General features: G+C 45.1%; 1 protein-coding gene across 2 annotated transcripts; it reads right to left on the reverse strand.

The window, feature by feature from the left end:
* Positions 1 to 14,753: 14,753 nt before the first annotated feature.
* Positions 14,754 to 48,444, reverse strand: LOC100382556 (uncharacterized). 2 transcript variants are annotated; one of them, XR_552450.4, is made up of 27 exons: positions 47,892 to 48,444; positions 46,911 to 46,988; positions 46,736 to 46,798; positions 43,570 to 43,617; positions 43,347 to 43,493; positions 41,816 to 41,947; positions 40,852 to 40,892; positions 40,617 to 40,708; positions 34,937 to 35,064; positions 33,619 to 33,694; positions 33,409 to 33,529; positions 33,236 to 33,335; positions 33,022 to 33,103; positions 32,844 to 32,926; positions 26,357 to 26,476; positions 26,130 to 26,181; positions 25,692 to 25,847; positions 24,591 to 24,714; positions 24,401 to 24,482; positions 24,238 to 24,326; positions 24,087 to 24,161; positions 23,938 to 23,992; positions 18,137 to 18,256; positions 17,960 to 18,052; positions 17,732 to 17,786; positions 17,270 to 17,447; positions 14,754 to 15,467 (listed from the first exon to the last, which is right to left on the reverse strand). XR_552450.4 is itself a non-coding variant. In NM_001361666.1 (27 exons), exons 1-27 carry the CDS (start codon positions 48,024 to 48,026, stop codon positions 15,180 to 15,182), a joined length of 2,904 nt encoding a protein of 967 aa, NP_001348595.1. In that variant the 5' UTR covers positions 48,027 to 48,146; the 3' UTR covers positions 14,754 to 15,179. The 2 variants fall into 2 exon arrangements, 1 of the variants encoding a protein (NP_001348595.1); NM_001361666.1 differs by having other exon boundaries at positions 17,732 to 17,877; positions 47,892 to 48,146.
* Positions 48,445 to 72,089: the final 23,645 nt, after the last annotated feature.

The following is a 72,089-nucleotide window of genomic DNA, read 5'->3' on the forward strand; positions in this document are numbered from 1 at the left end:
AGTAGAGATTGCAAACTAGTTACAGTTTTACACTTTATATTTGCTTTGGTTTGTGTTGGCATCAATCACCAAAAAGGGGGAGATTAAAAGGGAAATGGGCTTAATCATTTCCTTTAATCGATTTTGGTGGTTGACGTCCATCACAAACCATATGGACTAACTAGTTTGCCTACATGTCATTTATCTCAGGTGCATAAGGTTCAACACAAACCAAGAAAGAATTTTAGTTGGGGACTCAACTAAATTTGGAGCAAAGTACTTGAGATTGTGCTGCCAGTGGCACACCGGACAGTGTCCAGTGCACCAGGCCAAGCTCCACTCGAACAGCTCACTCTCGGGAATTTCTCAGGAGTGCTCCGCTATAATTCACCGGACTGCCCGGTGTGCACCGGACATGTCCAGTGAGCCAACGGAGCAACAGTAACCTGGCGCCAACCGTCGACTGCAAAAGGGAAAAGTGCACGGCAGAAGTCAGAGCAGAGAAGTCAGAGCACACCGGACATGTCCGGTGTAGCACCAGACTGTCCGGTGCAGCTATAAGACAAAGGTTCCAATGGTCAAGTCGCTCCAAACCCCAATGGGTGGACTGAACAGTGAACAGTGAACAGTACCTGTCCGGTGCACCGTCGCCACTGTCCGGTGTGCCCATCGACTGCAAATTCAGCCAACGACTATGAAGTGGTTGGAGGCTATAAATACCACCCAACCACCTCCTTCAATGGCATCCAAGTATTCTGAACATCACATTCATTGCAAGAGCAAAGCTAAACACTCCAAGACACATTCAAAGCATTCAATCCACTCCAAGCTCCCAAAATCAACTCTAGTGCTTAGAGACTTGTGAGAGGATTATTTGTGTTCTTTTGTTGCTCTTGTTGCTTGGATTTCTTTCTTCTTCCTATTCTTATTCTCATAAGTGCTTTGTAAAGCTAGCAAGAGACACCTAAGTGTGTGGTGGTCCTTGCGGGGTCTTAGTGACCCAATTGATTAAGGAGAAGGCTCATTCGGTCTACGTGACCGTTTGAGAGAGGGAAAGGGTTGAAATAGACCCGACCTTTGTGGCCTCCTCAACGGGGACTAGGTTCTTTGGAATCGAACCTCGGTAAAACAAATCACCATGTTCACTTGCATTGATCTTCGCTTGCTTTGTTTGCCCTATTTCCTCTCTCTAAAGTTTCCTTGCTAATATTGATTTGAGTTTGCTCCCAAACGTCATCCGCATCAATTGAGCAACTCTTAGCAAGAGAAACAATCTTCCACACTCAAATTTAATTCTAACGCTAACCCCGGCCTTAGTGCGAGTTTAAGTTTATAAATTTCAGGTTTCACCTATTCACCCCCCTCTAGGCGACTTTCAAGAAGTCATTTATATTTTTATTTTATTAATCACAACGACCAAAGGACTGCGGCTTCTATATTCATAAAAACCAAGGTTCAATCTAACAGAATTCGGATTGAATTGTAATTTCTTGTGAACTATGTGTGTATGGCAGGTTGAATGTTGAATTTGTGAGGGGCTCTTAAGGAAAAAGACATGTTGTAGAAGTATGGACGCGCATGAGCTATCCGATGGATCAGATATAACGACAAAGGGGTATGCAACAATAACCCTTGGCATGGATTTAATTACCCAAAGGGGTATGCTCCTTATAATCCTGACCACCCACGAGTAGATCAACAAATCAGATCAACTCCCCCCGAGCGGCACTCTTCATTGAATCTGAGCCGCGCATTCTAGAACCAATAGCCAGTGTGTATCTCCTCCTCCATGGACCCAAGCATGGTGGCGCTGGTTCCCCTCTCATCGACGAGTACGCCTTAGACGATGGTCCTGGTACCCTGTCCCCAATCCTTCAATCCAAGCGGTTCTACACATAGATGCGTGAAAAGCGAATGTGATAGGGAGTATACCTACCAGATGTGGTGGCGATGGAGGGGTCATCCATGGGATTAGGCGGCCAGCGACGGCTCCTCAGACCGGTGAGCAATTGTGTCACCTCCCTTGCTTGGATACATGCCTCAAATATCCCGCCCGCTCCAGCGATGATCTAGGGCTCTCTCCTGAGGGCTGAGGCACAGCCTGACTCACATGGCGACGACCATATCTCCTCTCTCTTCTTTCTCTGTAGCTCAGGTTAGATGGATAAAGGGGGCATGGCCCTGGCTTTATATTCTAAGAAGCGCGAGGATCTTGGAATGAGGGAGCACGGTCATAAAGCACACGATGGCATCAACCAATTGTTGAGGTTTCGCGCGGACACGGACATGAGACACGGTTGAGGATTGTTGCACGTCCTGCGTGGGGAGGAGATGACCCCGACGTCATGGTCCCACATGACAGCGAGACCGGCGCATGAATCTGGCTTCGCCCGAGGGATGGAGAGTGAGACCCGGCGGGTAGAGCGTGGAGTCACGGTACGGGCACCGGTTTGCGTTGGCTGACCAATAAGACGAGATGCTATATCCGAGAAGAATTGTATTAGGGAGAGGTGTTTTCTATTTAGCTTATAGTGTAGGAGAAATTTCTATAGATGGTCAAGTTAAGAAGTGGTATTGAACGAATTTTTCCTCTCTTTATACCTAGCTCTCAAACTTAATCAATCAGCTAGGCTCGTAAACAAGCTAGCTTTCTGACTCGTCAAGATAACAAGTTAAATTAAGCTAGCTCATTATGTTAACTATTGAGAACTACGTTACCACGGATCACCAGATCCGCTCCCTTCCCTCCCGTCAGCAGTAGAGACGCAAGAAGCTGTAGAGGACTCGTCTCCCTTCCCATAAGCACGATAGAGGAAACACATGATATAGGGTTGGGCATCTGGCCTCTTTCTCTTCTCTATATTATGAGGGGTGTACAAGTTCCTTATATAGAGATATGAGACCCCTCAGGGGCAAAGCAGATATTTGCCCACATAACCCTAACTAGGGTTACTTAACACTCCCCCTTGGGTGAATACCGCGACCAACACATGCCTCGTTAAAACTCCGAAAAACCCAGTGGGAAAATGTGGAGAAAGAGTGCATGGTGATACAAATTGCATTTGCACTTTCTTGCCTCGTTAAAAACCTCATGTGAGAAACTTCAAGAAAACTCACCAAGGGAAAAAAGAGTACAACAACTGTCATCGGGACAGATTTCGATCCTTTGGGATCTAGATTCTATCGAATCTTCTACAAGGGCTAACTTTAGAAATGTGCTCCCACTAATCCTTGTAAAACCATATCAATAAGGCAAAACATCTTCTTCTAGAAGTATATGCACATAAAGATTTAGCAAACGGATTGCATATCCTTGCAAGGACTATTTCAGGAACTTTACCTCTACTCAACTTCTAGGATATACGAGGTAAGTGCACGTATCAATATAAATAAGCCACTTTGACTGATGGTGTTCGATCGACTAGATCTATATATTTGATAGAAAGTTCCATAAAGGTTCACATATTGATCATCAAGCTCAGGCCTTCAGGGCATAGAATATGACATTTATTGTCTCACGGTTGTGATCAATATAAGCATTCGCTTCCCCTGACGATGACATCTGTCAAAGTCGTTATCCCTCATAACTCAAGCATATTCTTCAAGATATATGTCTCATTGTTCATCTGGAATAACGAGAATGGATGAGGTTGGGGTGCTATCATTTTTTATCTTACACCACAATTTATACATCGTTGTGCAAAGCAAATAACATGTCCTTCAATAGGACTTAGGGGATAATATAGTTGCAATAGTACATATTCTAAATATGACACATCGCTTGAGGCATTCATCCATTGCAACATCTATGATGGTGTAACAAAAGTCCATCTAAGATTGTAATCCATCAGGGATTTTTCATCGATCAGATACATTGTTATAGTCTGTCATTCTGGCACAATGGGGATATTTTGCCAGTAACACCTAAACCTTATAGGTTTCTGCCATCATGGCTTTAGAGGATATTGTAATTCCACATCTAGTGGAAATTACCATGAGTAAAACTCATGGAATGCACATGTGCTTATTCGGTGAACTTCAAGTCCTTTGGTACCTCATCTTATTCCTTTTCGGGTTTGTATGGGTCTTTATCCTATTATAGAGATTATCAAACTTTGGTGTTTAACACAGACTTTATTTCTTCTGGAAAGGTTCCATTAAGGAACTATAATCTCATCTAGGAGATATTCTCTCTACATAGGAGAGTGTTCATTCGTCAGGAATGTATTATTCGGTACGAGATTTATATGTTGCATATTTATAATTCAAAGATATGGGTCCTCCTAGGATCTCATGATGGATCTTCAGAATCCTATTAACTGCATATTTTAATTCATGCCATTTGCCAGATATATTACATAGCGGAATAGTGTTTATTCAACACATACGTGGGATGGGTCTCTCACAAGACCACTTGAACCATCGCATTCACCACACATTATTTCAATAGTGCCCATAAATGTCCGAACTTCAAGCTCGTGACTTTCATTTTGTGATTATTGGTTCAGCCTCGATTGCATTTATCAATGACCCGATAAGAGAGCTTAAAGCACTCATGCCTAGGACTTTGTTTTGGATCCATTTGCAATCTAGAGCGGCAATATAGGTGTCGACATATTTGTCTCCCACATTTAATAATCTCCGTCATTTCCCAAAACGAAAGATTCATTGTTCCGTATTCCTAGCACAATGATATTGCGCGCATTGCTAGGAATTTCATCATCAAGATGAACCTCTTTGTGAGGCAAATCACCATCAGGGTGAATTAATCGGAGGAGAGTTATCACAGACCATGTGAATCTGCAATCAGAACATATGCTTTGACTAAGGCCAATGGATCATATTCGCAGGCGTCCCCGAGAATAGATCAAATGCCAATAAGTCAAATGTGGATATGATATTAATCTCGGGTATATCCACATCTACATTAGGTAGAAGCATTCAGACCAATATGGTTACTCCTCAACGATTTCTGGCAAACTCCATATACATAGGAGTACACACCGAACGACATATTCAGTTTGGCTTTTATGCGTTTAATAGAATATTGAGGCATTACACTATATGAGCATTCCTCCCCCTAATGTCGAGATGTTCTAAAAGCATACATATAAAATCCCCAACCACAATCATCCAGTTGTGGCCAATGTATGCTATTGTGGTCATTTATTTGGAAATCTTACGCACATTACAGATAGGAGTTTTATGCAGTGAGCTTTGGACTTTGATTAATGTAGTGGCATGAATACTACATATTTATCCTTCAACATGAAGGATTAGTCTCAACATCCAGCGAGACACGCAACAAGTTGCTTCGTGGTTACAATTCTACCAACTTATTGTATTACTAGGTCAGTACTCGTGCGTTGCAACGGGAACATATAATACCATGATAACTTATATACAAAATGTGTCTTATATTGTTATAAGAAAATATTTCATAATCCATTTGTGATCCTAGCCATACATAAATTTTGTTATTTTAATTTAGTTGTTTCACTACTACATTGCAACCATCAGTATCATGCAGACTTCGATATATGTCATGATTTGCATGGTCTCATTATTGGAGAGCACGTGCCACACCTGCCGGTAGAAGTTCCGTCGTACATCGTTAGTCATCAGGCACGCAGCACCATACACGCTTGCTTAAACAAAAAATGCAAGTGTGTGTTTGTGAAGAGAATTAAAGGCAGGCCGGCACAAAAGGTACCCCGACGATGGCGAGTGGTCATTGTTGTCGGTCCACCTCTGCTCACCTCCGGTGTCGAGACGACGCCACAATCCTTGATATAATAGTCGTCGAACGCGCGCGATATGGTGAGTACCGATCACTCTTGGCTGGGCTGCCAAATGAAGTGCACCCCGGGCTCATCAGCGAGGTAGCACACCTGGTTGTTGCACCACCGGATGTGCTACTCCTCTACATACATCTTGTTCGAGGACACTCACACAACAACAACAATGGTCATCATTCCAGCGCACAAGAATTCATGGTCGGTCAGTAGCGACTTACGTGGCAGGTTAGGCTTCAGGTGGATGATGAGCTAGACGGCGTGATGGCGTCGTCGTAAGTTGCGATGCCCAGAACAACCCGAGAGTCGTCGACATTGGCGACGACCATGAGGTCCCCATGTTTGACGATGGACAGCGCGGTGCAGCCGCTCTGGACCACGTCCAAGCGACGGTTGCGCCGGAGCTTGCCGTACACAGCGGCGCATGGGCCATGTAGGACTGCTTCCAGAGTTCGAACTGGCAGTCGCCAAGTTTCTTCTCGTCGTCGGTGAGCGACGCCAACGCGAGCGCCTCGTGCTAGTGGTGTTTGTTCGGGGTTTCCAAGTAAGAAACATGGATTCATCTTTGGCATTGGTTTATGAAAATGATTTATAAGTTAGATCCATGGAAAAATATTATGGAGAATAAATGTTACACATGCAAAAAAAGTATTTAAGTTGAAAACATTATTCAAACAAAAGAAATTGCATTGCAAGGCTCTTCTTTAAATACTACTCCCTCAATCCAAAAATATAATTTAATAATCTCAGTGATACTTATCTACTACTACACATTGTGCAAGGGTAGCAGGTGGGCTTCGGGAGAGATGTATTATATGTTTTTACTATAATAGATGTAGACATAAACACACATGTGGTGTAGTGGTAGCTACAAACACATTTATTTGAGAGGTCGTGGGTTCGAATCTCCTTGGAGCCTGTTTTTTTAATTTAATTTTAGCTAGGCGTGGGATGCACGTGGGAATGTGAATAGGCTTTGTGGGAGGGGGAATGAGAAAGACACGTGATAGCCGGGAATGGAAATGTGAATGGGCTTTGCAGGGAGGGGGAATGAGAAAGACAGGCAGCTGGGAATGAGAATGGGCTTTGTAGTGAGGACGGAATGGGAATGGCAGAACACGGAATGGGGCAGCCTACCCCTTACCGTCTTAATAGGTAGTAGAGATATTACCAAATGCACAGTCAATGATTAAGATTTAGACTAATATGCACAACACTATTTTATTCATAAGGATCCTTCAGGGGCTCATGCATATCATTCGTCGTTTGGAGCCATTAGTTGACTTCATATCAACAAGTAAAATGACCATCAGGGTTTAGCGCTCACAAGGACATTCACTGGTTGTATTGTGCTTTGAGGCACATAGGAAAAATGTGTGTGCTTATATTGGTAGTAAAGTGCACGGCATGAGGCCAATGCTGCCAAGCAAAGATTTTTATATGCAGAGATGTATAGTCCAGCTCGTTTTTATCACTGCCTATGGTTTACCCAATTACTCATACCGCTCTGAAATTGGGTATCTATTTATGCAACATTTTTAGGTATTATACTTTTGAGACAGAACTAATAACAATAGTCAATTATTTGTGATGCTGCCAGCAGGGCAAACATTTCTCCTCATATTATATACCAATTTGTTCTATAAAGCATTATTTCGATCTCTTCATTGTTCGACAAAAAGAGAAGCTTTGGAATAGAACAGACAAGGCCAAGAATTCATTTTATCTGGGAAAATCACCATATAACTAGCTTTTGATGAAGCAAATGATGATAACTGCTTGGCAAGAATGAAATAGGACTGGTGTCTGCCTAGGATCCGTCTTCAACAACAGATAATACTGCTCTCATACGAAGGAGTCATCTTGACTAGAGACAATGCAATAGGTCTCCATAATATCTTTATATTTTTATCACAAATTATCACCACTTACAATCTCGTGGTCAAGACTTATGGCTCTTCTGGTGCCAAGGACCAAGGACATATTGATGCCTAATTTAGCTTCAAGCTTTGTGTTGATGTGGGATTTCATGGCTATTTTTCTACTTTTCTTACTTCTGGTAGATCATATATAGATTATGGTAAGCATGTCAAGGGGTGAAATCAAATGTAGTTCTGCTACATAAACCCCAATTTTATTTCCATTCAGTATTGACCTTTACCATTTGGCTTACTGTATACCATACCAGTCAAAGGACTATCCCAAGTCAATTCAACGACTATAAGTATTTACAATACTGAGAGATGTATGCAACACAAGCATAGAGGTCCTAGATAGGACGAGTAAAGTGGTTCGACAGAAACACACAATGGTTTTTCACACAAACATTGTGAAAAAAAATTCTCAGAATTACCTTTCGATGTACTCGCAACTTCGTGTTGCTAAGGTACTAGTCATTTATCTCAAAGTTCGCTTCATGCCGTTCAGCGACAAATAGCAATGTGTCAATATCTGGTTGAGCAATGTATGACTGAGATTCTAGCATTTATTCATCTGATAAGGTCTTATTGCTTACTAATAAAATCCCAATTTGTGATGTTTTCTGTGCCAAAAAGGCTTTGATGCATTAATATTGAATTTCTTAAGGTTACTTCGGGTAAAACTTTATGCACGAGGAGAGAGCAGAGATTTAAGTTATTTGTGTTTCATTGTATTTCAATTTAATTTCCCAGATTTAATATAGTTGTTATGGCCACTTGGCGATATATATAAATATATGATGCCACACAACACAATCAAACAAAATATAGAGCGAAAACAAAATTGTTTACGAAGGTTGCACATAATGTGACTTCAGGACCTTGAACAACCCACCACAATCCATGTGAGTACAAGCTCTACTGTATCTGGCGTCAACGCATGTACGGCCATCAGGGCTACGACAGTATAGCAAGCTTTCGTAATAAGCGTAACAGGCATAATTATGGCTCGGTAATTGGGGTACACGATAAATCCATGCAACGTGCGCAACAGGCGCAATTGTGGCTCGCGACAGACAGACAGACAGTGCCTACAGGGCATGCAAAAAATACGCGACTCAGCGATGGCGGTCTGACTCAACGGGAGCGATCCGATTAATGGAGAGCACGACATAGCAATCACATGACGCAGCCAAGTTCGAACGACACAAATATTACGTTGTGTTGCCACGGCGCAGTCAATATTCAGCTAATGCCATACCTCAGCCGATTACCAACACAGCCTGATCGGCGTGTTGAGTACCCACTATACAATTTAATCGCTCGACGTGAGTTCAAAAGCTCAACGCAACACAAATATTTTGAGCGATTTGAGTATGCACAATATAGGCTTCACACATTTTAATAATTTCTGCCAATTATCTACTACGAGAAATAAAGCAGAAAAATAATATAGAATTGATGCATGGACATAAGCAGATCAGGTGCATATTAAGCATGTATTTTTATACTAATTATTATGACAATAAATCATTAACTAAAGTAGAATTTATGAGATAATAACATGCTTAATTATAATTATTTGAGTAAAAACCTTATCTACACCTCATGTGCACGGTTATCTCAACCACACAGTTATCCTTTTATCCATGCAACACGTGCTTCCCTCAGACACACACATGCAAGAATTTTCTCCGTAATAACGTGCTTCCCTCGGGCACAAACATGCAAGAATTTTTCCGTGATAACACTATAGTCGCGCGATGCGCTCGTCACGCAGCCGGCTTTCACGGGCAGCCACTGCTTCCACGCTCGTCTGCGGATTTCAGATCCACTTGCCTGTTTCCTCTCTCCCACCAGGCCGCCACAAACGGACATGCAAGCAGCACCTGTACAACGCGGCAGTCAATCCACTTGCTGCCTCACGCGCGATTTGACCGGGTTAAGTGCATGGGAGTGCGATGATCCTTTTTTCGGCTGTGGCACAGGCTGGTCAACAGGACGCAGCAGGACAAGAGAGAGGGGCTCGCCGCCCAGGTTCATGTGCAACAGGCAAGTGCCTCTGTGCAGACGCGGCTGCTGACGGGCGGTGAGGTCCCGGCGTGGTGCGCCTCTAGCGCGGGTGCACGAGCGTGGCCCCAGCGCGACGCGCATATTTCTGTATGTGAGATCCATTCAGTAGCGAGCGGTGCATCCGTTCGGTGGAGTGGAGGGGCAAAATCGACACGATCGCGTGTAGAGGAAGCGTCGTGCCCCTGCGCTCACGCTGAAGACCTAGAGCGGGCGAGCCGAATCTGCACGGCTGCGGGCAGAGGTGCACCAGTGGAGGAGAGAGAGGCGTGCAACGTACGACCAGGAAGCCGTCGACGATTTACTTTCTAGGTAATTTATCGACGAAAAATTATACCGTTTGATTGCGAGTAATCGAAGACTGTCGCGTAGGACAGTTCGGCTAGGCGAGGACCTGCCGGCTTGACGGAGAGTTGATGCAGATCTGATCCACAGCAACGTCGAGGTAGAGCGTGCTGATAACGTGTTGAGAACTACGTTACTACGGATCACCAAATCTACTCTTTTCCCTTCTGTCAGTAGTAGAGACGCAAGAAGCTGTAGAGGACTCGTCTCCCTTCTCATAAGTACGACAGAGAAAACACATGAAACACGGGATATATGGTTGGGCCTCTGACCTCTTTCTTAGAGGGTGTACAAGTTTCTTATATAAAGATGTGAAACCTTTTAAAGACAAAGCAAATATTTATCCACGTAACCCTATTATATCCGAACTGGCTACCCGCGAAGAAAAAGAAAAGCCCGGTCGCCACGCTCGCCGCAACCAGCCAGCGGTAGCCCCGCTCCTTTCTGGATTCGTGTCGTGTTGCCCGGCGGGCCAGGCCGGCTGGCCGATGGCCGTGCGAAGGGCCGCCACGCCCATGACGACGCGGAGATGCCAGCCTCGACGCCGTACGGCTTGCCACAGAAACAAGGGGCTTGCCATTGCCAGTTGCCATATGAAGGACTGTAGGAGTATGTACTGGCTCCGTGCAGGTGACTTGACGTGATAGGCGGCTATATCTGTGTGTCACTGTCGGTACTAGTCGGTACGCTCTGCTCCCGCTCCACTGTACCGTATTGAACTGCCACAGCCAGTCTATGACACTTTGCACTAGCACTGTACCTGCACGACAAGTCTACAAATGCCTGTTCCTACGGCAGTTGGCCTGAGGTACTCCGTTCAAAAAGGGAACTTCTAGGTTTTGTCAATCTCTACTGCTACAATAATAGTCTGTCATTTCGTGTTCTGTCACCATTCCCTGTTCTGCCTATTTTGTGTTCTACCACCATTCCCTGTTCTGTAATTCTCATTCCTTGTTCTGCCTTTGCGATTCCCTCCTCCCCGCGCACAGTCTATTCTTATGTTAGTCCATTCACATGTTCTGTCACCATTCTATTATCTATCATTCTCATTCTCCCTTCCCGTAAAGTCCATTCCTATTACCTCTCAAGCAAATGCTAGCAGTAGCTACCGCTACACTACATGTGTGTTTATGTCTACATGTATAACAGAAAACACATCTACTACATAGCCCACCTGCTACCCTTGCACAATGCGTAGTAGTAGATAAGTATCACCGGGATTCTTGAATTATATTTTTGGATGGAGGGAGTAGTATTTAAAGAAGAGCCTTGCATGCAATTTCTTTTGTTTGAATAATATTTTCAACTTAAATTCCTTTTTTTTGCATGCATGACATTTATTCTTCGTAATATTTTTTCCATGGATCTGACCACACTTGCCTTTTTGTTTAAGCAAAAGTGTATAGTGGTACATGTCTGATGACTAACGATGTACGAGAGAATTTCTTCCGGCATGTGTGGAACATGCTCTCCAATGATGAGACCATGCAAATCGTGACATATATCGAAGTCTGCATTATACTGATGGTTGCAATGTAGTGGTGAAACAGATAGATTAAAATAACAAAATTTATGTATGGCAATAATTACAAATTTATTATGAAACATTTTCTCGTAACGGTATAACACACATTTTGTATATAAGTTATCGTAGTATCTAGTATTGTATATTCCCGTTGCAACGCACGGGCACTCAGCTAGTTATATGTTAAGGCTCAATCCGATACATAGGTTTCTATCTCCAGGGTTTGTATCTACCAACGTCATCCTTCATTAACCATTACTTTCTAGTGTACGGCCTTTACCGCCACGTTAGCACCGAGTCCCCTTTTTTAAACATATTGTTGGGGGGCCTGGAATAAACAAAAGTGTTTTCAGGTATACAAAGGACGGACGAAGCTGGTCCTCGAATATAAAGGCTTCGTCTGCAGAAGTACACAGAAAATGTGCAAGTCGAGGGTCACTGATCTTCGGCATAAGGCAAGCTTCGAACACGAAGACAAAGAATAAGAAGATGAAGTCTTGAGCAGCAAAAAAAGAAAAAGACAGGACAATGCTGCCCTGATGTCATTTGTAAATTATGTATGTAAGACCCTGAGAGCATGAATGTAATTTTGTACGATGTTGTTTGTCTTCTCTATAAATAGATGAACAATGTCGCGTATAAAGACACCTTTCAAGGGTCGTAGCTTTGTTTCGCTTAGTCTTTGAAGAACCTTCAACCTTCCTTGCATAGAACAGTTGAAGGTATGTTTGTAATCTTGTTTAGCACAAGGGAGAATGGAATAAAAATACAAAGGCATAAGAGATGAGTATTGTGCTATGTTGCCTATTCTCATGTCATTCAATATTCCTTTATTTTCATTTCCTCTCAAGAACCTTTGTCTTCAAATTATTACTTCGATTAAGTATTAATATGAGGACAAAGGTTCATATTATTAACTTATGTTGCCTTGTTTTTATGTCATGTAGCAATCGAAAACGAATGACCAACACATATGCACAACGAAACACGTTTTTTATTCAAACTATCATATAACCCATACTAATGCTACGATCACGGAGACGAGAAGAGTCGACAACGGCTGGCGACACGAAGGGAGGGGTTGACGGTGGCGGCGACAACAAGAGTGGAGTGGAGGAGCAACGGGGGAGTGGGAGAGAGAGGGATGATGGATGATTTAAATAATATTGTCCATTAGATTTGAGTAAGGGAGAGGAAGTTATCCAACGATCCAAACCGTTGGTTTTGATGGTGAGTAAGTCTAGGTGCAATTTGTTTGGTGGATTTAGTGGAGGTTATGGGTGTGGGGGTGATTTGGTTGGGTGGGTTTTGTATAGATAAAGCATGTAAAACATTAAAACCATAGTATGCTAAAAAAATAAAACTACATAAATTAAACAAAATTCACAAAATCTGACAAATTTAAAAACAAATGAAAGTACAAAGTTCATACAAAAACTACTCATCATGATCATCATCCCCGTCCACCTCGCCTTCTTTCTCGTTTCCTTGGTCATCTAGTTTTAATTGTTTGGCCAACCGTTTAACAACGACCAACATGTGGATCCTTCTCATGTCTTCATTCATGTTATCGATGTTCTGATCATTAATTTGGTGAAGGAATCATTCAAATTTGTATAATTTAACTTCTTGTTGGCCTAGTAGAGCCTCTTCACTATGACATTCTTCTGTTCAAGGCCCTCACTACTGCTCGTTGTTGGCCCTTTGCCCTTACGTTGTGCTCTCGCTCTATTGCGACCAATACATCGTTGTGCATCGACACTATAAGGTGATTCAGAGCTGTAGTCCACCTCCAGGTTGAGGAATGATCATTTGCTCGCATCGGCCAAGTTGGAGACACCGTGCCACGTGATTTTTTTCAACAAGCCTGTCGTGGAAGGTATCCTTTGCCGCTTGGAGCAGTTAAGCATCATATGCTCTGGAAGGTCGGGTTGTGGCCAAGCGGATGTTTATGTCGTTGAAGAGGGTGACATTTTGATTGCTCGTGAACCACTGATCCTTGAGCTGCTTGGCGATACGCTAGCGAGAGTATGTGGCTACTATTTGGGCCCAAAAGGCCAACGACCAACCCCTTTTTACTATTGGTCTCAACAGGGTCAACGGAGTGTGTTAACTATGTGTGTACCTACAAATGTAGAAAGTCACAAAATGTTTGCCACGTACAAAAATAATAGAATTTATAAAGATATTTATGTACTTACAAGTCTTTCATCCTCTACTTTAGTCCAATCACATCGACGTTGGCACTGCGACGCAACAGAGTATGCGTACAGATTTGAGACTGCATCTCAATGGCTGATTGGTGGCACTATAGTGCCTAAGCTAGCACGAGAACGGACAAAGGCTCCATAGGTGGGAGGGAATGTAGGGGGAGCATCATAAGGGGAAGCATACAGAGGAGGAACACCGTACGAGCCACAGAGGATGAGCGGAAACTAGTACAGATACGAAGGAGGATATGGACAAGTGAAAGGGTGTGGAAGACGAGCTTTGGTGGATGGGGCTTCATCGTTGCTACGAGGAGCTAAAACAAGAATATAGATTTGCATAGCAGTTTTACATTCTATTAATTCGTAATCTAAAAAAGACAAGCAATTTAACATCTGAATAAGTATCTTTATCCATGCAGTAACGCAGAACAGGCTAGTAGAGGGGGGACGTGTGGCGGATTTGGGATTCTCCCTCTTTTTGTTGGCGGATTTGGGACATCCTAAGCAATGCGTTGAACGCGAACAGCCAACACACGATGCCTGATGCCTCCACCTGATTGACCGGTCCGTGTCATTGTTCGTCCGCCTTCTGCTCTCCCCTTCGTCCAACTCCAACCGGCGATCTGGCACGCACGATGCTTGCTTTGAGTCACATCGAGTGGTTGTCGTATGGGTCGCCATGCTCATTGTTATTTCAACGATGGTGATAGCGATGCTACCTGTTGCTGTCATCCTGCAAGCACGGGACGAAACCTTGTCGAGGACACACTAGTTAACGAATAGATGCAACTAGCCAAATTAGCTCAAACGTCTGCCCTGATTCAAGGTGAGCTTAACACTGCAGCCGTTCTGATCATCAAACCAGAAGGCCATCACATTTGGGGATCATAAAGGGTACACAAACTTGATCTTCCTTCAACAGCCGGTATAAGCTTATATGATAAAATCGATGGCCACCTCACTTTACAAAAACAAGCTGACCGGCCAACGCAAAATCAGGCCCATGGTAGATCACCATTCCGCGTGATCTGCCAGCGTATCACACTTTGTTGTTGAGATAATACAACACAACTTATCTCCCTCCCCAAATACACAATTTACGGCACATGTACAAAGGAGAAACACGAAAGAATTACGATGCTTACTGACCTATCTATGCTCTGAACAAATCTGAACTGTATGCCGCCGCAACTCAAACCTGTATGAACTGAGAGAGAAAAAATTCCGAAGATGACAGTGAGCTAGCCTTGCATCAACACCGACTCGGTGGCTTTTCTCAACTTGAAACTATGCATGAACTGGCTCTCTAAACTTGCCTTGCAGAGACATCCAGTTGTCACATCTGTTGTGGAACCACTGTGAAGGTCAAATCGTGAGGCCGCAAGGCACTCTGAACTAGGTCCTGCACTGTTTTGTTTCGTCTACAGACATCTGAGATTTCACCAAATCTATCTGTTATGGTATGGAGACTGGACCCAGAAGCAGCATCAGATATGGTGTTGAAGAAGCGCAAACGTTCTGCATCTGTTAGGGCTTGTGGCGGTATAAGATTAATGCTTTCCCTTGCCCAGTTCAGCATGTTCTCACCAAAGACTCTGCTAAGTGACAGCAGAACATAAGAAACCTGCGAAAAGGTACAGATCCACCCGTCAATTTTCATCTTACCGTCTCATGCTTTGCTCTAATTTTTTCCAGTAATACAATAAACTATCAAAAAAGTGATATAAGGGAAACTAAAAGTAATGCAGCCTATTTACACCTGAGACAGCACAAATGCAATAATCACCATAATTAATAGGGGGAAGACATTCAGGTCCACCTTTACAGTCATTTTTTTTCTATATTCTACACACTTAAAATTATGGACAGATAGTAACCAGATACTCCTAATGAGAGACTTCATTCCAAAATTTAGTCCGTTTTAGTGCCTATGTCAAACTTCTTTTTACTTTGACCAAGTTTATGGGAAATACACTAACATCATGTTACCAAATAAATACACTGTCAATACATATTTTATCATGGTTTTAGTGATATTAATTTTTTATTTTCTAGATGTTGCTGCATTTTCCTATAAACTTTGTCAAAGATAAGTTTGACTTGGGGCAGAACTAAAACGGCCTTTCAAAGAAACATGGATGATTTTCAGTTGAGTGAATGGCATCAACTATTAGAATCGTTACATGAAGTTGAGTTGGAGACAAAGAGATGTGATATATTGTGGTTTTGAGGCAAGTGGCAGATATTCTACGAAATCACTATATAGGGGGATAACATTCAGAGGCATTAGGGAGCAGCAAGTAGAGGAGATCTGGAAAATGAGGATACCACTTGAAGTTCAAATTTTTATCTGGATGGCTGTTCATGATCGGATAGGAACCGAAAATGGTCTGGGCCAGCTAACTGTAGGCTCTAGGCTGTGTGATCTTTTGAAAACAACTGATCACATACTGTTTCATTGCTCTTTGGCTTCTTTTCTTTGATCTTTTTTTCGTGATACCTTTGGCTGGGGCAATTCCCCACCAAGTTGAGTCCCTTTTGTAGAGGTGACAGGTAAATACAGAGGTATGTTGAGAGATTTTTTTTTCATTTGTGCAGGTTCTCTATGGTCGTTATGGAAGACTAGGAATGATATGGTGTTCAACAACAAGATCCTTGCATCGCCGGTGGTGGTGGTCCACAAGACGTTGATGATGCTATGCAACTGGAAGCCGCTGCTGAAGAACACAGCAGTGGAGAAAGCTGGTGAACTGATCAATCAATTGAAGCACAAGATTATGCATATGTAATTCTGTTTTGAATGTGTCTTTTGCATCTTTCTGAACTTAAGTTCTTATGCTTGTTACCCCTTAGTCAGGTAGTAGTTGTTTGGTTGAGTGAGAACTGTTTTTCTTTGGTGGAGAATTGAGCCATGTTTGGTGACACCTGGGTGCATTTAGAAGTTGTAAGCTCCTTTGTAAAACTGGTCTCCCCAGTGTCGGGTCAGGGTTTCAGCATTACGCCTTCTAATAAAGCTAGGCTAAAGCGTTCGATCCAAAGAATTAAGGAGCTAACGTTCCAGTCCAATATGTTGTTATGTAGTTAGTATTCCAGTAATTTTGTGACCAAATAAGAAACATATATGACAAACAATAAATAAAAAATGAACTATTTTTATTTGCCTCTTTGCATCAGTTTTTAGTGAAATATCTTATAACAACAGGAGAATGTTGATTCATGTCTTTCCAGCTGCTGGTAGAGAAAAAGAAAACATCATGTAATTGAGCATAGACTCGCTAAATAGGGTATTTCAACAAATGATCAATGGACACAAATGTAACAAACAATAATAAAAATGCCACTGTAATTTCTTTTTAATGCAATGACACAATTCTCATGCACATTTCAGATATTTTTGCTTAAAAAATATAAGATTTTACAACCCACCTCCTCCAGACGACCAGATGGTAGCGCCCCTGTTAAGGCAGCAATCATTATTCTAGTAAGGGTTGCGCCACGGTGAAGTATGATTGTGTTAATAACTTTACGGTACTGTCCCCCGTCAGATGAGTTTGGAAGGTCAATGACATCAGATAGAAAAGACAATATCGATTTACAGGCTTCCCTGTTACACAAAAGTTAGGTAACAACATTATACTTCAATACTGTAAAAACAAAACACAGGGAATAGGAATATCGTTTTCATAGATATAAGTGTTTGAACAAGATTGCTAGATGGTCAGATTCACTGATTCAGATCAACTCTGAAATGATTTTAATATATATCAATAAGGGCCTTGTATGTATAGAAATTTTTTCGAATTTGAACCAACTCAAGCATCTGTCTTGTATATGTGTATATATATATATATCAGCCATTGCACAGTAAGCCAATCTTCAGGCCATTACCTGTGTTGTATAGTTATACCAGCCATTGCACAGTCAACCAATCTTTGAAACATTTCTGTAGGTATAAATAGATCAGGACAGTAACGGATACATCTTGATGCTAACAAATAGCAATCATCAGCTATATCTGGTCTGGCAGTAAAATCCTAAAAATATAGTGCAATTTGGTCACTATTTGTGCTGCCAATGTGCAATTGTCACCTAGGAATGAAAAGAACAAATAATTACTTGAATCGTTCTGAGAAGTTGCACTGTATGGCTGAAAAGTATTTGTATCAAGTTAGTAAGATAGCCCGCACAAGATGGATCAGATCCAAAAATCTACAAAGAAAACAAAAAAATTGTCAGACAGGGAAAAAATACAGTTCAAGTTTATTACTCGACTTTTTGAAAATATAAATCAACCTTGATAACTTCACTGGACAAGTAAAGAAAACAAGACTGTTTGTGTTGTTGGTAGAGAGTTTGGATTTCTTCAAGCATTGCACCAATCGTCATTCCCATGACCCTTCCACATGTCCTTACCTTCACACAGAAAAGGCACGTTAGCATTAGTCTGCGGACAATGAATATCCAGATTATTGTAATCTGCTTCAATCCCCTTACTAGAAGCTAAAAGAACAAATCTAGAGCAAAATAAGGGCTTATTAGCAATCTCTAACTCCAGCTTTATTACTGGATGATAATTTGTACATTTTGGCAAGTACTGAAACAACAGTCTACAATGCCCTGAATTAGGCATGATAAGCTGAAACTTGCAAACTACCGGCACACTTTTCTGCCAAGCACCCTAGTGCATCAAGCATGATAAACTGAAACTTAGAAGGCTATGGTGTAGCCCTAGCCCATGCTCCACACTACTCAGAAAACATCAGGTAGACTTTCAATGCAACTTTTAATTAAACCGCGCTGACGTTGTCGCAGTAGACGAGGGTGGCGCGCTAAAGGTGGTTGTGGAGCTCGTGGAGGAGCTGGCGCATCCAGGAGGCCTCTGGCACGCCGTTGGCCACGGCGCGATACTCGGTCTCTACGTTGGAAGGGGAGATGACGGGATGCCACTTGACAGCCCAGCAGACACGGTTGGCGCCCAAGAACACGACATAACCGAAAGTGGACCGACGCGTGTCGGGGCAGGCAGCCCGGTCAACGTCGTTATAGACCACGAGGTCTGGCGTCGAGGATGATCGGAGTAGGAGCATGTAGTAGGAGCCGCGAAGGTAGCGCTGGATCCGCTTGAGAGTGGTGAGAAGGGGCGAAGCGACTGTACCATGCTCGTGGCGCCTGCTTGAGGCTATATAGGTAGCGGTTGAATCGGTACACCAGATCTAGGCAAGTAGCGTCAACGAAGCCGGTGGGCTGGCTGCACTAGACAGTCTCTGCCAAAGTGCCGTGGAGGAAGGCATTCTTGACGTCGAGCTGATGGATCGCCCAGTCCTAGGAGAGGGCGAGGGAGAGGACGGCACGAACCGTGGCGAACTTGACAACAAGGCTGAAGGTCTCGTCGTAGTCCACTCCAGGGCGCTGGGTGAAGCCCCGAAGGACCCAATGGGCCTTGTAGCGGTCGAGGGAGCCGTCTGAGGTTAGCTTGTGGCGAAAGAGCCAATTGTCGGTGACCACGTTGGTGCCTGGTGGACACAGCACTAGGTCCTAGGTGTGGTTGGTCGGTAGGGCCGTGTACTCCTCCATAGCGCGACGAAAGTGGGGGTCGGCGAGGGCGGTGCGAACGGAGGAGTGGACCGGGGAGGTGTCTGGAGGAATGACAGTCGTATCCACTACCAGGATCAGTCGGTCTACGGGGCAGAGAACGCCGACGGCACACCGAGTCACCATCGGGTGGACGTGCTCGGGGTCGCTGTGGATGGCGACCGGGTGGTACATAGGAGGCTCGGTGCGGGCCAGCGGGGCGTCGAGAGCCGCGGGCATGGCCTGCTCGCGGTGGTGATAGACAACGGCGAGGTCGGCGAAGCGAGCTGCACCCGGGTCTGTGGGCGCCGAGGTCACGTATGGTGCAGGCGTGGTCGTCGAGTCCGCGCGTGGCACAGGCGGGGTCGACAGGGCCACGTGTGGCACAGACGAGGTTGACGGGGCCACACGAGGTGCGGAAAGAGGCGCGAACGGAGGCGTCGTGACCACGCATGGCCCGGGTAGATGCGCGAGCAGAGGCGGCAGAGTCGCGCATGGCGTGGGCTACGGCGCAAGGCGTGGCGCCTAGAGTGGAGGGGGAACCGGATCGGACTCAAGGAGGGAGTCAAGATCAATAGGTGGGGAGGAGCCAGCAAGGGGAAACACGTCTTCGTCGAAAACAACATGATGAGAGATGAGGATGTGGTGTGAAACCAGGTCAAGACAGCGATACCCCTTGTGGTCAGGGGAGTAGCCAAGGAAGAGGCAGCGAGTGGAGCGAGGAGATAGCTTATGGGGAGCGGTGGAGGAAGTGTTGGGATAGCAGGCAAAGCCGAACACACGAAGGTGGTCGTAAGAGGGGGTTGTGTCGTACAGGACGAAGTTGGGAGTAGGGTGGCTCACCACCTTCGAGGGAAGGCGGTTGAGGAGGTGTGTGGTGGTGTGCAGGTCCTCTGCCCAATAGCTGGCAAGGAGAGACGCCTGAAAGAGAAGGCAGCGAATCATATTAGTGGTGCTGCGAAACTGCGATCATGCGTTCGGTCCGCCGTTTTGGGGAGAGGAGTAGGGGCACGAGAGACGCAACTGGATGCGATGAGTGAGAAAGAAAGAGTGGGAGGCATCGTTGTCGAACTCACGGACATTATCACACTGCAGGGCACGGACCGGGCGACGAAACTGGGTGGATACCTAGGCGAAGAAGTGTGTGAGGATGGTGAACGTGTCGGACTTCAATCGAAGAGGAAAATTACAAAGAAAATGGGAAAATCATCCAAAATCACCGGATAGTATTTATAACCAGACAAACTGAGTACAGGGGAGGTCCAGAGATCACAATGAACCAGATCAAAAGCCTGCTCGGCACTAGATATAGTGAATGGGAGACGAGTATGTCGGCCTAGCTGACAAGCATGACAGAGGCCCTCAAAATGTCTCCTACTACATGAAAGATCTAAACTACTGGTGAACTTAGTCATGACGTCGGGTCCTGGATGGCCGAGACGACGATGTCAAGTGGTGGAGGTGGAGACCAGGACAGAAGGTGGAGACGTGCCGATGGAGGAAGGTCGTTGCATGTAGAGGGGCCCCGAGCTATCACAGCAGGCGAAGGGGGTCCTGGTGGCCAGATCCTTCATAGAAAAAACAGAGGGGTCAAACTCAATGGAACAAGAGTTGTCGATGGTGAACCGACGAACATAACGAAGATTGTGGGTGATGTGAGGGGCTACGAGAACTTCGTTGAGATGAAACGGCCCAAGGAGAACCAAGGCACCTACGGAGGTGATTGGAAGAGCGGTGTTGTTTCCAACGACGATTGATGAGGGGTGGGAGGAGTGGGTGAGATAGGACCGAGAGAGCATGCCTGTTGTGGGAGTGGTGTGGTAGGAAGCACCTTAGTCGACCACCCAGTCGGAGGGGGATGGGGTCATCGCCATGGTACTGAAGGTGACGGCGAGGGAGGCAGGGTCCCATCCTCCATTCAGCAGGGGACCAAGGCGTGGTGGTCCCCGAGGGCGGGAGCTGGGGCGGTGCCGGAGTCGTCGGTGCCCTGCAGGGCAACAGCGGTGGCCGACGTCGGGTCCATGGGAGGAGAGGAGGCGGACTGCAGGAAGCCGACTGGCCAAGGGGAGGGGAGGAGTAGGGGTGAAAACAGGGGAATACAGACGGATAGAAGCTCATCATGTATCCTACCCTAATGTATTTAAAACAGATTCGAGATCGGATACGGGTAGTTAGAAACGGGACGGGTACAGATATAGGGACCAGATATTTATTCGGGCGAATATGTGACGGATACATATATTATTTGGCTGGATATCGGATACTTATCGGATAATGCATTAATTGCTTATCATAAAATATTTTTGTTTGACTACGAAATTGCAAATAAATTATCAAAACTAATAAACATTTTATAAGAAGATAACCTCAAGTTCCAACATAAAAATGGTAAAGTGAAGTATTGATTATGTTGAAACTTGGATACTTAGAGTGATTTCACATGTAACTCACGCAATAAGTGGAAATGAAATATAAGAAACGTTGACATCTTGTGAATTTTATGGTCCTATTATTTTTTATGACTATATGTGGCCATATGTTGTACCTCTGTATAATTTTATGAATTTCTGAGGCTATTTGTGCATTATTAATTTCCTTCTACATAAAATCATCAAAATATAATTAAATTCATAAAATACACTAGTTTTAACCCAAAATTGTAAAAAAGTTACCAACACTAATAAACATTCTATTCGAAGATAACCTCAAGTCCCCACATGAAAATGATAAGTGAAGTATTGATTATGTTAAAACTTCGATACATAGAGTGATTTCTAACGTAACTCACGCAATAAGTGGAAGTGGAACGGAAGAAACACAAGCATCTTGTGAATTTTATAGTCAAAATTTTGTTGAGTCTTCACTATATGTGGATATGTGTTGTGTCTTCATAAAAATTCATGAATTTCTGAGGCTATTTGTGTATTATTATTAATTTTTCTATAGAAAATCATCAAAATGCAATTAAATTCATAAAATATCCTAGTTTCACTCAAAAAGTGTCAATAAGTTACAAAACTAATAAACATTCTATACGAATATAACTCAAGTCCTCACATGAAAATGATAAAGTAAAGTATTGATTATGTTGAAACTTAGATACTTAGAGTGATTTCACATGTAGCTCATACAAATAAGTGAAAGTGGAATGGAATAAACGCGGGCATCTTATAGATCTTATGATCCAAACATTTTTTATGGTTATATATGGACATATGTTGTGCCTCCGTAAAATTTCATGAATTTTTTAGGCTATTTGTGTATTATTAAATTCTTATAGAAAATCATCAAAATACAATTAAATTCATAAAATATTGTAGCATCGACCAAAAACTCATGACTCAAGTTGGCTAATTTTTATTGACAAACTTCAAAAGAAAAAACCTTCGAAATTTTTTAGTCCTAAACTCTTTTCTTTATCTCATCTCGAATAAATTGACTTTTATTCCTTATTCAGATCTAATTCTATTGTTGAGACGGTTGAAAATCGTGTTTACTTGTTCCAGAATCCTTTATCTTTGAAAATTGAAAATAAGTTTCCAATACTAATAAATAGTCTATAAAAAGATAAACTTAAGTTCCCACATAGAGGTAACCTTAAGTCCCCATATGAAAATGATAAAGTCTATTAATTTGATATAAATTTGGACATTATTTCAATGAGTTTGGCCTAAAGATGTGTTTAAACAAAAATGTGATGCACTACAAAGTTATAGATCTCTTCGAGCTCTACAATTTTCATATAAACTTTATCTTCATCTGATTTCATATGTATAAGTTATGATTTTATAACTATATTATGCAAAAAAAACGAGTACCGAATTCCGGCTACCCGTATCCGACCCGAATATCCAGGTATTTACCGAGTAGTCCTCACTCCTTATCCGACCCGAATCTGAAGCTGCACTATCCGGGCATTACTCGTATATGTCCCGAATATAAAAATACTTGAATCTGTATCCGGAAAAACGGGTATTTGCACTATCTGTATCCGGTACCCGGCCGGTATACCCGGCCCGTTTTCAGCCCTAGGGAGGAGGCGGCGACCGACTGGGAGGTGCCGGCGGCGGTGAACAGGGGAGGAGAGGATGGCAGCAGCCGGCGGGGCCTAACAGCGGCTGCGCGGATCTGAGGGGGGAGCCTGAGCAGGGAAGCCGGGGTCTGGAGAGCCAGCGACGGGAGGGGCGCCGGCGGTTGGGGCTGACGGCCGGGGGGAAACGGCGGCGGTAGATGGGAGCCTAGAAGCCGGCGGCTGGGTGTGGCGAGGGAGGGAGGGAAGAGAAAATTGTAACCTACCTCTATACCATGTGGGAAACCCTAACCCTAACACAGAGTTAGGGGTTGTATTAATAGACTGAGTTAGCTGGGTATGGCCCATTACACAGGGTAAACCCCAAACCCTAAATGGGTATTCTAACAATAATAGTTCCATAATGCATTCTCAATGGCATTTCCGCACTTGCATAAGATTTGAGCAGAAATTATATCAAACAATTTATATGCTAAACAAGTCACAAACTTACAGCAAATTTGCAAGATCGGCATATTGACTCCATGGTACGGGTATCCCATGCTCGTCTGTGCACAAGAGTATAAGTAGGATGGAGGAGAACATTCATGTATATAACAGTAATAGGAACTTCTATCAATAACTCCATGGTATCATACTTACTGATCAAAGATACTCTTGAGTGTCGGCCAATATCTATATACAGCTTCAGCAACTACTTCTGGTTGTTTCACATTGCTGGAACAATTTGGAGGATTCAGTAAACAAACACATTTTTCAATGGAAAAAAAAAATAGAAATAGAAGGCCGCCACCTGAAAATGCTTGATAGTCGGTCTATATGTACAGTTAAATGCCGAGCAGGGACTTGTTGAAGAACTTGATCACCTTGCTGGATTAATTCCTTTTATTGAAGAAAACAAATTATAGAACGGATTCATTAGGCAGGTCCAATTGACTACAACAATTGCTACCTACTTGCAAGGGATTGATTACTGGCTGGCAGATTAGCTCCAGGGCTCTACTAGCAGATTCTGGTGGAAGCGTTGTAATAACCGCACTGAAAGAAGTGTATCAGAATACAACAGCATGAAAGGTGAGTACTTGAGACAACCAAAAAAGTTTTACTAACAAAAATAGCCAAGTTGGATGGGAGGAATCATAGAACCTTAGGGCTTCAACCAAATGCAACGAGTCCTCTGAAGAAACTTTATAACCACCAACTCCACTGATTGCAATATGGTATATCTGGAAGAGGCCATCCAGGGACCCTGAGAACTTTCTCCTACAGTCTTATCACCAAAAAAAAAGGATAAATTAAACAAATTGTAACAAAGCCAGAGGTCTAGTTGGTACATGAAACCTAATATGCTGAAACCTACCATGATATCAAAGTTAGAGGTCTCGAGTTCGAGTCCTCTGGCCTAACTTGTCATACTTTGCCTAACTTTTTCTGTCTAAGGTTACAATTCGGGCGACTAACCTTAGACACAGTTAGCAGCAAAACAAACAGGCCCTAAGTCCTCTGCCCCTTTATTTCCACGTTTGTGCCTTCTCTTTGACAGTTTGACTGCATGTGAGTGGGAGTTTTTTTGACCGGGTGTGAGTGGGAGTGTTGAAATATAAAGTGGATTGTCCACCTTTTCCCAGCAGCTTAACTTTTGGATTCATCAGGTTGGTACATAAAACCTAATACCCCACACTATTCAACAGCACTAGCACTTCAGGATTTGCCACCAGACACTATCACACACCACTGAGGAAATGGGGTGCCACACATCATGAATGGAATTTAATAGAATAGAACAGCCTTACTAGTCACAGGCAAAGACCAGAAAAAAGGGGCTTAACTCTCTGATCATCCTGGGGGCTTGGTGTCTATGGCTTCAGAGAAACAGAGCAGTGTTCCATGGGGAGTCTCCATCATTACCCAGGATTTTTAGGTGTTTCTCGGATGAGTACGCTTGCTGGGTAATAGCAGGAGCTAAGGAGTTTGGGAGCTTGGGCTTAGTTGCTGCCCTGGGCGAGGTCGGTTCAGGTTTCAGCATCAATCTGTAATTACCTTCGGGTTTATGTGGGTTTTTGGGAGATTTGCTCAGCAACATCTCCTCTCTAATATATAAGATGCGCAGTTCTCCTGCGCGTTCTATAAAAAAAAAGTCACAGGCAATAGCCAAACAGTACCAAGCTAGACTTATTAAAACAAATAAGACAATTCCCCAAAAGAAGCACAAAGATAATGCACTGCTAAGTAGAAGCAGATGCATACCTTCACATATGTACTTAAAGGCCATAGAAGCAGCCGCAGCTGTATCCTCCGATGTACTCATACCCTTATTGAGAATATCAACTAAAGGTGGTAGAATAGATAATTCAGCTGGTGCAGCATCAATCCATTTTGAAAATGCTCCAATGGTTGAACAAACTGTAAGTATATTTCAGAACATTGTGATAAACAGGACAGGTAAACCATTTATTGCATGGTCGTTATTCAAAAGCACGCAGCTAGTAGGATCACAGTGAATATAACCAAGTAACTCAGTAGAATAAAAACCTGTCAATGGGAATAAGCAGCTCTAACTGTCACAAAAAATAACATCTTGATAGAGCTAACCAGCTACTGCCTACTGAGCAGGTACAGCAAAGAATTAAATAAACACAGTGCAAAGATCAAGGACTTCTAAACTATCTGCACGGTGAAACATACCTGTTTGTAGCAACTGCTCATGGTGAGGAAGGCAGGGAAGCAGTGACATAACCTTTAGAAAACAATAACAGCGCATGATCAACATCAAATAAGAATTCAGTGCAAACAACGCAGGAAGTACATGTTCCAAACACAGAAGGTAGCTTATCAGAGGAAGATCTTGTAGATAATCGAATTAATGAAGAACAGCCAATAGCATTGTGGGACAATCAATATGCTATCAATACCTGTGGTAAAATTTCCCTCTCCTCAATTGAGACTGATCTCGCAATTGCTTGTATACAGAACAGAGCAGCCTCTACAGGTTGCCACTTGGGGTTCTGCTCATTGTTGCAGCTCCCATATGCCTAAAATAAAAAAGTGAAAAACTGTTACTATTGAGAACTAAAGAAACTTTTATAGTGCAACTCTGGGCAGGCAATATTCAGTAGGTTTGAAAGAAAACTGAAGCCTGAGGTTAAGCAATCATCGTTATGTTGTTAATATCTAGTCCCTACGTCCCAAAAAGAATGCACACATTTTGAGATCTAACACTATGATTTACAAATATGTGCATAAATTTGAGAATAAAATTTGATCAAATTTGCACATATTTCACAGCAAACTTTGGAAAATTTTGGAAGCATCTTACACATCTTGTTTATCCCTTCACTAGACTCACTCAGGGTGTTTGGTTGTGTCTGGATCGAAGGGCATTGGAGGGAATTAAATCCCTCCCTACTCAAAATTGAATAGAAGGGGATTTAATCCCCCTCAATCCCCTTTGATCCAGACGCAACCGAACAAGGCTCATGTGAGAGCCTCCAGCACTAGGTCTGCCCTTGACACATCTTGCCCATTTATTCAAGCATAACAACCATAAGTTTAACAGGATGGAGACCATGAGGCGCTCATAGTTCTCCACAACGCCCATCAACTGCACCACCATAAGTCTGCAGCAGGGGTTGCTATGCACTACTTTCACACTCATGTCTTGCATCCCCTATTCCTCGCAAGCAGAGTAAAATTCAAAAGTTATCCAAGACTATCACAACCAATTTACCAGATCAATGGAGGCTGGGTGATCAGGACACTTCTTGAGCGCGTCAAGGTCACAGGAGCAGTGTGCAAAGGTCCTCCATGGCCTCTTCACCTCTTGTTGCTTGCTGCCTTTATATGTGGCCACTTCACTGCTTCTTGCTTGCTGATTTGCTCCGTGGCCGACAGGATGCAGCGGAGTGCAATTTCAGTTCAGATTGTGTGCCTCCTGCTCTTGTAGATGGTTCCTCCGTGAGCCTCCTTGCACTCAGCCCCACTTCATGCCACCAGCCTCTGCCAGCTACCGACACAGGTGCTCGGCTCAAGCAGCCGCCACCAGTGGTGCTCAACTCAACTTTCTGCCCCCATCTGCTCTTAGAGATGCCACATGGCCACTCCCCTCATCCACCCCACCTCCCCCGTCCCGGTCATCACTCATGCCAATCGTCATCAGCAGGTTAGGCTTCAGGACAGGAAAAATGTGTGGCAACTTGTTTGGTCATGTGAGAGCTGAATCGGTCTGTGGATGACACTATAAAGGAAAGGGCAGTTTGGTGTTTCCATGTGGTTTCTTTTGTTTCTTTGTTTATTAATACCCCAACATTGAACAGACGTCCAAATTGAGGGCAAATGGCTCCTTAGCAAGGTTTTAAAGTCGTCCGACTAATCGCGATTAGTCGCGATTAGTCGGCCTTATCGCTAGTCCGAGCTCGATTAGGGTCTCCGACTCGACTAGAGCGACTAGATAGCGATTAGTCGTCCTAGTCGTCGACTAATCGCGATTAGTCGTCCGACTAGGGGTTATGGTCGACTAGTTATGCCTGTTTTGGGCCACTAATCCGACCTCTATTATGTGGGTCGGCCCACCATTTGTACACAATACAAACGTTGTTTTGCCCTATGCCCCTGCTTGTACCAATACGGTACGCACTGTTGCGCGTGCGCTCTTCCCCAGCTCAGCCACCCCTTCTCTAGCATCGCCGCCTCTTACCCATCGTCGCCGATCTCCTCTCCTGCTGCCCTGTTGTGCTTTGGCGGCCCACTGCTCGAGCAGCAGCTGCGCTCCCTCCATCACGCGGCGGCTGTAGTCTGCAGAGCCCCCTCCAGCGTGTTCTCGTCCTCCTCCGTTATCTGTTTAGAATTCAGAGATTGAGATGAGGACCTCTTCGTACGGTAATTGCTCTGATATTTTGGTTGTTCAGTGTTCTCTGTTCACTAACTGAGCAGTATTGTGCCCGCCTTGGCCTCCTCTTGAGTTGTGCTTCACTTGATTGTTGTGCCACTACATATGAGAATAGGAGGCGACATAATAATGTTGAAGTCATCTTCCCAGAATTTGTGTTGCCCCAGCCCAAGAACGATGGCAGTGGCACTGGCATAGTTCATGCAGTCCTGCAGTCTAGCTAGGCAACTACAGCTATATATATTCATATATATTGATATATATACACACACATATGGTCCTGTTATAGGTGGACGACTATAGGACGACTAGGAGTCGACTAGGCTCGACTAATCGAGCAAATGGACGACTAATCGCGATTAGTCACCTTATCGGTACTCAGGCGACTAGAGTCGACTAGCCGACTTTAAAACCTTGCTCCTTAGGTTTCAAAAGGAGGGGGTAAAAACACAAAGTGGCAAAAGATGCGGTAAAATCACAATCGGTTGCCATAGGACGAGCAAGAACACCAAACTCCCAATAAAAATTGTGTAAAATCTAGGATTGTCTATAAATATTTAGCCATCGTTCAAGAAATCAATAGCATATTGGTCAATGTACTATCTTTTTTCCTCAAACATATAGGAAAATTGTGTATCATTTCATTAAAGAAGAAAGTATTAGGATGTACTCCCTCCGTCCCAAAAAGAATGCAAGTCTACATTTGTTATGCGCCAAACAATTTGAAGTTTGACAAAACTTTAAAAACAAGTACTAAAATTTATGATATCAAATTTGTATTGCCAAATTCGTCATACTGATATTTCATAGTATTACCAATTTGAAGTCATAAATGTAGATATTATTTCCTAAAACTTAGTCAAACTTAAGATGGTTTGACTTAGGGGGTGTTTGGTTCGAGAGACTAAAATTTAGTCTGTGTCACATCAAATGTTTGAGTGTCTATTACGAGTATTAAATATAATCTAATTATAAAACTAATTACACAACTAAAGGTTAATTTGTTTTCTAATTAGACTATATTTAATACTCGTAATAGGTATTCAAACATCCGATGTGACAGGGCTAAAATTTAGCCCCGTCCAACCAAACACCCCTTTAGACTAACCTAGAATTACAGACTTTTGGGGACAGAGGTAGTAGACCCTAATTGGCTCACAAATCAATGAATATGTCATTTCATAAAAAGCAATCCTACTGTCGGAGGCTCCCATATAAATGTGGTCTGAGGAAGGGATAAACCGAGGCAAGCCTTCCTCCACAAATGCAGAGAAGCTGCTTCAAACCCGTGACAAAGTGAGACCACTAGGCTTGCCCTTCAAATATGACATTGCAGAAACAAAAAAAACCAAACATCCAAACACCAAGAGAAAGGAAAAATAACTATAAATGGGCACAAATATCATCTGGAGATGCCTCACCCTCATTGTACACCACAAAAACTTACATTAAACGCCTTCTATTAGCACCTTGGATGTTGACGGACACCATTAAACACAAAATCATTGTGATGCTTCCAAATTCCCCATATATAACTAAAAGGACCATTGAATTATATCCTTTTTCGAGTGCTTTTTTCTATCCTCTTGAGAGCCCCACACCTCCAGATAGAGGGGATGGATCTCTTGCTGGCGGTAGTGTAGCATGGCTTAGAGACAGACCTTTTGGAGAACATAAAAAAACTTCCTATGACGCAAGAAACTATATACTATATGATATTTATATTTTGCAAAACAACGTTGGAGGGGGGCCTCTACAGACTGCAGCAGCCGCGTGATGGAGGGGGTGCAGCTGACGCTCGAGCAGACTGGAGAGGGCCACCGGAGCACAGCAGGGTGGCAGGAGAGGAGGGCGATGGAGAAGGTGCGGCGGACTTGGAGAAGGGTACACACGTGAGCGCGACTATGCGCTGCGTAATGTGTGTACCGTATTGGTACAAGTAGGGCAAAACAATGTTTGTGATGTATAGATGGTGGGCTGGCCCATGTAACAGAGACCGGATTAGTGGCCCAAAACAGGCAAAACTAGTCAACCACTATACCTAGTCGGATGACTAATCGCGATTAGTCGGCGACTAGGACGACTAATCGCTTCCTAGTCGCTCTAGTCGAGTCGGAGACCCTAATCGAGCTCCCTCTAGCGATAAGGCCGACTAATCGCGATTAGTCGGACGACTTTAAAACCTTGACCATGACTGTCGCCTGTCCTCCCTTGCAGCCAAGGCCACTCCTTGGAAAAGTCTATGGTTTTTTTCTCCATAACGTTACAATGTCTTCCTTTGTCTTGCCTCTGTTCAAACGGTGTTTCTTGAGCCTGATCGCACATCACATAGCAAGCATTGGACTGGATGCGAGTCCTGTCCCATTCTAATTTATCAAATGTCTAGCACCGTTTGAACTCGGCCTCTGCGCTGAAGCATTGGACTCGGCATCTGCGCTGAAGCGGGAGACGACAGACTGTCGCTTGGCGGCCTAGGAGACAAGGTTGGCACCCAGGAACACGGCATAGCCGGAGGTGGACCGACACGTGTCGGGACGGCCAGTCCAGTCAGCGTCGGTGTAGCCCACGAGTTCCGACGTCAAGGAGGGTCGAAGTAGAGATGGGGCTCCCGCGGAGGTAGCGCAGGATCCGCTTGAGAGCGGAGAGATGGGGCTCCCATGGGGTGTTCATGTGGAGGCACACCTACTAGATAGCGTAGGCGATGTCAGCCTGTAGAAGGTCAGGTACTAGAGGGCGTCGGCCAGGCTCCGGTAGGACGTCGCGTCGACAATCGGGGGCCTGTCGTCCTCAGAGAGCTTCGCCTGAGTGTCAACAGGCGTGGAGTAGGGCTTGCAGTCGAACATGCCAGCCCGCTCCAGAATGTCAAGAGCGTATTGTCGCTAGTGGAGGAAGAGACCCTTAGACCGATGCTCGGCGGTGATGCCGAGGAAGTGGTGAAGAGGCCCTAGGTCTTTCATCGCGAACTCCCGTTGAAAGGCGCAAATCGTGCGTTGTAGAAGGTCAGCAGTGGAGGTCGTGAGCACAACATCGTCGATGTAGAGCAAGAGGTAGACAGTATCGTCGTCGCGGCGGTAGATGAACAGGGACGCGTCCGACTTGGCCTCGACGAAGCTGAGGGAGTCCAAATATGAGGCGAAGCGACTATACCAGGCCTACGGCGCCTGCTTGAGGCCATAAAGGGAGCGGTTCAGTCTGCAGAACAGATCTGGACAAGTGAAGTCGACAAAGTCGATGGGATGGTTGCAGTAGACCGTCTCCGTCAGTGTGTCGTGGAGGAAGGCATTCTTGACATCGAGCTGATAGACCGTCTAGTCCCGGGAGAGGGAGAACGGCCCGAATGGTGGCGGACTTAATGGCGGGGCTGAAAGTCTTGTCGTAGTCCACTCCGGGGCACTATGTGAAGCCCCGAAGGTCTCGTCGTTGTCCGCTCCAGAGTCGCGGTGTTTGCAACCGGGTGGTACACCGGGGGCTCAGTGCAGGGACGAGCAGGCGGGTCGACGGGGGCGAGGGAGCAGCCTGCCCGCGATGGTGGTAGATGAGGGCGGGGTCTGCAAAGCGAGCCAGACAGGGGGCAGGCGCCACGCTCGTCGACTGGGGCGCGCATGGCGCGGACGAGGTCGATGGAGCCGCGCATGTCGTGTAGCTATGTGCGCCCAGACCGCGCGCAGTTGCTCCGAGCGAAACGACGTGAGAGGTGCGGCCAAAGGTGAGTACGCCCGCGGGGAAGGCAGACGGGCGGTTGTGGTCGGCGGCGCGAGTCCTGACGGCTGGCGACGGAACGACGGCGCTCGCAAGTCCAAGGCGAGGTGGCCATCGGCGGCGCAGCATCTAGCGGTCAGAAGCGGCACGACGCCTAGCGGCTAGAGGAGAGTGTGCGGCCAGCAGTGGCGTGGTGGCCAGCGGCTAGAGGAGATCGCGCCCAAGGTGGGAGAGGGGCAGCGGAGGGAACGGTGGTGGGTGGTGGCCGGCGGCCAGGGCAAGACAGGGCCGACGGTTGTGGGGAGAGGGAGGGAGAAGAGAGAGAATTGGAACCTAGCTATGGTACCAAGTTGGAGAATGGAAACCCTAACACGACGTTGGTACTTATATTAATAGACAAGTGATGTTGAGCCTAGCACATTACACAAGGGTAGGAAGGTAATTACAAGGGGCTAACCCCAAAATCCTAAGTGAGGCTCTAACAATACTATTAACATCTTAAACCATATCGATTGTGTACAATACTATTTTTTATTTGAATATTATTGTATTACTGACAAACTAGCCCAACAACCCAAAATCCATATATACTAAAAAAAGAAGGGCCAGACAAATCTATAATAGAATAATTGTTGTTTCAATAAAAGAGAAGCGTTCTGGAGAAGAAACTCATGTGATAATAATGAGCACAATATGCCAAAGTAACAGAAAAAGTAAATAAATCATAAAATACATCGAGTAAGAAAATTGCCAAGCCAACAAAGAGATTTAGCACAAGATCTCAGAAACAAAACAACAGAAATAGTTCAAGTCACCTGAGCTAGCTTGGTGGAAAGTAGCTTTAGCGTCGAGTCACCCCCAAGAACTTCAGTTGCATCAAGTAGCACATCACTAACAGCTGAAACACGAATGGTCGTATTGTCTTACAATTGTATTGCACAAGATAGGCAAAATGGACTGATGAAACCAGCTAAAAGAAATCATGTATTCTACCATATCTAACATGTCTAAAATCCCTGCGGTCTTCCTCGGAAAAGGTGTGATAGTCCTCAGGGTATTCAACTCGAAAACTGACCTGATGAGGAAATCAACACAATATAAGAAATCAGACCCATGAAATCAAATAACTCAGTGGATATTGCTGATTTCATTACATGGCAAGATTATAGGAAGGATGTCATAAAATCATCGGTCCTCAAATACGTACCAGAGAGACCAGAGTTTCAAACTTTGGACGAAATACTTGTAATCTTCTGTTTTTCTCAGCTTCGATTGCCACCTCTGATCCATATGATACATAAGAGTCCCTAAAATACATGAAGCGTCGAAAACATTATTTCTCAGGCAAAGCACATAATTTTAATTAGGTTAGTAAATTACCTCTTGATCAGGTTACGCTTAAGACGGTGCCAGAAATTAAATGTCATAGACGAAATATCAAATTCCAGAAGTGAAGTAACTTCTAGCAATGCGTTCACTATTTGAATTGAATCATCTGAACCTGGTAAGGCTCAAACATTAAAAGTAAATAAATGGGTCATTGGAAAAAGAAGGGTCTCGATGGTGATCAGCATAATCAATAAAATTTACCTGTGGCAATCAAGTCAACATAGGATTCACCCATGTCTGCATATAAACGAGCAATAGCTTTTACATCTTCTTCATCCTAAAAATGTGCCAAAGGGTCAAAATAGAAGCAAAACAACACATGCATTTCTACATATTTACCAAACATTCAAGGTATAAACATATAAAATATAAAAAAAGATAAATATTATAAGCACTTGTTAATATATTTTCTCGTGGAGTTTAGTGGCAATAAAGAAGAAATAGGAAATGGTGGACCAAGGAGTAGTCTGTTCTTAGGGATCTGTATGTACTGCAGCAGTGAGAGGACAGACACAGCATGGGGAGAAATGATGAAAGGCAACATGGTAACAGTTTGATAGGCCATGTTCAATGCCACATCAAGACTATCAGTAAACCTAGCAGAGATTCAGGCCACTACCACAAACAGAGTTAACATTTAGGGGTCTCCCAAAGTAATTTAAGACGGGTGTGGGTGACGGCGGTGAGGGTGACACAACCATGCAACTTCAGGGACAAATGGAGCAATTCTCTCTTTATTTTTTTAAAATTTTCCTCTGCAAATCAACTGGATGCATTTGTGTTTTTTTTAATTCTCTCTTTATTGTTTATCATAAAATCTCGCCCAACAGTCAGATTATTTTAAAAGCTCAGACTTGGATGCATTTGTGTTTGTTCAGAAACAAAAGTTAAAAATATACTTCCAAAATTCAAAGATGCACTAAAAGAGTTTGCTTTAGACAGGAAACTGTGAATTCATGGATAAAATAACTTTACCAGCCCAAACAACAATAAAGCATGTTAGTTCCTTTTGTTAGACAGGATTATATGCATATGGACCATGGGCTTAGCTTAGACTAGCCCAGCCGTATATCCCTCTACACAGGCTCCAGCCAGGGCATGTCCAGGAGATTTCCTTCTACTATAAGTCCAGAATTATGTAGATTGAGTTCTTTTAGGCAAGAATATTGGAGGTTGGTTATGTTTCTATAAGCCACCCCTGTTCTTGCCTATATATTCACGAACATTGCATCTCAACAATCAATCTACTGCTTCTTGCAATCTACAATGCTTACTCCTTTTCATTGTGCATTCCAATGACAGATAACTAAAAAAGGGCTAGAGTGACTCGTTCCTAAATCCTAATTACTGTGCTACAAAAAATTTGAATTTTCCGGAATCACCAACTAAGTACATTAATCCCACCAAATGATATGTGCAAGCATGAAGATTGAGGAGATAAACTTAACACCCAAAACATGAAGAGGAATTTGACAGATATAACGACCATCTATGCAGAATATGGCCAGAGATGTCATACCTTAGATGGATCTTTGAGCTGCTCTTTCAGACCCATAATATGAGGGACAAGAATTTGAATGAGCGGCATTCGCTCAGCAATAGCACCAGAGCCATGAGATACAGTAGCATGTATCAGTTCAGATGTAACTGGAATTAGAACATTAACTATATCAGTGAGGTTCCAAAAAAACCAAAGGCATGAGAGTTGCTGGAGTAGTCATCTCAGGTGTAACTAACTACTCCCTCCATTCCAATATATAAGGCGTAACCACCTCTGGTTCAAAGACCAAGAAATGTATTTAATACTTTCTATCAACACTAGTACTATTGCATTGATGTACGTGTGTCTAGAGAGAGCATGTCTTATATTATGGGGCAAGAACAAAAAGTGGCTATGCCTTATATTATGGGACGGAGGGAGTACAGCCATTCCCAGTATTAACTACAGCCATTCTCAGTAGGGATGCAAGTTCACTTGTTTGGAATCATTGGGCCGACCTAAAACTTACGAAAACGAACTAGAATGGCATGCCACAATGCCACATAGATAACCTAGGAGAAGAAGTGAACTAAACTAGCTGACCTAGAAAACACTGGGTACCCACTTGGATGCCTAGCTCAGAGTGTTGGTCTGGCCAAGCTTAGTTTATCCTGTAAACCAGCTTTTACTACCTTATAAGCCCAGAAAACAAGCTAAAGCGACAAGCTTGAAAAGCTGTTTGGAAGAATTTTGAGCAAACAACAGTGACTCTTTAATATTAATCCCATGCAAGTTGGGCACACTAAAGAGCAGACCCGCCGGAGGCTCCCACATGAGTGGGATCTAAGGAAGGGATAAATCAAGACAAATCTTCTCCCACAAATGCGGAGACGTTGCTTCAAACCCGTGACCTGATGACTCAATAAGACAGCTCTCACCACTGCACCAGCAGGCCTACACCCCACAAGTTGGGCACATTAGAGATATGTAATATTTTTCTACCTTTTATTAAGCAAGCAAAAAAGGGGGATGACTAATCATCCTCACTTCAATTGGATATCAGTGAACCACAGTAACAGAATCATGAGAACCAAGTGAATAAAATATAAATCCCAAACATCAAATGCATGCTAGCAGTCAAACAGGATACTTCATAGTTCATACAATGAAGCAGCTCTGCGGCTGGAGGAAACAACGTGGACTTTGGTGGAAGGCAATGGCACGTAAAGGAGATGGCAGCTTTTGGAATCCAGTCTTGGCAACAGCCAACAAGCATGGCAGCTCCATAACCCTAGGAAGCCACCACAACTCAATGACAAGCAGCAACTGCAGGACTGCTACCTGCAAATCTTTATTGTAGGCTGTAGTGGCAAGGGCGATGTGAGAGTATCCTGGAGTTCCCATGTATACAAACAAAAATAGAATGGAGCATGAAAATCCTTCAAGGGTGCAGTTTAGAAGTTGCTCTCTGTGAGACTGACCTCTGCGTTGTTCGAGAAAAAAAAAAGAAAAAAAATCCACCTATCTGTCCAGAACATAGTGTTTGACCCATCCCCAACCTCAGAAATCAGCACCCTAGGAAGAAAGCCCGAGCCTTGCTTGGGACCTGTATGGGAAGGCCTGTCCAAGGGCATCCTGGATCGGTTTTTTGTAGCCATAGCCATCTCATGTGGAGGGCCCAACAAAGTTCTGGGAGACTAGAGATTCTCAATCCTCCCAGCTGCAAAGGCAAGCACACATTTCCCCATGCCACCAAGCGATGACCTCGTTTCGCTTCATTTCTACCTCACCAGAGGAAACCTTTTCTTATTTTGTCAATAGCATCTAAGGCCCATTGAGGAATATCAATTGCCATTGCTACATAGATAATCATGCCAGTGAGGGCATGATGCACTAGAATTCTTCTCACTGCCCTAGACATCAAGTCGGCCTTCCAGTTTGGAAGTTGGTCTGCAATTTTTTCCACAAAGGGCTGGAAATGTTGCCTAGATAATTTATGCAAGGACAAAGGAAGACCCAAATATCGGCAAGGAAAGGATGCAATCTCACATAGCAGCCAGTTCTGAACTTCCAATAGTCTCCTCGGGGCACCTGATAGGGTACACATTGGATTTCTGTGAATTATTGTGAAGGCCAGAAGCATCTCCAAAAAACTGAAGGATGTCTAGAGAAATAGAAATGTCTGCAGCTGTAGGGTGAAAGAATAGAGTCACATTATCTACATATATAGAAATTCGATGAAGCTTCTTTCTTATTGAAAGCTGTTGGAGTAAGCCTGCTTCCTCTGCTTCAGAAAAAATAAGGCCAAGAACATCCATAGCAAGGATAAATAACATCGGTGAGAGGGGACTTCCCTGTCTAAGCCCTCTTCTATGCTTAATATGTTTACCCGGGAAACCATTAAGTAGCACTTGTGTATTGGATGAGGCTAATAATCCACAAACAATCTCTCCAAATATGACCAAATCCCATCTGCTGCATTACTTCAATTAGGAACGGCCAAGAGACTGAATCAAATGTCTTTGTTATATCCAATTTGAGAAGTAACTTAGCCATGGAACAACCTTGATGTTTGTTGCACTAGCATGAAATTATCTTGGATGAACCTTCCTCTTATGAATGCACTTTAGTTTGGAGAAACCATCTCATTCAATCTTTTGGCCAGGCAATTGGCAAGGATCTTAGTGATCAATTTTGCAAAATTGTGCACTAGACTTATTGGACGAAAGTCCTTAACCTGATTAGCTCCTTTTTTGGAACCATTGTAATATATGTTGTGTTGAGTTTGCTGAAATGATCAAACTTCCTGCTTCATATTGCTGACACTGCAGCCATAATATCCTCCTTAATAATGCTCCAACAGACTTTATAGAAACACCCAATAAAGCCATCTGGCCCTAGGGCCTTATCTGAAGGTAGCCCTCTGATGGTTTCCCATAATTCTTGTTCATAAAAAGGAGAATCAAGTGCAAACAGATCATGTCTTGGAAGACCAAGAGCCTCTAGATCAATCGTCCTTTCTCTGTCCCCATACTGCCCAATGAGGCTGGTATAGAAATGATCCACCACTGTTGCTTTTTCAATATGGTTGGTTAGGATATGGTCTCCATCAACCAATTTAGCCACAAGATTCTTCCTTTTGCGATGTCTTGCATGCATGTTGAAGAACTTGGAATTAGCATCTCCTTCTTTAAGCCCTGTGATCCTTGATCTCAATCTTGTCATAGTACATTTGAAAGAAACTAGCAGCAGGGACTGTTACTTAAGCTTATTCTTGAGCCAGATTTTAGTCGGGGTGAGGGCTCTATCATCTTGTGCCATCTCGAGCCTATGTAATAATTCCTTTGCCAAAGCTAATTGGGATCTTACAGGTCCCACCTGCTTCTAACTCCATCCCTGCAATCTTTTAGTTGTCACATTTAATTTCTTCCCAAGGATCAGTAAAGGACACCTGTCAGCCTCAACAGAGCTCCATGTTGACTGGACAGTCTTATGAAAGCCTTCTATCTTGGTCCAAAAGGACTCAAAATGAAATATTTGTTTCCCATACATATTATCCCTAAGGCCCAAAAGAGTAAGGGGCAGTGGTCAGAATCCTGAGATGCTGCACTATGGAGAAGCACACTAGGGAAAATTATTTCCCAATCCACTGAACAGAACACTCTGTCCAGCTTAACCAGGACAGGGTTATCTTGTTGATTAGACCACGTGTATTTGCGACCATACGACAGGATTTCTTTAAGAGCTAAATGATTAATCACTCTTCTAAAACGGCCCATCAAGTCTAGGAGCTGAATCTAAGTGTGATTCATCATTGAGCGGTTGAGCCCTTTCTATAGTTCTATGCACACTGCCACAGCGGCACAGCCAGCCTCCAACCAAGCATCACTAATACCTTGAGCCCTAACTTCACTTTGCCTATTACAAAACTGCCCTAAGATCTTCATGTTTTATCACCCGCTTGAGAAACGTGCACGTATTGAAGTTGATTTGGTTATTGAATCTTTTAGAACCCTCATTGAACCCATGTTGAAACAAGTGAAAATAACAAAACCTGCAGCTGTTGGCTACAAACTTGAAACCTGCACCAAGTGTCAATATATTCATGCTTCAAGGGAAGCATGTTGAATCCTGGTATCTGGAGTCTGATACCTGGTACCAGATAGCACTTTTAACAAATACACCGAAACAAATGTGTTTTTGATGGCAGGGCACCCAACGTAGCATCAGCCCTTAGATTAACAGGTTAGGAGAGAAGTTTGTGGGAGATGGCAGGAGCCAAATGCCTCTCCTACCTGACAGCCTCCCGACCGGATTCATAAGGGTAGTGTTCTGGATTCATTAGAGTGGACGCAATAACCAATTCAACCGAAAAGCTTAAGCTGATAGGAGAAGGTAGCTAGCTAATCCACTTATACACTTCAACACCCCCACTCACGTGCATCCAGAGCGAAAAACACAAATGCAACCAGAGAGATAGGCACACCTAGGCTGGTGGGAATCGGTGGGGAATATTGCTGCTGGGCTCACTAGAAAAGGTTTGATTCCCTTATCATTCTGGGAGCCTGGACCTTGTGGAAACATAGAAACAAATGCGTTTTTGATGGCTGCAACCCCAGTGTTACCATGAGTCTTAGAGCTGCTAATGAGGAAATGATGCAATAGGAGATTGTTGGTGCCAAGGGGCTCTGCCATCTGGTTGTACCTTTAGCTGAGAGCTAAGGAGAGTCTAATGGATTCTTTTATGTATGCTTCTTACTGGCCTCCATAAGGAGGATGTTTTGTACTGGCCTTTCTTGGCTCCCCTTTTTATCTCTTCTTAATATATTATGAGGCGCAGTTCTCCTGCGCTTTCGAGAGAGAAAAAAGAGATAGGCACAAACGTGGAAATAAATGGGTGGAGGCACAAAATAAAGCCTCTGTCGGGATTCGAACTCGAGATCTCTAGCTTTGATACCATGTTAGAGTGCACGCACTAACTAGTTCAACCCAAAAGTTTAAGCTGATAGGATAAGGTAGCTAGTCCACTTATACACTTCAACACAAACCACCTAACCAACTCAGCTAGAGGCCTTTTCGCCCATCAAAAAATAATGATCCTATGAGCACTGCTATGTCTAGAATCTTGAATGTGAATTAATTTATTAATTAATAGGTAGAAAAAACTAAAAGAATGCCCCATGCGTTGTTGTGGCATGCGGGGATCACAGATGGCATTGGACATACAGATATGATTTGGAATGGAAATCGGGCGGCCCATCATTATTGGCTTGTGTGGATCATTGGTATAGATTGCTTAGCTTATTTGAAGAGATAGACTCATGAATAAACATTACTGGATGATGTGGATAGCTAAATCCATGTTAGTGGGGATGAGGCTTCCTGAAATAGTGAAGTAGATACCTTGCATGAAGAGATGGCTATCATAGCTGCATGCTAGTGGGGTTTTATTTTTGTAAAAGTATATCGTATAGATATAGATATATATAATCTAGACTTCTAGAGATATATCAGGTTGTTATTAAATCAGACACTGAATCAAGTATAACCATGATACCACAAGCACACCAGAAAAATGGTCTCAGAATTGTGGATAGAATTCAATTGGTTTGTGAATAGAATTTTCAATTGATTAAATGTGACAAAAGGGTGAAAAGTATAAGATTACAAAAGTTGAACAGCCTGAACACAATAATTAAAGGCATATTTAGAACAATACCATTTACAGCTGGCTCCAAGAATTGATCAGAGTTCAATGAAGAGAGTGCCAAATGGACCAAAGGATGTGATGCGAGTTCAGAGGCAGAGATTCTGACAGAAAGAAGACTTCAATTTATAATTACTGAAATCAATACAGTAAACAAGTAGTAGCATAAGAATAGAATGAGACATACTACAACAGCTACACTTTCAAGGAATGAAGTATCACTATTGGAACACCAGAAACTTCATACCCATGACAGAAACGAAGCCAAGAAGAAAAACCCTCCAAAACCTGCAATAGAACAATCAAAGATGCACTATAAATGCAGGCTGTCGTCTCACTGCTGAAATGTATCTCAGAATTGCAAGTTTACTTCTACATTTCAATAAAAGAACATTGAAACATGAATTGGATGCTTCTCCACAAAAAAAGATATCATGAAGATGTGAAGTTGCTGTATGTAAAGATAAATGGTCTGTTAACTCACATCTGAGGTAGTTTATACGAAGTGGATATCACATTTGCATGTACAAAATAAATGGACAGTACATTATATACTATCTCTCAATTAGACACAATCTGCCAGTCAGTGTATAGGGCAGAATATATATAAACTGTAAGGACCAGCAACCAGGATATTAGCTCCAAAGTTAATAATGAAGGTAGCAAGCTCCTTGAGGGAAAGCTATTGGCAACCATCAAAGTAAGTGAAGAGCAACTACAAATTTATGGAAGAAGGGAGAATAGCACATAAGGGATCACTAGTCAGATACTCGTGCATCGCTACGGTTTCTATATATGACTTTGTTTTAATAAAACACAAAAGTATGTGTGCTATTGGTTAGATGGGTGTAAATGTGGAGCCAACAACCAAGGCTCGAACCCCAGTTATGCACAATTTTATCTTACTTTTGCATAACCGTGGAAACTGGTGGGCGTGGGCATTGAACTTGATGTTTAGACCGCGGATTAGATTAGAAAGAAGTATATGGAGTTTTTTGCAAAAAGGAACGACGGCAGAAACCAAAAAAACTGGTGCTTTATAGTAGTAGAGAAATCATGGGAGCACATTACATGTGCATGTAGCAAAGTAGGTAGAAATAAATAGCTAAGCTCTGAACAAATACAATGAATGCATAGGCACAAGCTCTATGCATCATAACATGAAAGGGATTAGTATCATAAAAAGAAATGTTGAAGAGGAGAAAATAAACCTGTTCTTTCAGTTGATCAATGGCCATGCAAGCAGTTAATAAATCAATAGCAACATTAGCAGATGAACAAAGGTCAATCTCAAATTGTCTGCGCCTTTCAGGACGAGCCGCGATTTTATAACTAGAAGTTTCCTGTAAACACAACAATGGACAAAGTTCAATTTCACACACTGCATAAGAATCGATGTTATGGACGTTATGCGCGAGCCATTTTTGGTATCTTAAGTCACATGAATAAATCTAAGAAAAAGAATTTGTCCACCATAAACACCCAGGATTTTTACATGGAATCTGGACATCCATGTAAGGCCTTGTTCTGTTATTCCTATCCGGTGTGGATTGGATGGGATTGGAACATTTTATGAAAGATTTTGACTTGTTTGGGATTGAAACCCAATCAATCATACTCAATCCACATGGATTGAGAACAAAACGAACAGTCACTAAGGTGGCAAGGAATTTGTCAAAGCTCAAGTGCAGGCAAATAGAAGGCTGGCAGTTTGGTAGAGCTCGAGTTGCGGAGTTGGTAGTGGTGGTGAGTAGGCGGGCGAGGGCCTGGACCACAGCAACTGGTCGCCGTGATCTTGGCCTGGGCGTGAGCGAGAGAGGGAGATAGAGGGTTGTGGCACAGGGAGAGATGCGGCTGGGAGCAGAAGGCAAGGGTTGCCCTGCTTGACCTTTTCATTAATGATAACAGCCGGTATATATAGTAGTCCCCTTCTCACTTATCTGATAAACTAACCTCCCTAGTCCCTATATCTATGTGGATCTCCACATTATTCTCCAACTAATCCTATCTAGCCGGCTGGCAACAACCCAGCAACAAATCAGCCAATAAAATAGCAACTAAATAAATCAGCCAATAAAATAGCAACTAACTAGCTGCTATGGCGCGCTTACGGCGTCTCACATATTGCACGCCGGTCATAACACAGTTACAGGCTGGGTTGTGCGCATGTGGCACGGAACATCCTAGATCATGCTCTCAGCACAAATGGCCATAGATCTGCATGCCTCATGGTCCTTGGAGCTACGCAGTGGTGGTAGCCCTCATTCTAGAGCAGAGCATGTCACAAATATCAAAGTAGTCAGGTACAGCAGAATGCACAAGAGGCAAAGAGGAGCATAGGAACTTGGAGAGGAGGGGAGGTAAGGATGGCAAGAGATGATAGAAGTGAGGCTACTTTGAGGAAGTGGTATAAATGTTAACGAAGTATTCTCTCTGAGTCTGTCAATCTCAAAATCCCCGTGTATGTAAAAGTGTGAGAACAAGAAAAGTACCACAGCTTTAACTTCCATTAAATTTGTTTTACAGTTTTATTTGAGTTTTTCAGGTTTTTTTCCCTCGAACACAGGGCTCAGGTTAGCTGTGTATCTTTGTCTTAAAGAAGAGAAAATGGTACAAACCCTTGCGCGCAAAAGAAATTCGCCTTACATACGCACCTTTGCAAAAAAAGGGATGACCAAACATTGTTTTGGATAACATAGGTGTGTCAGTTTTTAATAAATAGCTCGAATAACATATAAGTACCTGCGGCAAAACTATAAGCAGTTCAAGGAAGCCTGGAATAAATTCTGGATGAGCTTTCATTTCATCGCTTAGCCAATTCACAATTCCACCAGCTCCCCAGTCCTCTACAGGTACATGCACAGCCAGGGCAGCAATTGCAATACAAATCTGTAGATGGTCCAAAGTGTGTTAGTGTTACAACTGTAGTAGCAAAAACTATACCTGCTTAATTCTATAATTTTACCTGTGTTCTAACTTTTTGTGGTCCCTTATTAAACTTTTTCAGCAATACCTGCAAATGTAGCAAGTTTAAATAAGAGGTAGCAGAGCTCCTTAAAAGGTCAACCAGATACTATAACAAGGCTAAGAAATCAGAAGGGACAGATAGGAGAACACAGCATACATCTCCATAGAACTTCAAAAGCAGATTATTTCATAGAACAGCACAAACACATATGAATTGAATAATATGTTGAGGAAATCTAGGGTACATGCGTGGCGGATGGGGGTGCTCAATAATTGATGGCGACCCAGCCCATTTAACACGTACAGTAACGCCCTTCATTCAATCCACCCAGCCGACCACTAGCCAACCTGTGTGGCGGTTGTTTGAGCTTGGCGTCATGATTTATGACGCCGAGCTCGGCCACGTAGACGCCAGTTCAGCAAAAGGAGTCCAGCGCACTAGATACCTCGGCGTCGTATACTATGTCGCCGAGCCATGTTACCTCAGCGCCATGGTCTATGGCACCGAGCAAAGGGTCCAAAAACGACATTAAATCGTCCAACGGTCTAAATATGCAATTTTTCAAAAGAGGGACTAAATTGCAAAAAAATCGGTGGGCGAGTCCAGGCAGGCAGGGGGCTACGCCAGATCCAACCAGGCAAGGGAACGGCGCCGGCGACGGAAGGGGCTTGAAGGTAGGAGACGTTGTTGGGTGGCTCAGGCGAGGGCAGACAGCAGCCTGCTCGCCAGGGTAGGAAACATGGCGACGCCTATGACCGTGGGAGAGAGGTCGCTGGAGACCATGGGAGAGCCTCGACTTGGTGGTGGGAGCACCGGGACGCGAGGGCCATTGTCGGCGATGCGACGGCAGGGGGCAGGGAGCCCGGATAAGGGGCGGAGAAGAGAGGGACGCAAAGTACCGACGGCTACGGTGCAATCGCCGGCGCGCGCACCGCGCAGGGGGTGAGGGCAGGCAGCCAGGCACCGCTGCGTCGTGGGGAGGTGGTGGTGGTCGAGCGCACGCCGTGGATGGGAACGTCAGTGGTGCCGCCATGACAAGGAGAAGGGAGCGCACATGGACGCGAACACGCCCGGAGAAGGCCGACAGCGACGAGTGGACGCGCGAAGGGTAGCAGGAGAGGGTAGGGCGGTAGGCCATGCCACCGGCGAGGGAGGGGAAGGGCCGGGTGGAGGCGGTTGGGATGGTGGAGGTGGCCGTCCCCGGGAGTGAAGGACAAACCTCCCGGGGACGGCAGCGCGGAAGCAAGTGGTGCCCCTTCGCCTCTAGAGCAGGTGGAGGCTAGGAGAAGACAGAAAGGAGGAAGCCTAGTCCGATACCATGTAAGAGAATGAAACCCTTGTATTGCATAGAGGATGGTTACTTATATATAGAGACCCAAGGGAAACCCTAACCCTAATGAGCAGACAGGCCAACGGTGGTGCCAGCCCACCTACACATACATATAGAAACACACACTCTAACAATTAGGTCCACCTTGATATATGCACAGCGGTTAGCTTCCCAGGTTTGGGAGTTGGGCAAGCCTTGGAGTGACAGAAAGGTGTCTGCTGCCCAAAATAAATAAATATGCCCTTGTATAGAAGTTTACTGAACTTTGGCATGATGATTGACTCTGGTGGTGGTGTCACCTACTTTTTTCGAACTGTGCAGTAGAACTGCGCGTCATTTCAAGAAAGAACCCCAGGAGAATAGAATCTCCCAGGGCCAAGAGACCCATACAAAACCAACACTCTCACAAACAAAGAAAAGAAACGAAACACACGACCACGCCCCTTAGAGGGAAGCCCTGAGGACTAAATCCTGGAGGGCAGACGCCCCTACTAAACACAAGTGCCCCTCAGCAGCTACAACATGAACCACTTTTTGTGCATCTAGCCTAACATTCTTAAAGACACAAGCATTCCTATGCTTCCATATCTCCCATAAGACTAGAATTACCAAGGAATTAAACCCCTTCCTCAGCACTTTAGGCAAGGATGCAGCAGTACGAGACCACCAAGAATTGAAACTGCTATCAGCATTAGGCGGCCTCAGCCTCACAATGTGGTTTAGTCTTATCAGCGTTGTACTCCAAACCTCCCTGACCAGCACACATGAAGAGAGCACATGATTGATCGTTTCTGCTGCTTGGTCACAAAAAGGACATGCTGCCTGATGGGGTAGACCTCGTCTGGCCAATCTGTCAGAGGTCCAGCACCTGTTGTTGATGGCAAGCCATATAAAAAGTTTGCAGTTTGCCAGAGCCCAAGTCTTCCAAATCCTCTTCCAAGGGGGGAATCTGATGGAACCAACAAACATTGCATTATAGGCCAACTTGCTGCTGTACTGTCCAGAAGCTGAGAGCCTCTAAAAGTGCTTATCCGGGATGTCGGGTTGCAGCACAATACCATCTACCAGGTCCCAGATGTGGAGGTATTCAACTAGGATCTGCACTGTGAGGGCTCCCTTAAAATCAGAGACCCAGCTTCTATTTAAAAGAGCCTGACTCACTGTACGCCTTTTGGCCACTCTTTTTGGGTACTGAGAGTGAGGGGGATATTTAAGGGCTAGGGAACAGAAATACTACCTCCGAATCCAAATGTGGGTCATTTCGTACGATTATATTATCTAGTCCCACTTTTCAACTTGGACCACCAACACATAAAAAAGTACGTTGATTCACAATCACAGCATACGGATGATTTACCATATGCATCATGGAAAACATTTCCATAATATACATATTTCACTATCAAAATTGTTTTAACAGAAGTCACAAGCCAAAGTGTCATAGTGGAGACCGTGTCACTGTCACAACGACCTACATTTGGAATCAAGGGGTAGTTTTTAGTTTCAAGGCTCATGGCTGTAAATTAGTAAGGTTAGATACGACTAGAAAAGGTTTCCGACTTTCTGTTTACTGCTAAGTCTGTAATCACTTATAATGCTTCCTTTTGAAATTCTAGACTAGTGAATTCACTTCCAAATTATGTAATTATATGAAAAATAATATGATACACAAATACTTATATGTGTTTTTACTTTGTGCAAATACTATTTTGTATTTTTAAGCCGCTTTAGTGGTCACAAACCGCAATACAACTACATGGTGGCCCTATAACTTTTTTCCGCGATATACAACATAGATACTCTGTAAAAGAAACTTCACAAGACAGTACTTACATATAAAGAATCCTGTAATGATCGAAAAGCTTCTGAGGGTAACTCTTCGAAGTCCCTTTGTACCTACAAATAACATGGAATATTCAAGGTTACTGAGAAACATTGTGAAAACTAAGTAAACTATAACATTTCCAAATAAATCATGCAAGGTGCGGATACGTCTCTTTCTGTTTACCTTGCTTCTGAGGGTCTGAGAACAAAAGATGAGAGTTTCTAAATTACTGCTTTCATCATGAAGTAAACTGTCAGCTACCTGCATAAGAAGAATTAGAAAAACACTCAAATATGCTCAACTTGGCAATAAAATGGCTGCAATATAATACCATGTCGAAGAAAATTCATCTGACATAATCCAGAATACATTCCAAGCCGACAAAAAACTATACATTTTATACAAACACAATATATATACCCATAATAGATCAAGAAATTAGAAAACACTGAAAGAGTGTCATCTTTGGTGAATTCCCGCAACTTGCAAATGCGCACATTGCCAAATGCCAATGCACAACTCTATCCTCCATTCATCTTCTTAAATCATCACTTCCTAACAGAGTAACAGCAGTCTGTTCAAAGGCCTGGATAGCCAAAGCAACGCGTTACACATCCCAACCTCCAATTACAGGAGATGGACTAAGTTGAACCAGTCAGTGGCACACTGGCATCGCATCGAACTCGCATAGAAGTCCTATAAAAGACACTTGGATGAAGCTCAACTTGTAGATTTAGGTCATCAGCATTCACTACAAAGTAGTAACCCTAATCTAGAAGGAATTGACTGGATTGAAAAGTAAACTGTACCTAAAATATCCAGTCTTTGAGTTTTCCAAACTAACGCACACCAACTGAGACCAAAACCCTCAGCTGTAGCACACACACTGTGCAGTCTGCAGGGGTCAGAACAAAATGCCACTCCTATAAATCTAATCGCGATCCCCACCTTCTCCTATGGAGCTAGCTTCGGACAGATTGCAGAACCACTCCGAACGGTAATACAATTCACACTAGCTCAGGCCGAATTCACACGACTACATGAAAATTCCCCTCTGAGCCAACCCAAGTTAGCAGCGTCCGACTCCCTAAACTCAGAAACCAACCCTCACCCAGCTCAGGACACGAACAGGAAGAGAGCGAATCGAGAGAAGCGTGCGCACACCTGCCAGGCGTCGAGCGTGTGCTGGAACTCCTGAAGCCAGCGATCGGCGGCGGTGCGGATGGCGTCGTCCGGGTGGTGATACAGCGCCGCGAGCGCCTCCTTCACCGTCGCCGTCGCCGTCGCCTGCGCTTCCATGACAGCGACGGCGTCGCCCAGCTCTAACCCTCCCTCAGCCGCCTACTTCTCTCTCTCCACGCTAACCTCCCGAAGTATTCCTCCGGCGAGCTGGTTGGATCTGGCGAGGGATTCGTCGGGTGGGTAGGGTTTAACAGAGGAAATTTTGAAACTAGGTGAGGATGGGAGCAGACAAGTCCGGCCGTGGTTTGCGTTGCGCGTGCCTGCGCGATTCGACGAGTATAGACGGACTTGTTTAAATTTTCCTTTCTTTTTTGTTTGGCTTTTGCGCGGTAATTAATTTTCGTTGTGATGCTGGGTGTGAGTTGGCCGTCTGTCTAATGCACGTGGGCTCTGGTCTGGCGTAATGATGGGAGCTTATTAGTTGTCGATGGTTGTTCATTCATACAAGAGGCCACGAGAATTGGATATCTTTATTTTCTTTAGTGTTTTGACGATCGTGCTCTTGTACTAACTATTAAGAATGCAGTGTAGACTGTCCTCGCTTCCTACCCGCACGCGTAACTGCCTCCCGCATCACACGCCTAGCCGCCGCGAAACCCCCGCGCTCCGAGATCTCGCATCCGCCGATTCCGCCGCCACCACCTCCTCCTCTCCCCCTCACCGCGCGTCCGCATCCGCCGATTCCGCCACCTCCTCCTCCTCCTCGCTCCATCTATGGAAGGCCACCACGCAACAGCCCATCTCCGCTCTACTCACCTCGATTCCCCCCATGGCCATGGCGACAATGGAGGCCACCACGCTGACAGCGCTGCTCAAGGAGGCGGTCGCCGCCTTCCCGACCCGTCGCGTAGTTGTCGTACCGGGCAGGCTGGAGCTCACGCACGCCGCCCTCGACGCTCTCATCGACGCGGCGGCCGCACAACTCGCCGCCGACGCCAGATTTCTCCCGGGCCACGTTGTCGCGCTCTCCTTCCCAACACCGTCGAGGTTCGTCTCCTTTCGAATTCGATCGATCATGTTCCTGCCTGCGCGACGCAGAGCCCCAGAGTAGCAGGAGTCGGGACCTGACGCGCGTGCGAACGCGGTCTGTATGTACACAGCTGGTGGTCATGTTCGTGGCGGTGATCCGCGCGCGCGGCGTGGTGGTGACGCTCAACCCGGCTACACACAGGAGGAGTTCGAGTTCTACCTCCCCGACTCGGAGCCGCGCCTCCTCGTCACCAACGCGGAGGGCAACGTGGCGGTGCAGGCGGGCGCTGCCAAGCTCAGGCTCGCCCACGCCGCCACCAGCCTCCACGACGCGGCCGACCCTGTCCACCTCGCCGACCTCCCGGTCCCGGCTCTGGAGAACGGGTCTCACATCGGTGGTGCGGCGGGCTCTCTCTCCCCCGGCGCTATCGCGCTCGCCTGCTCCCTCTACGCCCCATCTGCTGCGAGACCCTCGGCGCGCTCCTTGACCCCAATGACATCGCCTTCCTCACCAATCGCGCCACCGCCTACCTCCACATGGGCAAGGTCTCTCCCGGTTCGTGTTCCCACTCTCCGTTCCCACATGAGGCAATGAACCATGGTGCTCTCCAACTATCCACAACGCTCTCCTTCAGTATGTGGCCCCACTGCCATCAACAACGACGCCGCCCCACTGCATCCATGGACACCGGGAAAGACGATCAACTCAGAACCTCCTCAAGGCTCCGTCCCTCTACGCCACGCGTGGGGTCTCCCACTGTCACACTAACCCTCACCTTCAACCTCAAGGACTCTCCGATTTTCTAGCAGGTTTATGCAGGATTTGTCTCCCTCTTGTACTCCGATTTTTCTTTTAATGTGATTTTATGACTTATTTGGTGGATTTTAATTCTTATATTTTGGCTGCGATTTGGGACGAATTTCTTGAAGGATTTTGGTGATAGAACATGTGAGGAGACTTCTTAATCTTTAGTTGATTTAATCCCCTCAAGCGCCTTCGTTTTTGGTTTCCCCAAAAATTCCCATTTCAAATGGTTCCTAAATCTCTTTTAAAAAAATAGTTTGTTTATGGTTTTTGTGAGTACGTGGTGAGGGCCTTATGCCTGTCAGATTTGATTCGTTTAGATTTAACATTTTTCAGGGAAATCTGAACTACAGTATGTTATGTATCAACTTTTTAGATGACAACAACTAGCCTGCTCTCCTTAAAATTTACAGTCCATTTACCTATGCCTTTCAGTGTCCATGGGGTTGTTGTTGTGAAGCCTTGCAATTCATTTGTTGGGTTCAGTAGAGTCTGCAACATGACCATTTAATTCTATACCTTCACTTCTCTAAAACGTCAAATATTCTTCATATGATATTTTCCTATCCGAGGGAGGCTCTGAAAGCCTATATTCAGACCATCAAGGAAGCGAAGAACAGAATACTTTCCTCCACAAGCTACCACAGGTGCAGAGCCAAGCAGTGGACATGCTACAATCTGCTGAAGGAGCACAGGGACATTCAGGTTCTCTACCATGATGGAGTGAAAGACAACCCCTCTACAAATGGCAGATTGGCAGCAAAGAGCAACAGGGAAGAAGGCCAGCGCTGGATTGCAAACGGGCTCGGTTCGCTATGAAGGATACTGGAAGGTAAATTGTTTGCTAGGCAAAAACCTTCCTATAGATCTCCCGGGTCACTCTTACCATTTTCATTGATCCATTGATCAGCATTAAGCATGCACTAATAACGGTTCATCGTTGCAGAAACCGAGGAGTAGATCAAATGGCTAAATGGAGAGGCAGAAAAACGTATATTGAATTTTGATCGTGTAGATGAACCCATTAGACAGCCTGGTTTTGCGTGGGTATGCTGCTTATCTCTCTTTCTATAATATGTGAATGTGATAAGGCATTTAACACAATCAGTAAACATTGTGGTTTCAGTTTCATTGAATTTCAGAAAGCTAGAGAGTGAATTTTATTTGTTTTTCATCATGTAGACCTTATTAATTCCCCCGTTCTTTCCCTTGGCTAAAAAATCGAGTTTGCAGTGCAGTTCAATAGAGTATACCCAGTTTTCTCTCTATGTTTATCCTAAATTTAGAAAGCAATACTATTGGGGGGGCACTTCCATTCAAAATCGATGACTGTCTTTTTGACCCATTATTATAGAGGACTCTACAATCTCTTATTTAATTCACCTAACCATCAATCTGTCTGTAGCTTAATTATCGGTTCTTCTATATTATTGTATCCTCGAAGACATTGCTCTGCATGTATGTATTGTCCTTCTATTGGGTTCCATAAACCTGATAGAATACTTCAATTTGGAAGATTAGAGCAGCCGAGCAATTGCCAATTTGGAAGGCCATGTTGAAGACACCAGCATCAATTATTTTGATTATCTATTGTTTTCTGTGTATGGTTTGTGGGTGGTTTATTTGTCTTCCATTTATTTGTACTAAATGGGTTCCATGCTTTTGGATCCTATGCCTATAACTTCACATCATCAATGAACAATGTGCAGAATACTTCTATTCAATCAGGACTAGCATCTAGATAAGTAACAGCTGGACCGTTGTCGCCTATATAACTTCCGAAATCTGGATGCTAGGCTGGACCGTTGTCGAATTCTCACCATGGCGCAACTAATGTTTAGGTTTGCCGGCTCCAGAACAAGGCTTGCAATGCCCAATGTATTTCATTCTATATTGTCTATCCTTTGTGTAGGTTTTATTTACTTGTTAGTCGATTATTCTCTGTACCTGCAATATAGCACATACTATTAGCACGACCCTCCACTCATTTGTTCACATTCTGCATTTTGTATATTTTTATAGTTCCTGAATTTGATCGCTCATAAATACCTTGTCAGAAATCTGTTACTTTTTTATGCATTACACTTATAGTGAAAATATCAACTGCCACTTGGGACATGCCTGATAAATAACTGAAGTTGACCTCATGTTCTGTGCAATATTGTTTTCTTCACTTGGTATAAGCTCTATGGACACCCATGGAACTGAACTTTGTTGGAGTCCAACTTGGCCACGTCATATATTTAATTATTATTGACTATCTGATGCTCTTTTAGGGCAACCTTTGGAAAATAGATCACAGTGTATTATTTTGAATCACATCAATTTAGTTTCATTTGTCGATTGGGATAGAACCCTTTTTCTGCTGCAAAGAATATGCATAATTCACATGTTTTGCTTTACTTAAATCATAATCTAATAATTATTTTAGAGCTTCACATTTATGAGTTGATGCGATTGTTGACAAATTAACCTCATTCGTCATTACTATGAGCAGGACCACTTGATGATTCTTCGCTTTCATTTTCATTCCTTCTATTTGTGTTATAAGGCATGCAGGAGCACTTCACATTCATTAAGGCAGGAGCGCTTCCCATTCATTAAGGTAGGAGCGCACTAAGTTCAGTACAAGCAAACACCTCTTTTGGTGATCACCCCGCTCTGTATTGCCAAATGCCCATATCCTTTGATTTTCTCTTTTATTTGTTCTTTTTTGGATTCCTATTTGCTTGTTGCATGTTGTGCTTATGCTTGATACCACATTGATGGTTTGTGCTCATTTGATTTTGTAGAGTTTGATGGCTTGAAAGATTCTGCATTGTGGGAACAGCAAAAATGACCTGCTCAACTTCACAATAGCTGGTAGGCTCCTTGCGCAGAGTGCGGCACTCCAGGGGTTATATAATGCAGGGCACATCTCTAACAGGTTAATTGAATTTTTTGAATAAATCTTGGATTCTTGGTACTCGAATTGTGTGATGGTAAGTTCACTAATTTGAAACTATCATTGTTGGACTTGATAATTCACTCTACCTACTTTAATTTGAGGTCTAAATATTTTTATTCTTTGTTGTTTATTTCGTAATCATTAAAGATAGAGAACTAATTTTGATCACCTATTGGAATAACTTCTTCGAAAAACAGAACTAATTTTGGCCGACATCATGATCACTTATTGGAATAACTTCTTTACTTATGGCATTGCCTTTTTTGATGTACAATAATGCCAACCAACTGTATATTGGATGATCAGTAGCATGTGAGCAGTCCTTAATAAAAAGGAAGCTGCAATGATAATGTTGGGGACTTGTTCTCAAATGCTATGAGTTAATAACAAGGCAACACAAAGAAATGTTAAACGTTAAAGCCCTTCGTCCTTCGAGGCATTATTTCCCTTAGGATATAATGATTTTCGAACGAAGGTTATGAAGGACATACCTTCATCAGTGCAACATGATTTTCGAACGAAGGTTATGAAGGACATACCTTCATCAGTGCAACATGTAAAAAGGACATACCTTCATTAGCTCTTGCTTTCCAACAGTTGCTTAGTTTCTTTAATTTTCAAAGCTTCAGATTTAAGGACATATTTTCGTTAGTTCTGAAGATAAGATGTCTCAAGATAAGAAGAAAGTTGCTGAAACGAAGCTAACCGAAGAGGAGAAGCTTCTTGAGGAAAAGACTACTGCATTCATTGAGTCAATTGCAAAGACAAATACAGAAAAGATTACAAAAGAAATTCTAGAAGGCTTATCTGAAGATACCGATGACAGCGATAGTTATGATGCGAAAAGTGGGGGCGAGGACTCCGAAGATCGGCCCTGGCGACCAAGCCATGCAGTCTTCGGGAAATCGACTATCAGACAGAGTCATCTTGATAACATGAGAGAAAGGTATTTTCGAGACATATCTATCGTGAGGGTTGACAACAGAGACATGATTGTTCCTGTTCCTGAAGAGAATGAAGTCGTAATCTACCGAAGCTTCTTCAAGGCTGGGTTTCGGTTTCCCTTAAGCAAATTTGTTGTTGAAGTTTTAAAGATATACGAGATCTTCCTTCACCAGATTACTCCTGAAGCAATTATCAGAATGGGGATCTTCGTCTGGGCCGTGAGGAGTCAAGGTTTGGAGCCAAATGCAAAAAGTTTCTGCAGCATGCACGAACTTTCATATGAGACGAAACCCTGGGGTAAGGAACAGTATCATAACAACTTTTGTTGCTACAGCTTCGTTGCTCGCTCAGGCTCAAGCTGCCCAGTGCCAACCTTTCGGAAGAGATGGCCTGGAGACTGGATGAAAGAATGGTTCTACATGAAGAATGATTTAAAAGCAAGAGAAGATATTAAAGATATCATCATGCGCCCCATCTGGTCGCGCTTCGGCCTCCGAAAGCCGAAGGTAGAGATTGATGAGGTAACCGAAGCGTGCCAGAGGGCCTTCAGCACAGTCTGCGCATTTATTGGGACAAGGGACTTAGTCCAAGAGCACGTGGCCTACAGGATATGGCCATTGGTAGACAACTGGGAGATGCCAAAAGAGACCATCAGCAACCCCAATGAAGGTGGTTTGGTTCGATTGAAATTTACCTTCAGGTTTAGAGACCAATTTATTGAACCAGACGATGACTGGCTGAAGTGTGTTGAAAACACTAGTGATGAACTACTTGGAGCCTACTCCAAGTCTGAAGATAACGCACTATCTGCGGCCTTCGGGAGCCAAAAAAAGAAGAGGCTAAATAGAGTTTTTGATGCTATTGGATTTATGTATCCTGACTACCGCTACCCGCCAAGGGGGCAGAAGACAAAGAGTGCGACTTCTGGGAAGGATGTTACTTCAGCTGCTCTGAGTGAGCCTTCAGCTGCTCCGAGTGAGCCCGCGCCGAAGAGGAGAAAGGTGAAGGTTCTTACTCACCGACCGCGCTATATTGAACCGGCCATAGTGCCCAAATTTGGCGGTGAGACCTCTTTGGCTACTGAAGCCAAAGAACCTGTGCTTACGCAGAAGATTGAAGAGCCGGCTGCGATGCCGAAGGCATCCTCAGCCAAATTAGCTAAGCCGAAGGCCGATAATATTGAAGAGATAGGGGTCGAAGGAACAAAGATATTAGAAGTTGCAAGCCCTTCGGCAGAGGTGACAGTGCCAAAGGCACAAAAAGGTCTTATAGCGACCCCCGAGAGGAAAAGGATGGCTAACATACTAGATGTGCTGGAGACGATAAAAACTTCACGCTCCACTCCAGGGAAAACTGTCGAGGCTTCAAAAGCACAGACTGAGACAAAACTGACCGAAGCTGAAGCTACAAAGAGCCAGGCTGAGACTGAAACTGGGCCTTCAGAGCCCGCCAAGGAGAAATCCTTGGAAACTGGAGAAAAGGAAACGGAAAAAGAAGCTGCAGAACAAATTCTGCCTGAAAAAATTGTCACTCCTACTCCCGAAGCATCTTCTGAAGCTTTTGATTATATTATACGACACACTTCGGGAAAAAGATTATCTGAAGAAGAGATTTTTGAAGCTAAACACTATGCCCGAGAACTGAAATATCCAAAAGGGGCCTTAGTGTTTAATGGTACAGACGAAGATGACTTCTTATATTGCCTCCCAGACAACAAAGAATTATCTGTCTGCCGGGAGATGGCCAGAAGTATGGGCTTTTCGAAGCTCGAAGCTGGCCTTTGTGCTATGACGAAGGACGATCTGGCAGATAGCCTTGCATATAACAGTCTTAAGGTACAAAAATTGTATATTTGGAAGTTTATAAATTTTGAATTATTCTTTTGCTCTTATACTAATTTTTTCATATAGGGTTTAATACTTAGCAACGCCTTGAGGGCGCAAAAGAATGCCGAAGACGAGAGCTACACTATCGCTTTCAACAACCTTCGAACAGAGGTTATTAAGCTGAGGAATGAAGCTTTGGAAAAAGATAAAATTCTGCTTATATTGGTGGATAAAGTAAAGAAGGATGAAGCTAACTTTAAAACTCAATCTGAAGCCCAAAAAATTGAGATTGAAGACCTTTGGAAGCAACTGACCTCAAAGGATCACGATGCCCAAGAGGGGGGGTGAATTGGGCTTTTCTAAAAATCAACACTAATTAAAACCTAAGCAAGAGCTAAACAAGAGCCCAACTTCACCCCAACAACTAGCACTAAGAATATAATACTAGAAATGTAACAAAGCTAAGATAATACTTCAAATACTTGCTAAACAAATACACAATGTAAAGTGCTTGAATTAAGTGCGGAATGTAAAGCAAAGTTTAGAAGACTCCTCCAATTTTTCCCGAGGTATCGAAGAGTCGGCACTCTCCACTAGTCCTCGTTGGAGCACCCGCGCAAGGGTATCGCTCCCCCTTGGTCCTCGCAAGAACCAAGTGCTCACTACGAGATGATCCTTTGCCACTCCGGCGCGGTGGATCCCTCGAGACCGCTTACAAACTTGAGTCGGGTCACCAACAAGATCTTCACGGTGATCACCGAGCTCCCAACGCCACCAAGCCGTCTAGGTGATGCCGATCACCAAGAGTAACAAGCCGTAGACTTTCGCTTGACCAAGAGAAGCCTAATGCAAGTGGTGTGTGCTCTAGGTGGCTCTCACTAGCGCTAATGAGGAACAAGCGCGGATTATGATTCTCTAATCTCCTCACTAGGCTTTTGGTGCTTGCAATGCTCTACCAATGTGCTGGAATAAATGTGGAGTGCAAGACATTGAATATGGTGGGTGGAGGGGGTATAAATAGCCCTCACCCACCAACTAGCCGTTATAGGTAAGTTACTGCGCGATGGCGCACCGGACAGTCCGGTGCGCCGCCGGTGCGCCACCGGTGCGCCAACGGTCACTTCCAACGGCTAGTTCTGACAAGGAGCCGTTGGACTCATGGCGCACTGGATAGTGAACAGTCCACTGTCCGGTGCACACCGGACAGTCCGGTGCGGTGTCCGGTGTGCCACTAAAATTCAACTCAGAACACTGCGCTCTCGGGTTTCTGCGAAGGGGAGAGTCTCTACCGTGGACCAGCCTGGCCCCACCTGGCAGAGGGTGCACCGGACAGTCCGGTGCCCCAAAGCCAGAAACTCTAACTCTTGTTTTTCAGCTGATTTTCAAATCGGTTTTCGTTCTAACTTGTATGTGAGTTCTAGAGTGACACCTAGCACTGTATATGAGTGTGATTGTGCACCAACACTACACTAGAACTCTCTTGGTCAAACTACTCATTGACAACCCCTCTTTATAGTACGGCTAAAAGAGAATAAAAGACCTAACTAAATCGCGAGTGTCCACATCTCCTTGACACTCGGACTCCGTAGACCTTCACCTTTTGTTCCGTTGTTTTAGCCGTCGCTTTGAGTTCTTATCTCCGGGATTGTTTTCACCGTTGTAGTACTTCTACCTGTCATGCGACCTAACTTACCATTTGTCTCTGCAAAACACACGTTAGTCACATATAAAATTACGTTGTCATTAATCACTAAAACCAACCAGGGGCCTAGATGCTTTCAATCTCCCCCTTTTTGGTGATTGATGACAACCCTACAAGTTTTGTGAGAGTAGTTTGTTTTGAAGATTCTGTCAATAGAAAGAATGATTAGTTATACTCAGTAATCTTTGACAGAAAGAATGTGTGCCATAATAATAAGAGTGAGCGCATACACATCATAAGATTCTTGTTCATATAAAAGTGAAGTTAAATTAATGAAACAAGAGCTAGAAGACTGGTGATAACATATAAGGTGAAAACATAATACACACAGTCAATCATACGCAACGAGAGTATATGACGAGTTTGTGAGCCAAAAACATCAAGCTAGTACAGAGAGTAGCAGGCACATATATTACATCAAAATGACTCTGACTCTCTACTAACTCTCTAACTCCCCCTAGCTCTCACAACTCATATCTCTCCCCCTTTGGCGTCAAACACCAAAAGGGACCTGAATCTAAACGCCTGAAGCAGGAGGAGGCGGAGCAGACTGAACCGGAGGTGCTGAGATACCAGAATGCTGAAGCATGAGAGCCATGAATGCCCTATTCTCTGCCCTATCCTGAATAAGCTGCTGCTGAAGTGCATCCTGCCTGTCCTGCATGTTCTGAAACATCGAGAGCATCCTCTCGGATAAACGGGCCTGCTCGGCTGCCAGGTGAGCCTGCTGCTGAGTGAGAGTCTGGAGAATCGAAGCAAGAGCAGGGTCCATAGCCTGAGGAGTAGCAGGGGCAGCACTAGAACTCCCAGCCTCATGATCATGTGAGCGTGGAGGCATAGGAGGCGGAGGAGGAACCCCAAAATCATCATCATCATCATCATCATCAGCTGTTGTACCCTAAGTGTCAAACTGACGAAGAGCTGCATCCTCGACCTGAGAGTCGAACACAGAAGCAGAAGCTGGCACTGGAATCTCAGGAGCAGGACGGTAAGATCCAAAAACAAGTCGTGAGGCCTCAAGGGTGCTCTGAAAACGAGGTGGCTGAATCAGCTGCGCAAAGATGTGGCACAAGTAGTGAGCATAAGGTAGCTGCCGACGAGCACGAATCCCATCCAGAACAGTGTCCTCGATCTCACAGATCAGGAAGTCCACAACATCAAACAGTGAGTGGGATACCAGGGTGAAAGTCGCCTAGAGGGGGGGTGAATATGGCGAAACTGAAATTTACAAATATAAACACAACTACAAGCCGGGGTTAGCGTTAGTAGTAAGAAACGAGTCCGCGAGAGAGGCGCAAAACAAATCCCAAGCGAATAAGCAAGTGAGACACGGAGATTTGTTTTACCGAGGTTCGGTTCTTGCAAACCTACTCCCCGTTGAGGAGGCCACAAAGGCCGGGTCTCTTTCAACCCTTCCCTCTCTCAAACGATCCACCGATCGAGTGAGCTTTCTCTTCTCAATCACTTGGAACACAAAGTTCCCGCAAGGACCACCACAAGATTGGTGTCTCTTGCCTCAATTACAAGTGAGTTTGATTGCAAAGAAAGGATCAAGAAAGAAGAAAGCAATCCAAGCGCAAGAGCTCGAAAGAACACAAGCAAATCACTCTCTCTAATCACTATGGCGTTGCGTGGAGTTTGGAGAGGATTTGATCTCTTTGGTGTGTCTAGAATTGAATGCTAGAGCTCTTGTAGTAGTTGGGAAGTGGAAAACTTGGATGCTATGAATGGTGGGGTGGTTGGGGTATTTATAGCCCCAACCACCAAATGTGGCCGTTGGGAGGCTGTCTACTCGATGGCGCACCAGACAGTCCGGTGCACACCGGACAGTCCGGTGCCCCTGCCACGTCATCACTGCCGTTGGATTCTAGCCGTTGGAGCTCCTGACTTGTGGGCCCGCCTGGGTGTCCGGTGCACACCGGACATCTACTGTTCCTTGTCCGGTGTGCCGGAATGGGCGCGCCTGACATCTGCGCGCGCAGAGCGCGCATTAAATGCGCGGCAGAGAGCCGTTGGCGCGAAGGTAGCCGTTGCTCCGGAGTTGCACCGGACAGTCCGGTGCACACCGGACAGTCCGGTGAATTATAGCGGACTAGCCGTTGGAGTTTCCCGAAGCTGGCGAGTTCCTGAGGCCGACCTCCCTTGGCGCACCGGACACTGTCCGGTGTACACCGGACAGTCCGGTGAATTATAGCGGAGTCGCCTCTGGAAATTCCCGAAGGTGGCGAGTTGGAGCTGGAGTCCTCTGGTGCACCGGACACTGTCCGGTGTACACCGGACAGTCCGGTGCTCTCAGACCAGAGGGCCTTCGGTTCCCACTATGCTCCTTTGTTGAATCCAAAACTTGGTCTTTTTATTGGCTGAGTGTGAACCTTTTACACCTGTGTAATCTATAAACTTAGGCAAACTTAGTTAGTCCAATTGTTTGTGTTGGGCAATTCAACCACCAAAATTAATTAGGGACTAGGTGTAAGCCTAATTCCCTTTCAATCTCCCCCTTTTTGGTGATTGATGCCAACACAAACCAAAGCAAATATAGAAGTGCATAATTGAACTAGTTTGCATAATGTAAGTGTAAAGGTTGCTTGGAATTGAGCCAATATAAATACTTACAAGATATGCATGGATTGTTTCTTTCTTATATAACATTTTGGACCACGTTTGCACCACATGTTTTGTTTTTGCAAACTCTTTTGTAAAATCCTTTTCAAAGTTCTTTTGCAAATAGTCAAAGGTGAATGAATAAGATTTTGCAAAGCATTTTCAAGATTTGAAATTTTCTCCCCTTGTTTCAAATGCTTCTCTTTTGACTAAACAAAACTCCCCCTAAATGAGATCCACCTCTTAGTGTTCAAGAGGGTTTTGATATACCATTTTTGAAATACTACCTCACCCCTTTTGAACACAATAGGATACCAATTGAAAAATATTCAACACTAAGTTTTTTGAAATTGGTGGTGGTGCGATCCTTTTGCTTTGGGCTCATTTCTTGCCGGATTTGTTAGTTAAAACATAAGATGCATCAAAAGTTTTAAATGAAATGTCATGATCATTTGATGCACTAGGAGTTTTCTTAGGCAACTTAGCACGGGTTGGTTGCCTAGAACTAGATGTCTCACCCTTATACATAAAAGCATGATTTGGGCCAGAGTGAGACTTCCTAGAATGAATTCTCCTAATTTTGCTCTCGGGATAACCGGCAGGGTATAAAATGTAACCCTCGTTATCCTGAGGCATGGGAGCCTTGCCCTTAACAAAGTTGGACAATCTCTTAGGAGGGGCACTAATTTTGACATTGTCTCCCCTTTGGAAGCCAATGCCATCCTTAATGCCCGGGCGTCTCCCATTATAAAGCATGCTACGAGCAAATTTAAATTTCTCATTTTCTAAGTTGTGCTCGGCAATTTTAGCATCTAGTTTTGCTATATGATCATTTTGTTGTTTAATTAAAGCCATATGATCATGAATAGCATTAACATCAACATCTCTACATCTAGTACAAATAGATACATGCTCAACAATAGATGTAGAGGGTTTGCAAGAATTAAGTTCAACAATCTTAGCATGAAGAATATCATTTTTATCCCTAAGATCGGAAATTGTAGTTTTGCAAACATCAAAATCTTTAGCCTTAGCAATCAAATTTTCATTTTCTAATCTAAGACTAGCAAGAGAAATGTTCAATTCTTCAATCCTAGCAAGCAAATCATCATTATTATCTCTAGGGTTGGGAATTGAAACATTACAAGCATGTGAATCAACCTTAACATTTAAACTAGCATTTTCATGTCTAAGGTTGTCAATCATCTCACGACAAGTGCTTAGCTCACTAGATAATTTTTCACATTTCTCAATTTCTAGAGCATAAGCCTTTTTAACCTTAACATGTTTCTTGTTTTCTTTAATTAGACAATCCTCTTGGGAATCCAAAAGGTCATCCTTTTCATGAATAGCACTGACTAATTCATTTAATTTTTCCTTTTGAGCTATGTTAAGGTTGGCAAAAAGGGAACGCAAACTATCCTCCTCATCACTAGCATTATCATCACTAGAAGATTCATATTTAGTGGAGGAGTTAGATTTAACCTTTTTCTTTTTGCCGTCCTTTGCCATGAGGCACTTGTGGCCGACGTTTGGGAAGAGAAGTCCCTTGGTGACGGCGATGTTGGCGGCGTCCTCGTCGTCGGAGGAGTCGCTTGAGCTTTCATCGGAATCCCATTCCCGACAAACATGGGCATCGCCGCCCTTCTTCTTGTAGTACCTTTTCTTCTCCTTTCTTCTCCCCTTCTTGTCGTCGCCTCGGTCACTGTCACTAGATATGGGACATTTAGCAATAAAATGACCGGGCTTACCACACTTGTAGCAAACCTTCTTGGAGCGGGACTTGTAGTCTTTCCCCCTTCTTTGCTTGAGGATTTGGCGGAAGCTCTTGATGACGAGCGCCATTTCCTCATTGTCGAGCTTGGAGGCGTCGATTGGTTGTCTACTTGGTGTAGCCTCCTCCTTCCTTTCTTCAGTCGCCTTGAATGCGACGGGTTGAGCTTCGGATGTGGTGGGTTCGTCAAGCTCGTTGATTTTCCTCGAGCCTTCGATCATGCACTCAAAACTTACAAAATGCCCGATTACTTCCTCGGGGGTCATTTTAGTATATCTAGGATTACCACAAATTAATTGAACTTGAGTAGGGTTAAGGAAAATAAGAGATCTTAAAATAACCTTAACCACTTCGTGGTCATCCCATTTTACGCTCCCGAGGTTGCGCACTTGGTTCACCAGGGCCTTGAGCCGGTTGTACATGTGTTGTGGCTCCTCCCCTTTGCGAAGCCGGAACCGACCGAGTTCCCCCTCGATCGTTTCCCGCTTGGTGATCTTGGTGAGCTCATCTCCCTCGTGCGCGGTTTTGAGCACATCCCAAACCTCCTTGGCGCTCTTCAACCCTTGAACTTTGTTATACTCCTCTCTACTTAAAGAGGCGAGGAGTATCGTTGTTGCTTGTGAGTTGAAGTGCTCGATTTGGGCCACCTCATCCTCATCATAATCCTTATCCCCTACAGATGGTACCTGTGCACCAAACTCAACAACATCCCATATACTTTTGTGGAGTGAGGTTAGATGAAATCGCATTAAATCACTCCATCTAGCATAATCTTCACCATCAAAAGTTGGTGGTTTGCCTAATGGGACGGAAAGTAAAGGTGCATGTTTAGAAATGCGAGGGTAGTGTAGAGGGATCTTACTAAACTTCTTACGCTCTTGGCGTTTAGAAGTTACGGAGGGTGCGTCGGAGCCGGAGGTCGATGTTGATGAAGTGTCGGTCTCGTAGTAGACCACTTTCCTCATCCTCTTTTGTTTGTCCCCACTCCGATGCGGTTTGTGGGAAGAAGATTTTTCCTTCTTCTCTTTGAGGTGAGAAGAAGATTTCTTCTCCTTCCCTTTGTTGGAGGAGATCTTCTTCTTCTCCCTCCTCTTGGTGTGGGACTCTTCCGATGAAGTGCTCCCTTGACTTGTAGTGGGCTTTTCGCCGGTCTCCATCTCCTTCTTGGCGTGATCTCCCGACATTACTTCAAGCGGTTAGGCTCTAATGAAGTACCGAGCTCTGATACCAATTGAAAGTCGCCTAGAGGGGGGGGTGAATAGGGCGAAACTGAAATTTACAAATATAAACACAACTACAATCCGGGGTTAGCGTTAGTAATAAGAAACGAGTCCGCGAGAGAGGCGCAAAACAAATCCCAAGCGAATAAGCAAGTGAGACACGGAGATTTGTTTTACCGAGGTTCGGTTCTTGCAAACCTACTCCCCGTTGAGGAGGCCACAAAGGCCGGGTCTCTTTCAACCCTTCCCTCTCTCAAACGATCCACCGATCGAGTGAGCTTTCTCTTCTCAATCACTTGGAACACAAAGTTCCCGCAAGGACCACCACAAGATTGGTGTCTCTTGCCTCAATTACAAGTGAGTTTGATTGCAAAGAAAGGATCAAGAAAGAAGAAAGCAATCCAAGCGCAAGAGCTCGAAAGAACACAAGCAAATCACTCTCTCTAATCACTATGGCGTTGCGTGGAGTTTGGAGAGGATTTGATCTCTTTGGTGTGTCTAGAATTGAATGCTAGAGCTCTTGTAGTAGTTGGGAAGTGGAAAACTTGGATGCTATGAATGGTGGGGTGGTTGGGGTATTTATAGCCCCAACCACCAAATGTGGCCGTTGGGAGGCTGTCTGCTCGATGGCGCACCGGACAGTCCGGTGCACACCGGACAGTCCGGTGCACACCGGACAGTCCGGTGCCCCTGCCACGTCATCACTGCCGTTGGATTCTAGCCGTTGGAGCTCCTGACTTGTGGGCCCGCCTGGGTGTCCGGTGCACACCGGACATCTACTGTTCCTTGTCCGGTGTGCCGGAATGGGCGCGCCTGACATCTGCGCGCGCAGAGCGCGCATTAAATGCGCGGCAGAGAGCCGTTGGCGCGGAGGTAGCCGTTGCTCCGGAGTTGCACCGGACAGTCCGGTGCACACCGGACAGTCCGGTGAATTATAGCGGACTAGCTGTTGGAGTTTCCCGAAGCTGGCGAGTTCCTGAGGCCGACCTCCCTTGGCGCACCGGACACTGTCCGGTGTACACCGGACAGTCCGGTGAATTATAGCGGAGTCGCCTCTGGAAATTCCCGAAGGTGGCGAGTTGGAGCTGGAGTCCTCTGGTGCACCGGACACTGTCCGGTGTACACCGGACAGTCCGGTGCTCTCAGACCAGAGGGCCTTCGGTTCCCACTATGCTCCTTTGTTGAATCCAAAACTTGGTATTTTTATTGGCTGAGTGTGAACCTTTTACACCTGTGTAATCTATAAACTTGGGCAAACTTAGTTAGTCCAATTGTTTGTGTTGGGCAATTCAACCACCAAAATTAATTAGGGACTAGGTGTAAGCCTAATTCCTTTTCACAGGGCACCAAGGAGCCAAAGCTGAATATGAGTGGTAGCCTCCCTGTATCCCATCCTCGGCAGGAGTGTCCGTCTGACGAGCTCATATAAGTACTTCGCTGCTGTAGTAAAGTCTGCTGGAGAACGTCGCGACCCATCTGTGAAAGGCGGGCGGAACAGAGCCGCGACGTGAGCTGTCCCTGGAGCCACACCGCCGTGAGGGCGACGAGGAGGATCAGAAGTACCGTAGCAGAGGCTGTGAAGGCGAGTCGTCGACTCAGGGAATCCAAATAGCTGTCGAATCTGACTGGCAGTGATCGTGACATCCTCGCGCTCAAAGCGGAACCTCATCCAATGATGATCCGGGTCAATCCAAACGGAGGCGTAGAAGACGCGGACCCACTCCTCAACATATCTGCCGCTGATAGTCAGAAGGGTCAGGAGGCCAGGCAGATAGGTGAGATGCGCCTCAGACTCAGCACCGGCTGCTAGCAAAAAAGCTGGAAGATCCAATAGGCGGTGCACTCGCAGCGCTATCTGAGCAGACATCTGAGCCCGGAAGAATGACTCCTGAATCTGTGTGCTGAAAAGAACACCTGCTGCTGGGTCTCTCTGAGCTGGTAGCCAGGACTCCACGGGTACGTACCTGAATCGACGTACCCGTGTGTAACGCCCCGAATTTTTGCAGTTGAATTTTTTCTTTCTTTACTCGCCAAAATTCGGGCGTTACCTTTTCTTTTTCTTTTTCCCCTCGCTAAACCTTGACCTTTTTCAAAGTTTAGCGGGATTCGGTTTGGAATTCCCGTATGTATAAAAACCCTAAATACTTTATGTTGTTTGATGCACCATGCCGCCCTTGCATTTTTGGTTGTTTGAAAGTGCAATCGCATTCATCTAAAAGATCGGATTTCGAGAACAAGCGGAAAATCTTTTATCTTTCTTTCTCTCTCTTTCTCTCTCCCCTTTCTCTCTCTCTCCCGCGCCCTGGGCCGACCCCGGCCGGCCCAGCCGCCCCCTGGCGCCCCCCCCTTGGGCCCAATTGGCCCAAGCCGCCCCCCCACCTCCCCTTTTTCCCCAAACCCTCTCCCTCTCCCTCTCATTTTCTCTCATTCTCTCCCTAGCGCCGCCCCTACCCCTGCCCTAAGCCGCCGCCGCCCCTGCCCCCTACCCTAGGCTGCCGCGCCGCCCCCTGCCGCCGGCCGCCCCTCGCCGTCGATCCCCGCCGGTGAGCCCCCTCCCCCTCCTCCCTCTCCTCCCTCCCCTCTTCTCTCCCCACCCCCGCGCGCCCCCTGGCCACGCCGGCAGCCGCCCCAGCCCCGCCGTGGCCCCTGGCCGCCGCTGGCCGGCCCTCGGCCGCGCCCAGCCGGCCCCGGCCGCCGCTGGCCCGCCCCGGCCGCTCCCCTGGCCGCCCTGGCCCGGCCGCTGGCCGCCCCCAGCCGCGCCCCGCCCGGCCGCCAGCCGCCCCTAGCCCGTGCCCCGGCCGCCTGGCCCCCTGGCCGCGCCCCCCTGTCCCGGGCCGGTTCAGCCGGCCTCGGCCCCGGCTCAGCCGCCCCCGGCCCCAGCTCGGCCGCCCCCCCGCGCTCGGCCGCCCCAGCTCGGCCGCCTGCCCCCGGGCCGGTTCAACCGCCCCTAGGGCCGGTTCAACCGCCCCCCCTCTGTTTTTTTATTTATTTTTTATTTTATTTTATTTACTTTCTGTGATTATAATTACTGTATTTTAAGTAGGCTAATCACTGTTCATGCTATGGGAAAATAGGAAGTTTAATTTAAAATTCCGTTATGCTATTGATTCACGTAGTTAATTGTTTACCCTGTGCAATGTTGATCAACTAAAAGTGATTAGGTTTCCATTAGTATATATAAATATATATAACAGAATTATTTTGTTAAAAACCAATTGTGTCATTAGTGCATAAGATTTAACCCCCTGCGAGACCCTTTCCTGTTTCTTTCTAACCATAACAAATGCGATATCGAATGTCATACTTGATGCATATTCGCTTTATTTGTTATCTTGTATGGTGTACTGTTCTTTTGTATTAAATATGTGGATGGATGTATGTATGTTTGCGCTCGCATAGAGAACGATTCGGTCGAAGAGCCCGAGGAATTCGCAGGAGAAGCCCCTGAGCAGCAGTCGGTTGGTGGAGGCAAGTGTCCTTTGACCTATCTCTGTCCTATTCATTATTTAATTCACCTCCCGCTTACACATTTATGCCTAAGGATTGACTAGCTTTTGTTATCCATGTCCTTGTTTACCTATCTGGGTTGGATTATTACTGTTTAGCTTTATGCTATTGCTCAACTCTAATCAATGAACATGATGTGGTTATCTATGATACGCTGTTTTCCCGTTCTTCTTTATGATCATACTTGTGGTTTTCAAGGGGACTCGAGCGGTTTCTCGAGTGCCTCTCCGTAAGGACCTGTTCTATGGATGACCGCCCGGGAAAACAGTGCAACCATGAGGGTGGAATGGGGTGCCCTTAGCTGAATAATTAGAGGATCCGGGATGTAGTTCACTTAGCCGTCGTGCCGTCAATGGGGCTCGGTGTATGCGGCTCGCTCTGCCAAGTTTGGGTTCGCCCCTTGGGGAGGAGTGCGGTGCATTTAGGAAACCTAACGGGTGGCTACAGTCCCGGGGAATTTTTGTAAAGGCTACGTAGTGAAACCCTGCCTATTCACCTTGGTAGTGTTTAAGGGTTTGATCGGCCCGAGGCAAGAGGGAATCACGGCTTGTGGGTAAAGTGCACAACCTCTGCAGAGTGTTATGAAACTGATATATCAGCCGTGCTCACGGTTATGAGCGGCCAAGGGAGCTCCAGTGATTAGTGGTACTTGATCAGAGACATTGTGGTACAGGTGGTTATGAGATTGATGGTTCTGGTTATGATTATGGTATTGGTAAGTGGTATTCTTTCCGTTTGGAAAGGGTACATCGGGTTAATAACTTGGGTTAATGCTAAAACTTGGCTTTCTACTAGTAAATAATAATCTGACCAACTAAAAGCAACTGCTTGACTTATCCCCACATAAAGCTAGTCCACTACAGCCAAACAGGATACTTGCTGAGTATGTTGATGTGTACTCACCCTTGCTCTACACACCAAACCCCCCCCAGGTTGTCAGCATTGCAACCACTGCTCAGGCGAAGATGAAGCTGTGGAAGGAGACTTCCAGGAGTTCCAAGACTACGACGAGTTCTAGGTGTGGGTTAGCGGCAACCCCCAGTCGGCTGCCTGTGAAGGCCGCGTTATCTACGTTTCTTTTCCGCACTTTGATTTATTGTAAGAACTATATGGACGTCTCAGACGTATGATGTAATCGACTATTTCCCTTATTAATACTATTTTGAGCACTGTGTGATGATGTCCATATTATGTAACTGCTGTGTACGTGAATAACTGATCCTGGCACGTACATGGTTCGCATTCGGTTTGCCTTCTAAAACTGGGTGTGACATAAGTGGTATCAAAGCCGTGCTGACTGTAGGACCGCTAACCTAGAGTAGAATGGTCGTTCTAAGGACTATAGACCTCTGTCTCTTCCTTGACTTTGATATCCCTTCAAAAGTTGGTCCTACTGACCAAACCTATGTTCTACTACATATTATACCTTGCTGAAAATTATGTTTTATTCTGATCCTTCATTTATTTATGATTCATTACTTGCTGGTCATATTAATTCTATTCTCACCCCTTTTGCTTGCGATGTCTTTTGTAGATGGCTCGACTTAGACACACTGCACGAAAGTCAGTCATCCCCTTCTTACCCTCCCGCCTTGCTGAGCGTCCGCTTCGCCGTCCCGTGGCCGGACAGTCCAGCCACTTGGAGAGACTACACCACCGCCTGCGTGAGGAGCAGGAGCGTCGACGACAGGAGCAGCAGAGCTCTTCCTTCTCGCTCCACCAGGAGATAGAGTCTGTGAGGAGCTGCTCCCCTGTGCTTCCCCTGGAGGCGCCCCCTGCACCACCACTGGGCGCCCCAGCTTCTGGAGTAGCTGCTGGAGGAGACCCAGACGACGGAGATGGCGACGACAGCTCGAGCCACGACACCGACTTCTCTGCTAACCTTGAGCCGGAAGGATGGGTTGCTCGACCCATCACTCGCGACGCTGCTCGCGGGTGTCACTTCCACGATGCGCTCGACACCCTGCTACGTCGGGCATTTGACCGGCATACTTGGTCCGTCGAGTATCGCTGTGTGGTCTACCAGCATAGTCGCGGGGTCTACCCGGACCGCTGGGAGGCAACTTGCTTGGTGCGCTGCCCGGAGAACAGTCTCCAGAGTGCAGAGGCCTGTTCAGAGCACTATTCTATCTCTGAGCGGGACTCAGCTGAGGCAGCCATGCAAGATGCTGCACGGCGTGCGCTTTCGCACTACTGCTCGGTTTTCGGTGGGGCAGCTGACGGTCTTGACCTGAAGTATTACCCCCGCCGTTCATCTGGCAGCACAGGAGGCGTGATTGTCTCACCTGTCGGTGAGGGCAATCCTAGGTTGAGCAGCACAGTCAACCTAGCCGCCGTGCTAAACACGGAGCTGGACCATGCATTAGATGAGCTGAGTAGGGCTCGTGCTGAGATCGCCCAGCTGCGGGCTGAGCGCGCGGAACGTCGTTATCTGGATGGTGGTTCCCCCGCTCCCGTCGGGACTCAGCACCCGTACCGCTCACCTCAGCGTGGACACCAGTCTTATGGCAATCCCGCCTGCAAGACCAAGATAACTCTAGAGCCATAGATCGTTAGAGTTGGATCTTGTAATTAATACGAAATATATACGTAGAAGCTTCAGTCTTAGCGTTAGTCTCGGTCTTAGTTAGTCTTAGTTAGACAGGGTAGTTTGCTATATCCTGTGCATTTATGTTTGTCATGATGAACTATGATTGGTTTGGATCTTTGTAATGATTGTCACCAGAGTGTGGGTATCCCCTGCATTTTGGTTTACCTATTATGTTAATAAAGTTAGTTATATAGTTGGGAAAACCTTTATTCTACTTTCCTCTTTTTCTGAGAAGCTGTGTGGCCTGTGTTGGAGATCAGTGAAGATGCTCATCTGTTCAGTGCTGTTGAGGAATTCTATTCTCTTTTCTTATGCTGCAAGATTTGCCAGATCAGTTCTGATGTGTGGTTGCGTTCTGCAGATGTCAGAGAACAGGCGCAGAGGAGGAAGGCGTGCTCAGCAGGAGCGAGCCGGTCAGCAAGATGAGGCGCCCCAGCAGCAGCAGCTGCCGCCCCCGCCCCCGATGTCGATTGAGCAGATGTTTCTGATGCAGACTCAGGCAGTTCAAGCCATCGGTCAGACTCTGGCCGCCATTCAGCAGCAGCAGCAGCAGCAGGCTCCACCTCAGCCTCAGATGCCTCAGATGCCCAGAGACAAGCGTGCTGAATTCATGAGAGGTCATCCCCCAACGTTTGCTCATTCTTCTGACCCTATGGATGCTGAAGATTGGCTGCGCACTGTGGAGCGAGAGTTGCATACCGCTCAGTGCGATGACAGGGAGAAAGTTCTGTATGGTCCCCGTCTGTTGAGAGGAGCAGCCCAATCATGGTGGGAGTCTTACCTCGCCACCCATGCCAACCCCGACACCATCACCTGGGAAGAATTCAGAGGTAGCTTTCGTCAGTACCATGTGCCTGCAGGTCTGATGACAGTGAAGAAGGAGGAGTTCCTGGCCCTTAAGCAAGGGTCATCGTCTGTCAGTGAGTACCGGGACAAGTTTCTGCAATTGTCTCGCTACGCTCCCGAAGATGTCAACACCGACGCCAAGCGACAATACCGTTTTCTGAGAGGCTTGGTTGACCCTCTGCAGTATCAGCTGATGAATCACACCTTCCCAACATTCCAGCACCTGATTGACAGAGCAATCATGACAGAGAGAAAGCGCAAGGAGATGGAAGATCGTAAGCGCAAGATCAGTGGACCCCAGCCTGGAAGCAGCAGCCGTCCCCGTTTCTCAGGCAATCAACCTCAGCAGTTCAGGCAGAACCAGCGTCCACCTCAGCAGCATCAGCAGCGTCAGCAGTATCAGCAGTTCCAAAGGCAGTATCCTCAGCATCAGTACCAGAATCGTCAGAGCAATCAGTCAGGAGGAGGTCAGTTTCAGAGGCAGAATCAACAGACACCTCGTCTTCCTGCCCCAGCAAATCAGCAGAACAGTCAGGCAGCACCAGCTCAGGTTGGAAACAGGGCATGTTTCCACTGTGGAGAGCAAGGCCATTGGGTGATGCAATGTCCGAAGAAGGCAGCCCAGCAGCAGTCAGGCCCCAATGCCCCAGCAAAGCAGAATGTGTCTCAGCCTGGAGCAGGCAACCGCTCTCAGCAGCGCTATAATCATGGAAGACTGAACCACTTGGAGGCTGAAGCAGTTCAGGAGACCCCCGACATGACAGTAGGTATGTTCCCAGTCGATTCCCATATTGCAGAAGTGTTATTTGATACTGGAGCAACACATTCTTTCATTACTGCATCATGGGTAGAAGCACATAATCTTCCAATTACCACCATGTCAACCCCTATTCAAATTGACTCAGCTAGTGGTAGAATTCGAGCTGATAGCATTTGTTTAAATGTAAGTGTGGAAATAAGGGGGATAGCGTTTCCCGCCAACCTTATAGTAATGGGTACTCAGGGAATAGATGTCATCCTAGGGATGAATTGGTTAGATAAGTATCAGGCAGTTATCAGTTGTGATAAAAGGACAATCAAGTTGGTGTCCCCACTAGGAGAGGAAGTGGTGACCGAGTTAGTCCCGCCTGAGCCAAAGAAAGGAAGTTGTTATCAGATAGCTGTTGATAGCAGTGAAGCAGACCCAATTGAGAGTATCAAGGTTGTGTCTGAATTCCCAGATGTGTTTCCAAAGGATTTACCGGGTATGCCACCAGAGCGGAAAGTTGAATTTGCTATAGAGCTTCTTCCTGGAACCGCCCCTATCTCTAAGAGAGCTTACAGAATATCTGGACCAGAGTTGGTTGAGCTTAAGAAGCAGATTGATGAGCTGTCAGAGAAAGGTTACATCCGGCCAAGCACCTCGCCTTGGGCCGCCCCTGTCTTGTTTGTGGAGAAGAAAGATGGCACCAAGAGGATGTGTATCGATTATCGAGCTTTGAATGAAGTCACGATCAAGAACAAGTATCCTTTGCCCAGAATAGAAGATCTGTTCGACCAGTTGAGAGGAGCCAGTGTGTTCTCCAAGATCGATCTGAGGTCAGGTTATCATCAGCTCAGGATCCGACCTTCGGACATTCCGAAGACGGCATTCATTACCAAGTATGGTTTATATGAGTTCACAGTGATGTCTTTTGGTTTGACCAATGCACCAGCGTTCTTTATGAACTTGATGAACAGTGTATTCATGGATTATCTTGATAAGTTCGTGGTGGTATTCATTGATGACATTCTGGTTTATTCTCAAAGTGAAGAAGAGCATGCAGATCATTTGAGGATGGTATTGCAGAGATTGCGAGAGCACCAGTTGTATGCAAAGTTGAGCAAGTGTGAGTTCTGGATCAGTGAAGTCCTGTTCTTGGGTCACATAATCAACAAAGAAGGATTGGCTGTGGATCCGAAGAAAGTGGCAGACATTCTAAACTGGAAAGCGCCAACAGATGCTAGAGGAATCAAGAGCTTCATTGGAATGGCCGGATATTATCGGCGATTCATTGAAGGGTTTTCGAAGATTGCGAAACCAATGACAGCGTTGCTAGGCAACAAGGTTGAGTTCAAGTGGACCCAGAAATGCCAAGAGGCCTTTGAAGCGCTGAAAGAGAAGTTGACAACAGCGCCTGTCCTAGTCTTGCCTGATGTGCACAAGCCCTTCTCTGTGTATTGTGATGCTTGTTACACAGGTTTGGGATGCGTGTTGATGCAAGAGGGAAGAGTTGTGGCTTACTCGTCCCGACAGCTGAAGGTTCATGAGAAGAACTACCCAATCCATGATCTAGAGTTGGCAGCAGTGGTTCACGCACTGAAGACATGGAGGCACTATCTGTATGGACAGAAATGCGATGTTTACAC

This window comes from Zea mays, chromosome 1, assembly GCF_902167145.1.
Source record: "Zea mays cultivar B73 chromosome 1, Zm-B73-REFERENCE-NAM-5.0, whole genome shotgun sequence".
Classification (NCBI taxonomy): Eukaryota; Viridiplantae; Streptophyta; class Magnoliopsida; order Poales; family Poaceae; genus Zea; species Zea mays.

Excerpts from the sequence above, each read along its gene's own strand:
- LOC100382556 (NM_001361666.1), bottom strand. The coding sequence starts at position 48,026 with ATGGAAGCGCAGGCGACGGCGACGGCGACGGTGAAGGAGGCGCTCGCG. Across the intron at positions 33,336-33,408 it reads AAGCGTAACCTGATCAAGAG|GGACTCTTATGTATCATATG; the intron begins GTAATTTACTAA and ends CATGTATTTTAG. Across the intron at positions 33,104-33,235 it reads TTGAAACTCTGGTCTCTCTG|GTCAGTTTTCGAGTTGAATA; the intron begins GTACGTATTTGA and ends TTTCCTCATCAG.